The sequence below is a fragment of the Rhipicephalus microplus genome, chromosome 2, assembly GCF_043290135.1.
Source record: "Rhipicephalus microplus isolate Deutch F79 chromosome 2, USDA_Rmic, whole genome shotgun sequence".
NCBI classification, from domain to species: Eukaryota; Metazoa; Arthropoda; class Arachnida; order Ixodida; family Ixodidae; genus Rhipicephalus; species Rhipicephalus microplus.
Window position 1 is genome coordinate 289919606 of NC_134701.1, and position 72089 is coordinate 289991694.

Consider the following 72089-nt stretch of genomic DNA (forward strand, 5'->3'; position numbering starts at 1 on the left):
GGGTCAAGTGTACCGGAATTGTCAGTGCCACCAACTAGTCTCCGCGGTTTCCACCCTGATGCTCGATGCCCACGCTACGGCGACCACCCCCGCGAAATCGAAGCCTATCTTACGGGCCAGCAAACTCCTTCGGCTGTTCCGCACCGTCAATCTAGATCACCGTCGCCTCGCCGGTCTCCGTCGCCAAGTTTGCCCTCGTCGTCTTCCGCTCCCTTCAGGAGCCTGTCACCAAGTCCCCGTAGGGGAAACTAGAAACGGCTACTTCTGAGGGTGAAGTCGCGGTCAGGCAAACTGTTAAAAACCCTCTTTCGAAGCAACGACCCGACGGCGACCATTCCGATTTTTCAGTATTGCCTGACAGCAGAAAGATCTTTTCTGCCGAAATCGCCGTCTTCGTCGACAATCACGCTGTCAACGCCCTCATCGCCGACTATTACGTAATGAGCGCCGCACTGGCATCTAAACTGAGGAAGGATACCACACCATGGCAAGGACCCCAGTTGCGCACGGCAGGTGACCATCTGGTGATGTCTACTGGTATGTGCACGGCACGCATTTGAATCCGTACGTCGACATGTATGGGGTCTTTCCTCGTACTGCGTGGATGCTCTCTGCCAATAATCCTGAGAACAAGTAACTCCATATTTCACTGGACTTTCTTCGTGAAATATGGAGTTACGTGTGTCGTTCGAGGAGCCTTTTAGTGCTGCAACTGACGGTACGCAATTTTCAGAGAGCGCTTCGTGTTACTGACGATTCTCTCTCACCTCGAAGCAGCCTCTTTGTCAAGGTAGAATTGGGACAGGATGTGTCTGACACAATAATTGCGGAGGCCAATTTGTCTCTCCTTATTTCACGACAAATCTGCGTTGCCCGAGGAATCGTTCGGCCTAGCAACAGACGTGCTCATCTCCTGATCACGAACTTCCGCGACGAATATCGCCACCTTAGGAGACACACTGCCATTGCATATTTTGAAGAACTTGCCGATACCCAAGGTTCGTCCACGTGAGCTTTACTTTCGTCGAATAACCGTCTTACGGGGCATTCGCGAGCACTCTCGACGTGAACGAGGGCCTACCTTAGGCTCAACGAGAAAGACTTATTCGTATACTAGGCTCATTTCGAGACTGCTTTGTTACTACGTCGAGGGTGAACCGGACGCCACTTGCCCAGAATCGTATCATTACGGAACCCACCGAGAGACCCATCTGACATCATGAATATAGGGTGTCACAAAAGGAACAAGACGCTATACGTGACAAAGTCCAACATATGCTTCAGGAGGACGTCATTCTGCCATCGACCAGTCCCTGGGCTTCGCCAGTTGTGTTAGTAAAGAAGAAGGATGGTGCGTTGTGCTTTTGCGTTGATTACCGTAAATTAAACAAGGTCACCGAAAAAGACGTTTATCCTCTACCCTGGATAGATGACTCACTGGACCGTATACGCAATGCTAAGTATTTTTTCTCCATGGATTTGCTTAGCGGCTACTGGTGAATCGCAGTGGACGAGCGTAACCGCGAAAAGACGGCTTTTTCCGACGGTCTGTACGAATTCCCGACAGTCTGTACGAATTTAAAGTCTTGCCTTTCGGTTTATGCTCAGTGCCAGCTACTTTCCAAAGAATGGTGGATACGGTTCTCACGGGGCTCAAATGAAAATCATGTCTGGTTTACGTTGACGACGTCATGGTCATTGCAGACACGTTCGAACAACACGTCCAACGCCTTTAGGCAGTTCTTCAGGCAATTATAACAGCAGGATTTTCTCTCCAACCCCAGAAATGCCATTTTCGATAAGAAGAACTGAAGTTCCTTGGTCAAGTTGTGAGCCATGCCGGATCCACCCAGATCCGGAGAAAACCCGCGCCGTTGCCACCTTTCCCGTGCCCACAAATAAGCGTGACCTACGCCGATTCCTGGGGCTCTGTTCGCACTACAGGCGCTTTGTAAGAAACTTTTCTAACATCGCTGAACCCTTCAAAAAGCTTACAAAAGATGGTGTTTCGTTTGTTTGGAGTACAGACCAGTGCCATGCGTTCGACACTCTCTAAAACCTTATGCAGGCTCCGCCTGTATTAGGTCATTTTTACGAAAGCGCTGACACGTAGTTACACAGAGACGCCAGCAACATTGGACTGGGAGTGGTATTAGTTCAGTGGCATAATGGCGTAGAGCGCGTGATCGGTTATGCGAGAAGAACGTTATCCGCAGTGGAGAAGAACTTATCTGTAACCGAAAAAGAATGCCTCGCTGTTGTCTGGGCTATAAATATATATATATATATATATATATATATATATATATATATATATATATATATATATATATATATATATATATATATATATATATATATATATATATATATATATATATATATATATATATATATAAACTATATATATATATATATATATATATATATATATATATATGCAGAAGAATAACTTCGGTTGCCGCAAGGTTATAAATATGAAAGTAGATGCGCTTTCACATAAGAACTGTTTATTGTGCCAACGTTTCGACAGGAACCCTGTCTTTTTCAAGGCATAATGCCTTGAATATATATATATATATATATATATATATATATATATATATATATATATATATATATATATATATATATATATATATATATATATATATATATATATATATATATATATATATATATATGTGTGTGTGTGTGTGTGTGTGTGTGTGTGTGTGTGTGTGTGTGTGTGTGTGTGTGTGTGTGTGTGTGTGTGTGTGTGTGTGTGTGTGTGTGTGTGTGTGTGTGTGTGTGTGTGTGTGTGTGTGTGTTGTTCGTCCCATCTGAGTTCTTGCGCTAGTTTGTGCGTAACCATTGTGGTGCTCAAGAGAGGCGCGCTCATGTTACTGTGTTCTGCCCTATAGAGCGCGAACCTCAAGTATACCCCAACAAGTTTGTTCTTTTTTCCTTTGGACAGCATTGAACCATTGTGCTTTTTAATGTGGAATGCTCGCTCACAATTGATCTTTGCCTTTCGAAGACTGCTTATGCCCACACGAAAACCAATGACAGGAAGCGATGCTTCATAGGTACACAATACAGACATCTTCCCGTGTTTTGTTCAGCTTGAGGACTATGACGATTCATTTTCTGGAATATTTAATCAAAATATTTCTCCAGATCGCATCGCCATTGATTCAGCGAACCACTCCGGGCTATTAAGTCCTGAATAGGCCTTGATTAGGGATGAAGTAGTACTGAAGACATGTTCGCATATTGGTATTGTGTCTAGCTTTCGCTCTAGCTGAATCATCTATCAACCTCTACGTTGAATGAAAATGACAGCGATGCAAGCTTTTTATAGTTTTTTTTTTTTCAGGTCATCTTTCCTTGTTTTGCATCTCACTGGGAATCAGCCCATCTCCATGCAGTTCGTTTTGAGCACTGTCAGAGAAGTCGTGACCAGAAAGCTTTACTTTTTTTTTCAGACCGCATACGGTTGCTTTCCTCGTACATCTTTTTACCTTACGCTTAAATAAGAATTTTTGCAAGGCCACGGCTGGCACTGGGACTCTTGGCATTGCAGAACGATGGCGAGTGTGTTTCATCTACTTCTTCGTTTCGTGTTATTCACTGCACGAGGAACTCCTGGAGAATCATTTCTGTCAAATTGTTCTCAATTACCCGAGTTGAGGTCGCTCCCTTCATAAATCACCTGGCGGGTAAAAAGTAAAGATTGCCTACTTCTTGCGCAAAACTTTTTTGACAAAGGACATAACAGACACGGACAAAATTTCTTAGGCGAATTTTCGATGCCTAAGAAATTTTGCGCAAGAAGTAGCTGGTCATAGAGTACAAACTAGCTCGAACCCATACCTTTTAAAAATACCGCCTTAATCTTATTTTGCTGTTTGATAACTATTAGAGCCAACCGAATATTCATACTTACTAAGCCTACGCCAACTTATTGCTTTCCTCTAATCTATACATGAAAGAAAGAAGTGAAAATTTAAGGGCTAGTCTTCGTTTTGTTGTGTTAGACAGAAGAATAATGCGAAATAACAGACAACTATGCGTTATTAGCAGTAATTGTAATGTGAATGTGACGAAAGAAAAGTGGACAAAGTAGTTCGGTAGCCCTGAAAAAGACAAGTCCGGTTGTCGAAGCGCCAGCTCGAGCACCCCTGTTTACATATTTATTTTTCGCCGAAAGCTTCCCTCTCCTCATTCCTGCCATTTTCGCATTATCAGCAGTATAGTCAATATAGCCTAAATGTAAAAGACTTGGAGGGGATGAAAAATACACTTGCCGCGGGTAGGAATCAAGCCCACAATCTTTGGATGCTCGAATATGGCGCTACAGCAGCGGTCGCCCTCCCGTCCAATTTACTGGGTACTCTTGTTTCTGTAAATCTCGGAGTGTTAGGCAGCGCCACTTAAAGCCATGAAGGCAACTGTGGAACATTTTTGTCACCCCTTACAGAGCGAAAGCTCCTTAATACGGGCGCCGCTATTCGGAAAATCACATTACTCGGACATGTTTCCTTGTCCTGGCAAGCATACGTACTGTTTCATAGCATAAAACTTTTTTAGGCAGTGATATCTGGCCACTACACGGTTGATTCGGACGAGCTTAGGAGCGCGCTCAGCACAAAGCGCCGCAAACATGCTATACGCAGATGGGTGGAAACTGCGTTCGCGAACAACCGAAACGGCCGCGGACCTTCATAAAAGCGTGGTCACCATCCACAATCTTACCACAAATGGACCAAGGCTTCACCAATGGCGACAAACCTGTTTGCCTAAAAATACCGAGCAAGCGTCTCCTCCCCTTCCTTTTTCTAGAGACATATGCCATATATGCACCAACAACCGCACACGCCCCCCTCCACATTGTTTTGATATTCACCGACTTTGTTCGCCCATCGACGGCCAATAATTGTGCGTTTCAATAAGGCTTTCTTTATTCTTCGCAGCTTGCCTTAAATTTGGATCTTCGATCGAGAAAGAGCCTCCCCTCGAAATCTTTTCAAAATATCTGTCATCGTAAGGGCAGGGGGGGGGGGGGGGATGCTTGCTTGGAATTTCGCGGCGGTTTTCGATCTCACTTTTACGGTAGTTCTTTATCTCGCTTTGTGTTTGCGTCGATATCGACTGCTCTGACCTATACAGTAGGTTTGTTTTTGTCACGTTCCTTCAAAACTGTGGGGTCGCCATTTATGATTGTGCATTAGCGAGCCAGGTATAATCAGAAGCAGATGCGGTTCTCGCTTACTTCATTGTGATTGGCGAACGAGGTCACCTGTTGGTATTTTTTTGTTGTTAAAATATTACTGAAACGTGCGCGTGGTGACGATACGCCATGGGTTCAGAGCACGTTTCGGCTCAGGACACGGGTGTCTCGAGAAGCAGTCACAATGTGGACGAAGTATAGCGATTGGCGACAACTGCGGCTTTTAGGTTGTTTTTACCCAAAATAAACAGTAGATTTACGTATCTATTGAGTAAATTGAAATGCATTGGTATAGTAGACCCTCGTCATTATTTCTTGATACTTTACATGATTCCGCATAAACATTCGGGCATTGCTCCTGGCCCCGTTTTTTTTTTCTTTGGGGTTTAACGTCGCAAAACCACCATATGATTATGAGAGACGCCGTAGTGGAGGGCTCCGGAAATTTTGACCACCTGGGGTTCTTTAACGTGCACCCAAATCTGAGCACACGGGCCTCGACATTTCCACCTCCATCGGAAATGCAGCCGCCGCAGCCGGGATTTGAACCCGCGACCTGCGGGTCAGCAGCCGAGTACCTTAGCCACTAGACCACCGCGGCGGGGCACTCCTGGCCCCGTTAAACTTGAATAATTGAGCTTATATTCTTGAGACTCTTCGAGGTAACGTACGCTAGCGTTGCTTCGTAATTGCAGTTTTGGCGCCCTTACGGACAATCGCTCGCTTAAACTTCATATGCAGCTTTATGTAAAAAACGCCGGTATGCACCAGCTGAGCCTTTTTTTGAATTATCTGTATACCAATCTAGCCAATTCTTCTGATTAAACCCCAAAGATTTGAAAGTATTACTCATCAATACACGGACACAGCACTCTAGAGGTCAGGATAGCGGCACAAATGACGGCGTCTCATCATTTTTAAACAGCGATGCCAACCGACGTGACAGAATTTATGGACGAAAAAAACGCTCCTTGTGGTTCGGGATTTCAGCTCGCACGTGCAAAGTTGTCAGCTCAACGTTGGTGGGGTGTGCTACATCAATGCCACCTAGAAGATTATCAGGCCTGCTCACTGCCGCCGTGACGTCACTCGTTTTGCCCGAGCGAACACGCATTCGAGAGTCCGTGAATTCATTGCCACAATCGTCTCCCGTTGAAACATAAAGCGTTCGCGGCAACATTTACATGCTTGGTAGTTTTGTTTTTTGTTTTTTTGCCTTTTGGGTCGAAAAAGACACTGGTGTAAGTAATGCATTGTGCTTTAAAGCATTTGGAGACTCACCTGTGAGCTATTTCTTCCACGATAAAGCCACAGATTCCCGCTATCGAACGTGGGATTAATCTATAGGAGCAAAATTTGGTGGACTGACAAATTGACAAAATATATACGGTAAAGTTTATTCATTATTTATTTATTTATACACGCACACACACACACTATCTAGACCGTAAAGAGGAACTGTTCCTAACTCATTTGCAAAGTTTCTGCAGTTTCATTTGCACTCTTCGCCCCACCGCGGTGTTATAGTGGCTAAGGTACTCGGCTGCGGACCCGCAAGTCGCGGGATCGAATCCCGGCTGCGGCGGCTGCACCTCCGATGGAGGTGGAACTGTTGTAGGCCCGTATGCTCAGATTTGGGTGCCCGTTAAAGAACCCCAGGTAGTCGAAATTTCCGGAGCCCTCCACTACGGCGTCTCTCATAAACGTATGGTGGTTTTGGGACGTTAAACCCCACATATCAATCAATTATTTGCACTCTTTCCAACATCTGTCTTCATAGACACGTAGTTATTGAGGAAAGTGTGTGCTGCTGCCACAAGTGTGTTATTCAGCACAATATCAGAGTGATTACCATTGCAAAAGAAGACAAAATCTTTCGTTTCACAAAAATGTTTTGTGACCGAGACAAGAAGCAGCGTTTCCTCTTTTGCTCTGGCCCCTCTCGCAGTGGTGCGTGGTCGGTCATATAACTTAGGGCATGAGAAAACTGTCAGTACTGGATCTATACTAAACCACGTAGCCCTCGTGGGTGCTTCTATCGCACCACCGGTTCTTGTATCGGTATATTTTTGCTAGTGGTTCTTAATTTATTTGTTTATTTATTTACAAGATACTGCAGGCATGGAGCCCAAGCAGGAATGGTACAGGCAGTAAGGCAATCAAGCCAAACATCACACAGCATACAATAATTCAATCATCACACACATACAACAATAATGCAACCAAACTTATCGTAACAGCGATGATTTAAGTGGGATTGGGTGAATCGCAAAGGGAAACAATTAATCTAGCTTGAAGTAGAGATCACACGCATGTAATCCAATTAAGAAACCGCTTTACTGTAAGTGTCTACACACATCTAAATTTCAAGAAAACATATTAGCCTAAGCTGCTGACGCTGTAATACTGCATTAACGTGATATGAACATCGGCAAGAAAATACTGTGCACAAAGCCGATGCACTCTAAGTAAGGCAACAGCATTCTTTCGATTTTCCCAACCATGTGAACAGAGGTAATATAAGTCCGCGGCGCTTATCGCAAGTTGCAAAATGTTTACTGACCCTGAAGGAAAAACACCTGTTCTAAAAATGTTCTGCAACGCGCGTTTGTTATTTAATGCCAGAGCCTACGCCAACAAGTCAGAAGCACACATGACATTTATTTTGGAGCAAGAAAGGAACATTCAGGCGATAGGGCGATTGGAACGACGTAAAAAATCTGTAGTACGGACACACGTACCTTCGGGTCACGAAGAAAACGGATACCGACGTCAGCTTGACGAACGACACGATCCCAATTCGTTCTTCAGTTGTTCTTAAAACGATAACATTCGCAGCATCGGTCCCTTTGCCGCGACTATTCGCCTCGCAGAATCGCCCAACCGTTCAGATTTCTAGCGGTGCAGATTGCAAATTTCCAGTGCACAAAACACATCACATAACCACGCTGCAGTTCACGTACACAGAAAAAGATGGTCTTCTCAAGCCACCAAAGAGAACACAAGCACGCCACAAAAACTTTTCTTGGGCTTGGCAATCCATGTTTGTCGAGCGACGAGAGCAAGCGAACGCACGTCTGTGCAGCGAAACACACCGGTTGAAACGGAGTGACGTCAGAGTTCGTGGCCGACACAGTGAGCAGGCCTGAGGTTATCTAGGTGGCATTGGCTGCACTTGTCCTGTGCAGTTCGCTCATTTTTGTCCATGCCCAACACAACCCAGCACGTGGCTCCTCTACTGGAAGAGTTAAGGCTGGTGCACACCGGCGACTAGCAGCAGTCGCACGACCATTTGCGACTTGTCGCGAACAGTCGCGAATGGTCGCAAACGGTCGCAAAGCGACTGCTTTGGCCAGTCGCTTTCGCGACTGCAGTCGCAAAGCTGCTGGAACCAATCAGCGATGCTCAATTTTTGTTTCTTGTTTTTTTTTCAACGCGGTGCGAGAACGGACGAAAACAATAAATGCAGCGCGCTCGGTTCGCTCAGCTGGCGGCGATGAGCTGATCGTCGCCGGTCTCCAGAGTTCTCGCTGATAACGAGATCCGGACGTATATATTTTCGCGCTCTGCGCAATAAACTCAGTTGGAAGTTAGCGCTCGTGTCTTTCGTGTCCTTCTTGTCTCTGTGTCGTCGTTTTGTTCTCGCGCTATAACTATCGTCGTGACTCTCCAGTTTTGCGACTTCCGGTCACTCGCATGAAGCCTCTGCCGGCGTGAACATCAATCGTTTTTTTTTTTTAAGTCGCCAGTCGCGAATGGTCGCGCGACCGCGGCAAGTCGTCGGTGTGCACCAGCCTTTACGTCAACTTGACTCTGCGACTCTCGTCGTCGCCGGTTAGTTGACGCTGCAGCTTTTAGGGGCGATGCTCGTTAGGGTGTGGGTCGTTCCCTCCTCCTTTGTAGTAGTAGTAGTAGTAGTAGTAGTAGTAGTATATCCACCTCTAGTCTATAAATTGCTTAATAGATGCGCCTTTGTTCGCATATGTCCTCTGAAATATTATCACTACATGGCGTTACTGGTTTTTGTATAGTTGACGATTTCGTATATATTTGACGGACAGACATACTGACGGACGAACGATTTCGTATAGTTGACAGACAGACGGATGGACAGATGGGCGAACGCTTTGCCCCATTCATCATCATTCACTCCGTGCATATGCTGGGATTTTTTTTTACGATGAAGTGGACTCATCGCATCTTTATCTTTTACTACCTGCAAACAGACATTGCCGCCACCAGGCAGTGATTGCAGTGCTTTCTAGCACTGCAATATGAGCGTATTTCATCAATCTGAGCTCTGGCTGCGCAGTGGCCACCATACTCCATTTATGTGAAGGATGAACAAGGACAGGATAAACTTTATTTGGCTGGAAACAAGCAACAGGCGCCGCGGCCGGCATCGCGAGTCTTGCCGCCGCCTGTGATTGATCGACGCTCCATCACAATACGCGAGGGATGGTGAGGACAGCTGACAGCGCTCGCCGGCAGGCAATGCCGGGTTTATCTGTTGCGATCGTCGCTGTAAGCATGGCAAGCTGTGGAAGTTGTAGTGAGTTCGCTGTACACTGGCAATTTTTATGAAAGGGAACATGCGAGCGCGCGGCCTGCGTGCTCCGGCGGCTGCTTGCAGATCTTTGAAGGGAGAGCAACCGCAGCCTCATTTGCGTCATCTCGTGGCGAGCAAAACAACCAGTCATTATTGATATGGAACCGGCGGTAATATTGCGACTCTTTCCTCTTGAAGGCGTTTGTGCGAGAGGTCAGCTGTCCTCATGCATTATCTCCTTGAAGGGGGAGAGAGTCGCAATATGGCCGCCGGATCCGTATCACCAATGACTGGTTATTTTGCTCACCACGAGTTGACACGAAAGGAGGCTGCAGTTGCTCTCGCTTCAAGAAGCAAGCAGCCGCCGGAGCAGGCAGGTCACGGGCTCACGTGTTTGCTTTGCTAAAAAATGACAATATACATATGTACAGGGTCAATTTTCATAAAAATGAACACGGGAGCGCGTGGCCTTCACGCTCTGGCGGCCGCTGGCAGCGCCTTCAAGCGGGAGCGAGAGCAACCACGGTCTGTTTTCGCGTCATCTGGCAGCGAATAAAACAACTATTCGTTGCTGATATGGAACTGGCGGCATGATTGCCACTCTCTCCCCCTTCAAGGCGATTACACATGAGCCGGTAATCGCCTTCAAGGAGATTGTAACCCTCTCCCCCTTCAAGGCGATTACGGAAGAGCGGTGATCACCTTGATGGGGAGGTGGGGTTGCAATTTCGCCGCTGGTTCCATATCAGCAACGAATGGTAGTTTTTGCTCGCCGTGAGAAGAGACTGTACGTGCTCTCGCTCCTTCTTGAACGCGCTGCCAGCGGCCGCCGGAGCGCGCAGGCCACGCGCTCCCGTGTTCCCTTTCATAAAAATTGACACCGTATACGTTCAAACCGGTCGCCATGTAAGAGCGGCGACCGAAGACGGTCAGCGCCGAGGATGCAGAACAGGAAAGCGAGTCCTAACCAGCCACCTTCAATAGCGTTGGGAACAGATATAGTGGTACATATAGTATGTATGTATGCCAGTGAAATTTCACATTAGTTAACGGATACAAATGATACGTTCAACCGTGGATATTAAATCCGATAAAGAACAACATCATCGCCACTCGATTTTAGCCGCGTATCGGCACGGTCCGCGCTACGCGCGGGCATCATGCGGAAATATCAGCTGTTTGTGGATTTCAGTGCTAAGAATGCAGCATTAATGTATATGTGGGGTTTCACGTTCCAAAACCATCATATTACAATGAGAGACGCCATAGTAGAGGACTCAGAAAATTTCGACCACCTGGAGTTTTTTAACGTGCACCAAATCTGAGCACGCGGGCCTAAATGTCCCTTTAAAGGTCGATTTGCCCGTTGCAGTGACCGCCTTTCTTTTTGCCACCGTTTTGTACAGTCATACCATGTCCCATGCTGAGGAAGTGAGCTGGTAGCCTTACTTCGAACATTCCAATTGCTTTCGTTTTTATAACGCATGCCGTTACGGCGGAACTGCGACTGCTTTTTTTTTTTTTTGTCCATTCGCGCGACACTTCAAAGACGACGTCGACGAAGTAGGCGCGCAGCTCGCACGCTTGCTTAGTTGTCTACCTCTGAAGCTAACTTTTTAGACTTCACACGTACTACTTTGAAAAGTAAGACATTTGAGGCTTTTGTCTTGTAATCTCATTCACCTGAACGTGTAATTGGGCGGAACTGCCAGTGTGAATGAATTGCTCACTCGCGATATATAGAAAATGATCCTTTGTGTATATAGAAGATGACTCGAGAGCGAAAGCCACCTTCTTTTGTTTCTCCCCAGTCGATGTATTGAATGCTCCTCCCTTCTCCGAACACTTTCTGCAACTTACGCGGTTTCTCCCTGCCTGCGGGATTAGAGGCAACGTAATATTTCTTCCTCAAATGCCTCTGGCATCGGCCCACCTATGTCGGATTGACGATGTGGTATGATGACGTCACGAAGCTCATGATGGCTGCACAAGCACTTTTGATACGTGACGTTTTCGCGCGATGGTGACTGTTGCATCGTTCGTGTTGGCGCCAACGGATACTTATCGTGCTTGATGAGGCATCTAAGGCTGTCGTCTTGGTATAGCACAACAGAACGTGAATGGTATCTGTTCGATTCACAGGCGTTCATCAGGTGACCAAACTTATTCAGAAACTGAAAGAGACTCGATATGTCATCTATGTATAATATTATATCGATATAAATAAGTCTTCAATTTTGGGGAACCAGCCTAAGATCATTAGGTTATACAAATTTGTTGGTATCATTAGCTGTACGGCAATGGTATTAAGGGGCCGTTAGCTTTAAAGGAAACATTCGCAAACACAAAGACAAGAAAAAAATAATAACTATATATGGTGTTTTACGTGCCAAACCACGATATATGATTCTGATACACGCCAAATAAGATAGCTACACATAATTTTCAACACCTGGGGCATGCACCGACACCTTCATCAAAGTGCGACCGCAGCGACCGGCATCGCCGTGTCTCGGGTCAGCAGCCGAGCACCGTCACCACCACGCTGGCACGAGAACTAATGGAAGGAAGAAAACAGTACAAACTTTGTGTACGTATACTTTACGTCCTCGGCTTGCAGTAATGGTGGACCCGGCGGCAACAAACGTGACCGGAAGAAGGAATGTTCCGGCCCAGTAGGCCGCTCCCCGATGTGTCTTCATTTGCAGTGCTGTTCAAAAAGGCGCACTCAAAACATGCCCCACCGCCAGTTCATGTATGCTCATTGGTTTAATCGAGTTCCGTCACGTATATCTCGCTCTTTTTAATGCACACATACTTCAGCAACCAGCGGTTTCAATTTGGAGCGTGACCAAGTAGCGGCAGCGTGTCACCCAGTTGGCTCTCCCTTCAACGTCACACGTATTATTGTGAAAGCCTGTCACGTTTCATTCGGCACATTATGCGCAATGCACAACTGAAACTTCTATCTGCGGTGCGGCCTATAGCCAGTATACGCACTTGCGCATTTAGACTGCGGTGAGCTTTGGTCTGACGTAATAAAGGGGTGCCGAAGGGCAGCCTGTTATTAGGGCACGCCTATGCGTATAACGTTTCTTCATGCGCTCAACGCCCTTTGGTGTCGAGGGAGTAGGGCATCACAGCACACAGGGTGTGTGCGTTTGCAATTGAATAAAATTATAAGTAGTATGCTTAGCTGTATATAGCATCAAAACACACGACTTGAACAGCTTCGAACGCTGGTGTAACATTGCGTAGGCAAGGAGAGAGAAAAAACCTGGAGGACGTTGGAGGTTCGCCTTCAAGATCTAGTAGACTGCGATTGCGTTATCGGGCTCCATTCACAACGCCTTCTCAATCGCGCCTTGGTCCTTGGCCTCAACCCTGCCAAAAGAAAACACCTGTGCGTGCAAATTCGGTCGTTTTAAGCTATCATAAAATGCCTACTGTGGGTACAGTGCATGGTGAAGTGACCCCTACGCCTTAACTATTTTGCGAAATAGCGAAGTGCCCTCAGCGCATACGCCCTCTTTAGTGATGATGTTGCTGACAATTACAATTATTCATGTCTGTTTTCTTTGCAGGGGTGGGCCTTTGAATGAACCACTCGTTGCGAAATTCCCCTGTTACGACTCCTCATCAGAGTCTAGGTTTCCACCATGGTGGAAACGTAGACTCATGTAGAACATATTGTGTGCACACAATATGACATGCGTTTAGGGTACTCTTCGCCCTACATGATATTCTTGCAAGTTTTTTTAATTGTTTCAAGCATGGTCGTTGTTGTGTTGTAGAACACCTGCATGCCACGTGGAAGACCAACGATTTTTATCATTTCTTTATTTGCATTGATCTGGAATTGTTGTTCAATGACATCGCTGGTTTTTGCTCACAGCCGTCAACGCCAACGCCTGGATTTTCACAAAACGAGCTCTTTAGTGCTTTCGCGTTAAAATTCCACTTAGAGCTTGTACAAGTTGTCTAAGCATTGGGGAAGCGCTTTCCGCTAGTCACTGATGTATCGCCCTCGTATATTGCTCTGCTAAGGCTTCCTGTGGCCAGACATATTTAACGTAAAGTGGTTTATGCGCTACTTCGAGAAATGGTGCTGAACTTGAGGTCGATGGGAATTGGCGCGAAAGAAAACAAGCCAGGCGCAGACTAACGACAAGTTCAAGAGTATGCTTCTTGTTTGTGTTATTATGCGCGCATTATTATCCACAATGCAATGCCAACTCGCCGAACGCTCTGTTCTTCTTAACTTGATGTAGGCATTCTGCGGAGCCTAGATGTTCCTCGCGACATGGCAAAGTTGAAGCTACCACCGATAAGCGAAGCATGGGAAAACAAATGAGACAGTGATGCAATCATGACACGGTAATGCTATCACATTCCACTCTTGAAGACGAAGCTTAAGCGTCCTGACAGTTGCTGTCGTTTAGTTAGGTGTGTAGACTGTCACTCATTATGCACTCAATGACAGCTCAAGGAAATGCATGGTGGGTACGGTAGTTTATAAATTATCGTCGGACTCCTGGGCCTGAAATTCGAGACAGTAGCAAAAAAAATACAAACATTGGTCTGTTGCGTTCACAGAGCACACTAATCACTCCGAGATTTCACGTACACTGCTCGCGTTGAATGTGCCAGTATACCACATTTTAGTGAAGCGCCTGTAATTCTATTGGCCTAAGCCGTGTGGACGGGGGGGGGGGGTGATTTTAAATTAAAAGAAGAGAAAAGTGAGCCCCGTAACTGTCTTTCAGGGGGAGGACATCTCAACAGTAGCTCACGAGGGATGGGGGCAGAGAAGGGAATAAAAGGATAGGATTAAAAGGTAGAGAGCTAGACAGAGAGGAAGGAGAGAGTGAAGCGGAGGGACAGGGAGCGACGGAAGTAAGGAGAAGACAGGAATGATCGACACGGTTGCAGGAGTCCGAGGACAGGGCACCACTGGTGAGAGTTCTTGTCAGCAACAGGAGATGGCGTAGGGCTAATCCAGTCAGCCAGAGCTGCGCTGACGTCGGAGATCGCGAGGGCACAACCGGTCGGCAAGGAATCCAGTGAGTGAGGCCTAAGCCGTGTAGGTGGTAAAGCTCGCGCGAGCCTGCGGAAGTGTCAAGTGGTTTCTCAGCCGTCGAGGTCAGCGTCTTACAAGGATGCTAAGATATTGAGAGGACCACTGCACATTTCCTTTATCGTCTTGTTATCTCTTTCCCTACTGCTTCAACCTAATCCCGACATAAAAGTAAAGGGATGTTAGCATTTAAGGTTGTTTTTTTTATATCAAGTTACATTTTTTTAAAATTCGTTCCGCCCACAATTATCGCTGTCCATCGTACAAAAAAAAATTCGCATAAATCAACAGCGCTTGCTCATTTTGGTGATGCGAAGCACTCCTAGAGTGGTTCAAGCAGTTCGCTTTCGCATGCAGACACACGTTTCTATCACTGGTTTTAGGTCGGGAACTTCATTGTTCTGGTAGACTTCGTCAAAGATTCTGACATCACTTCTCGAACAAATGTGATGTTTTATGTAGCATCGACTAAGCTTTAACTTTCATTATGCGTATTTTATATTGTAGTTGGCCAAGAAAAAGAACTTTTGATTCAAGCGGTAACCAGCTATGGCACAATTCGGTACCAGGTGAACTTAAGCGCAGGTGCATCTCATTTCTGTGCCCAAATCTTATGTTTTAGATGCGAAACACTTGGATTATCTGTTTCGCCGATATGACGTACCGACAAGCTTCTAGGCTTATCAGCGTGTCATATCATTGTCACGGTTCACCATAAACGGGTAGTGCCACAAACATTGCGTTGGTCACACTACTCGCCACCAGTTGACACTATACATATTATGTGTTAAAGGTGCGTCGCTCCTACATGAAACATTGTTTGATTTACGAGTGGTGCCAGAATACCCGACAAAATAGGCAAAGGCACTGAGGTTTCTTATCTAAAAACAGAGATCCAAACGTGCATTTCTACGGTAAGGCCATCTATTAGAACAGCACTTATAGAAAAACATATCTGCGAAGTGATGGTGTGTTAGTGGACTGGTGGCGAGTAAAGATTTTGCTGCAAAAAACACAGACGCACACCGCATGCTTAGCCCCTATCTAGGTTTCACTTTCCTGAAACACCCTTCGCTACATCCTACTTTTTTTAGTAGGTTCTGACCAAAACACAGAACGAATGACGTTGTCTGGAGGTAGCAGCCTCAAAAAACAAGTTGTTCCGCTTACGAACACAACTGATGGGACGCAAATGAAATGGGACGCAAACGACTACGCGCCTGGTCTCGCTGCTGGATCTCATGCAGGCGGAAGGGTGGTGGTAGTGGTTAGAAGAGGAAGAATGCACCTAATTTCTGCAGCCGAGTAGGGAGAACGGCGCAGTGGGGAGAGCGGTTGCTGTTCTCAGTAGCGGGAACTAATGAGCGAGTGAGTGCGCGGCGCGCCCAGCCTAGCGCGAGCCATCCGCAGCCGCGCCTGCAATCCCGCTGCCCCCTAGAGCACGCACCTGTTCTTTTGCTCGGCGCGCTTTTTTAGGGGCGAAGCTCCTTATAGCGGCACCCGTTCATCCCTCGTAGCCGTTGTATAGTGTGTAACAAGTATAACATTTTCACCTCCAAGGTGGTGCCAGTGAGAAGTTTTTTCTGTGCGTTGTTGAACAATAAAAAATAGTGCTCAATGTACATGCCAATGGCTGTTAATGGAGAATGAGAGACAGGAGCATTCGGCCTTTAGTTAACGCGCACGCTGCGATCCCCATTAGCAGCCATTGGCATGTACATTGAGCACTATCTAACAAGAAAGGGTTGCTACGTTATACTCGCTGGGTGTAACCTCCTTAGTTTTAGAAAGGTTTAGCGAGCGTTGAGCCGCTGGGCCATGAATACAATGAACTAGTATATACCATGAATGAACTCGAGGTGGTTCAAAATGGGAAGCAGATACGAAGCGCAAGCCGTAAGGAACTAAGAGCCGAATTCTCATGTATCTCATTCCCCATTAGCAGCCATTGGCATGTACATTGAGCACTATCTGACAGGGAAAGGTTGCTACGTTATACTCGCTGGGCGTAACCTCCTTGGTTTTAGAAAGGTTTAGTGAGCGTTGGGCCGCAGTGCGATGAATACAGTGAACTTGTATATACCATGAACTCGAGGTGGTTAAAGGTTGGGAAGTAGACCCGAAGCGCAAGCCGTAAGAAAGTGTGCGTGTGCCACCTTTCGTTTAGTCCTTGGAATGTCCGCTGGATGGCGGTGTTTCTAAATGGGGAATATATGATGAAAAAGATGTGAGATGATGGTACTTGGAGTGTTGAATAGATGGACGAACGGACACACAGACAGATTCATGAACGGACGCATGAACGGACGCAGGGGCGGATGCATGGACGAACGCATGGACGGACGCACGAACAGACGCACGCACGGACGGGCGAAAGGACGCATGGACGGTCACACAGACGGACGCATGGACGGACGGAAGCAAGAACCAATAGACAGACGAATGCTTCGCCCCAGTCTCCATCATTCACTCCATGGATATGCTGTCATTTTTTTTTTTTTTTCGGTGCGCGGGGAACTTAGGCAGCGGCGTCGGCGGAGTACGGCCCTAACAAGCATCGCTCTTTAAAGAAGTGTTCGCCGCGGTGGTTATGGTGCTCAGCTGCTGACCCGAAGGGTGCAGGTTGAAATTTTTGGAGGTGGCTGAAATTTCCGGAGCCGTCCAGTCCGGTGTCTCTCATAATCTTATCGTAGTTTTGAAACGCAATACCCCATATATTAGGAAGTTTTCGAAATTTTGGGGCCCCAAAGAAATAGTGTCAAGGCCACTGCGCATGCACAAGGCCCAAACCGCGTTTTGGTTTTGGGTTGCGGACGCTATGTCTCGAATTTATCCAGAGCCCCAAAGCCTGCCCCAAAAGTTTCGGGTCAGACAAACCTCACGGCAGCCACTGAAGTAACGGTTCTCGGCCAAGACTATAGCATGACACAGAATATGGGGAGTGTCCAAAGCGCCGCCGACCCGATTCGAAAACTCTTCGCTCCTGCTTGACCCAAAGCGTCCATACGCAGATTGCTTTGGGACACAAACTTTTGCGGCACCTATTCGAAAACTCCCTAGTATTGCTGTTAGTTTTAGCGGCCTCGAAAGAATCCAAAAGAAAATGTGCTCATGACCCCATCGTGTGCAGCAACAAGGCGGCGTAGCTAACGAAGCCGTTAGACAACCACAAAAGTGTGTACACACGTTAATAGTACACCAACTGCCTGGCAGGCCTCGCCCCGAAGATCACAGATTATTTCAAGGAAATCGTTCTCATTAACCTAAGTAAAGAGTTCCATTTGGCTGATCCCCGACCACCTACTTATGCAACCGCCCGCTCCTTTCTCATCGAAATCTCCTCCCTCGTGCCTTTCCACGACACCCGCACTGTTTCTTTCTCGTTTTTTTTTTCTCGCTCTCGCTTTTCAGCTCATTAATTCCGCTGGCATGTTCACATGTTCGTTGTATTTTGCTTCCCTCTTAATCGGTATAACCGACGAATCGGCGAACTTGTTTGTTCTTGATGTTGTTCTCAGCTGAGCGTGACACAGTGCCCTCTACGCCCCCTCCCTGCGTTGGTCGGGAAGGTTTTATTGGCAGTTGTGTCGCCTTGGCCGGCGACCTTGCAGGAAAGGAGGAGGCGAGGTGTGCGAGAGAAAGCCTCCTGCTGACCGAGCGGCGAAACACGGCCGCAGAGGAAAGAATGGAATCGCCGCCTCCACACACTCGGCCGGAGCTCGGCACCGGCTACGAAGTCCTCGACCATTTGCAGGTAATCGGGTTTCGTAAATATGCGCTCGTAGAGGGACTCCAAGGGGGTAGAAATGATTTTTTGCGCATTGGTAAGTTATCCTATCGCACAACCAAAAGAAGAGCTCTTGCCTCATGAGAACACGTGGTAATCAAGAAGACGCGCAAAAGAAAAAGGCTAGTATATCCTCCTGGAAGCTCCCGCTCCAACTAGCTTTGGCGTCATGAATTTTGGTGGCGTATACTGGAGCATACGTAGCTCTTAATTAGTAAAAATGAAGAAAGTTGTCTTCTGAGAAAAGCTTAAAACTTAGTGTACCAAGTTTCAGAAAACCTCCTTAAGTGAATGCGGCCATATTTTGAAAAAGAAACAGTTTAGAATCGCTAACGTTCAAATGCACAAATTTCACACAAAATTTTAGGAAGTTGACCTCTGACTTTCATTTTCTTTTGTAGTATAAACACACGATGGTCAAACGAGAGTGAGTGTAGTTTAATTTGATTATTCTTTTACTTTTAAATAAAGCGGCGCAACACGGTCTTGGAAGGCTAGATATTTAGTTTTGCTCTCGTCAGAGTGGTTTCTACATACCAGGTGCGTTTTGTGATTCTCTCCGAAAATAGCTGTCGCACTATTCTGGCATTTAACTATCTTGTTGGTTGCTTATGTGGGGTTTACCGTCTCAAACCCACCATATCAATATGAGAGACGCTGTAATAGTAATATGAGAGACGCTGGACTCCGGAAATTTGGACCACTTGGGGTTCTTTAACGTGCGCCCAAATCTGAGCACACGGGCCTACAGCATTTTCACCTGCATCGAAAATGCAGCAGCCGCAGCCGGGATTCTATCCCACGACCGGCGAGTCAGCAGCCGCAGGTCGCGGAATCTTAAAAGAATTGGAAATACACAACCTGCGGTATATAGGTGGTATAAGATACATTCGAAGACACCGTTTTTCGCGGATGGCCCACGGCAATCGAGAGGGAAATGTAACGACTATTGCTTGCTTTGTTGTGAGACGCGATGCTGTTTAGAACCTGGTGACGCACCCCTGAAATAATCACGTGACGGGCGCAGCTAGACGGAACAGTTGCCGGTTACGTATGCCTACAACATGGGAACACCACCATTACAAAGGCTTTTTTTTGTTGTTATGCAGCCCCAAAAGTAATTAATGAGGCAGGTATTATTGCAACTGAACTGAGATACGTGAAGAATTGCGTTTCCGCACTGTCTCGCATTTCAATACTGTGGCACACCGGCACAGATAAGATATACCACTAATCGTAATAACAAGAAGAAAATCTGCGTGCTCTTTACGTGATACAAAAGACCAACTAAAGCCGAGAAATTTTTTTGCGGCAAAACTGAAATCTTCTCATGTTCATATTTTACAGCTGCATCTACATGCAGAAACATAAGCAAGTATTTTTTTTTTTTTTTCAGAGAGTCATCACTAAAACACCGGGAGCGGAAAGCTCGATTTTAAGTATCTTGGGTGATGATCCCTTCGAAAACGGTATGTTACAACCTCTCGTAATTCCTGTTTTGTTTGATCTCGGGTTAATGTTTTAAATTATACAGCCGGTGCTTTGGGGAGCACAGTACGAAGGCGACAGAAGATCGAGATGTGCCTTTTTTTTTTCGCCGTCTTTCTATGTGCACTGGCCATCTCCGTTCATGGATCACCAACATGTTCACGTACACCCTTCTAAGTCGGGTTTCGGACCACAGTGGTGGACAATGTATGTACATCAAGTGGCTCGGCCTGCAGACTCTCCAGAGACCAGCATGCCGCATCAGGGCGAAAGAGCGATCAATAAGCTCTTCGGCATATATTGCATACAGAAACGTTATTGTTGAAATTTTATCATTTAAGGTATCATGCGACATCATGGGATAACTGTGGTGCAGTGTGCAGCTCTTGATAGCCGCTCGTTAAGGGACAAGCTTGCACGGGACAGCGAACTGATAAACACGGCACGTGAATGTACGCAAATAGAAAAAGGGTGAATGCGTTTCTAAATTAACATGGATATCGTGTTCTTTTGTGCATTATTGTACCCAAGGTGGTCGAGATTGTGCACACAACTGCGGTTACAGCACTGAGAGTTCGAGCACAGGAGAAAGCAGCACCGGTGATGCATTTTTGGATGAGATGCAGGTGAGCTATATTTCGGCATTAAGAGAGGCCTTTAGAAAGCTACCTATCCTTTCAACCACTTTGCACCTTTAAGGTGGTGTCAAGCAAATAAAGCTCCCTCTTTGCAAAAGGTGGTAAGAGTGTCTTCGTTACCTTAAACAGCCTTTAAGAGGGTAATGTTTCAACTAAAACAGCATTAGGAGGTAAGGGGTTATCTAAACAAACTTGGTCCTTTCGACAGCGTACCAGATGATAACTGAAAATCGATAATCAAAACGTTGTTACATATTAGGTGCGCTTAGTTTAAAAGATCTGTCCCTTTTAGGGTCATATACAAGCACACCACGTTGCTACGCCTATTCTATTAATGTTTAATATTGATTTATATGGAACAGGAACCAGTACTAACCGACAGCCAAAGATACCATGTCCATGTATATCATATGGTCAGTATAGGGTTGTGAAGCGGAAGTGCTCCAGCCATGGGTGATTTTACATGCTGCGTTGTGTGTAGAGTTAGGCGTATACGTGCGCCTTTTATGCTTATGCCATCTGTCTGCCACAGCATGTTCCCTAACTGCAAGGCTTTTTTTTGTGTGTGTGTGTGGTTTTTCAGTCATGAGTGTTGAGACTAGAGGTTCGCATGGGCTCTGAGGAGCTCAAAAGACCAAACCCAGCCCAGCCCGCGGGCCGGGTTCGAGTAGGCGAACGTCTTTTCTTTTCAGGCCCAGGCTATGCTCAGGCTACTTAGCTTTTTTGTCTGGTGGGCTGGGACATGTGCAAATACCGTGTCAAGCCCGCTGTGCCGGAACACCTTTCAAGCAGGTAGCAATAAGGAAGCAAAATTAGCTTTGTGATTATCTATCTATGGTATCATCCTTCTATCCTGAGTCTGAGGTGTACAGCCTCTGAAAGATCAAGCATTAAATATTCCAAGCTTGTAATCAGGGGTGGGACCAAAATTTTTTGACTGGTTAGGCAGACACTTCAAATGAGTCACATCGAGGAGGAGTCAGGGAGGCAGAAAATTCTCAGTTGTGTTACGATTAAACTTGGCTTTACAGCGGGGAGGGGGGCAAAGGGGGACAGGAGAGAATTTCGAGGGGTACTATACACACACACACACACACACACACACACACACATACACACACACACACACACACACACACACACACACACACACACACATCCTTTACCCCCCTCTAGCACCACCCCTGCTTACTATCCCTGACAAAAAATATATTGGTAATTCTGGCTACCAGTCCAAGCAGTGAAAGGAACTTCAGAGTGGCAGAACATGTGATATACACGAACACGAGACTTCGCATTGAATCCCAAACCATAGGACAGCTTATTTTTTTTTTTTTTGGCATCTTGTAATCTGTGTATATAGTGACTGCTACATGTCGTTTGCTTATGCTTAACTTTCATATGCCGAATAAAATGCCATATTATCGAAAAGCAATATTTTGACTCGGCAGCAGTCGGGCCGGGCCTAGACTTTTGGTTTTGTACATCGGGCCGGCCGGACCGGGCGGGCTTGCAGCCCTACAGCGTCGGGCCGGGGAGGACCTTGGAGGCAGTCTGTTGTGTGATTCAGGGTTGGGCTCGGATGCGGTCATGCATAACTATAGTTTAGGCTATCGGTCACACCGTGTGATAAGAGTGTCAGACAATTGGTCAAACCCACTGGTAAATGTATCTTAATCCGTGAAAACACTCTTTTCCGTAAGTGTTACGGTATTATTTTGGACACGAAAAAACCACCCTAATGTTTGCGATTGATTTATTATGTAGCAATTCTTGTTATACGCGGTAACATCTTCACCTGCCAAGTTTTTTTTTTTTTTCAGAGCGTTTGGTACTCTAAGCTCATCGAGTGCCTAAGAGACACGGCCAAACAGTTTGGACTACCACTTAGCCGCAAGGTTCGTCTGGCATAAACGCAGAATGGGGATGCTTCTTCCTCCCTTTCCTTCCACCTAAACTTTTTGCTCGTAATCTGCCTGCCATTGTGTACATTCCGTATTCATTTTTTCTTTGCACCACTTTTTTTGAAACATCTTCATCCCTTTCGTCAGTGCAGGGTAAAGTGCCTCTTTTTCTGAACATATTTTACAACATATTTTTTTCTGAACATATTTCTGAACATTTTTCTGAACACGAAATTTAAATATTTTTCGATTGTTGCTCTGAATGAGAACACTAGTGTCGAGAACCCTAAAGAAGTGTCGAGGTGCCTGGCGATGCAAAAAGAAGTCTCTTTTGCGATGTCGTGTCAGTGCTACATCCCTGTCTTTTCCTTCTTGCCCATCTTGCTAACCTGAAGCAACCTACATTAATTTTCGGTACGTTTAATTTGCTTTAGAAGTGCATGTTAGTATGTTAATAAAAGAGAAAAAGAGTACGCTTGTTAGTGAAACGCTCAAATAGTCACGTCAGCGATAGTCGCACGCATGGGAGCACACCGTGAAAGCATAAGCATCAGCATCCTTCATCGAAATGTATCGAGAACTACCGGCTGATACCAACGCTAATGAAAGCATACAAATTGATAACGCAAGACAACACAATTAACGTTTCGGAGCCGAGTAAGGGTGCCTTGTTCACAATGAACGAATGTATGGTGGTCTTTATTATACATATTGTAGTGGAGCATACGCACTAACGTGTATGCGCCTTCCAAAGAGAATGAAAAACCCCGTGCTTTGATTGCACGAGAACCTGGGCCGTCTTTGCCAGACTTGTCGTACGGCCTTTTTCGTTGCGACATCGTTGCGACTTCTCCGGTTCAATAAACGTCATCACATTTAGTGGAGGCTGCTGAGATCCCCAAGCAGACCTGGAGCTCCGCTCTCGCAAGTTGCTCGAGAGACCACTGCAAAACATGATTGACGCAGTCGCCAACCAGCCGATCCCAGCCCAGCCAGCACCACCAGCTGTCCCGTCTACCTGCCCTGGCGCTACTCGCCAACGGGACCCACCAATCTTCAGCGGCAGTGGTGAGCAAGACGTCGAAGACTGGCTCTCCTTGTACGAACGCGTAAGCGCCAGCAACAAGTGGGACAACGACTCTAAGCTCGCCTACGTTATCTTTTACTTGGCAGACGTAGCTAAACTTTGGTTTACGAACCGCGAAACCGCCATCGCCAACTGGTCCTCCTTTAAGACACTCGTGACTGAAGCGTTCGGCCGACCAGAGGTCCGTAAGCTCCGCGCTGACCAGCGCCTGCGCCACCGAGCCCAGCAGCCTGGCGAGACGTTTACTTGTTATATAGAGGACGTGCTCGACCTCTGCAGGCGTGTGAATTCGTCTATGCCCGAAGAAAAGAAAATTCGGCAGATTCTCAAGGGCATCGAGGATGGCGCATTCCAGATGTTGCTAGCAAAAAGCCCGAACACGGTGGCAATCCTCGTAAGCCTCTGCCAGAGCTTTGATGAATTGCGCCGTCAGCGTTCCATCGCCCGACAGAGTGTCCCAATGCCGGATTCGAGCTCGGCCGTCGCACTCACAAATGCCAACGTTCGCCAAGAGAGTCTGTCCAACCACATCAAAGACTTCATCAGGGAGGAAGTCGCCCGACAGCTCTCCCTGCTGCCGCATAGCGACGCGCCCACCGCAAGCCTGCCTTCGACACTGCAGCAGGCCATACGCACTGAAATTTGTGATGTCCTCCCTACAGTGCAGGCCCCTTACCCATGCACTTCAGTAGCACCTAATCTCTCAGCTGTCGGCTACGCACCACCTGCACCACCTTCACCTCTCAGCTACGCAGCTGTGGTCGCGCGGCCCCCACCGCATCCAGTCGCCTCATCAGCTCCACCTCTTCCGGCCTCGCCTCCAGTTTACAGGCCCTCACCTCGCTTTTTCCGTCGATCTAATGAGTGGCGCACCCAAGACAATCGTCCTATCTGCTTCGCCTGTGGCATCGCTGGCCACATTGCACGCTTCTGCTGCCGTCGCCCCACACCTGCAAACGCATATTTCGGAACTCCTACCTACGCGCCGCAGCAGGCCACCGCATCTGCATATGAACAGAGGCACTCAGACTCGGATCGCCGCCCATCGACTGCTCGTTTCCCATTCCCTCGTCGCGATCGCCATTAACCCCAGATGTGGCTTCTCTGTCACCACTTTTTACCACCTTGTCGCCAATAGACACCACTGACATGCTTTCGGACCAGCGTAAAGATTCATACCTTGCATTGTTACTCGACTACCTTACCGATCCGTCTGCTGTCCCTTCCACGAGAGCGCTACGCCGACAAGCAGCCCATTTTCCGTGCGAGACAGCATTCTGTACCGCCGCAACAACATGCCCGGTGGTCGGAAGTGGCTCCTTGCTGTCCCAACTCATATGCGCTCCGACATCTGCGCGAATTTCCATGCAGACCCCCAAAGTGCTCACGCAGGTGTCCTGAAAACCTACGAAAGGCTGCGCCAACGATATTACTGGCGAGGAATGTATCGCTTTGTGCAGAAATACGTTCAGTCTTGCACCACTTGCCAACAGAACAAGACGCCTCCGCGGCACCTTACTGGCATGTTACAGCCGCTCCCGTGCCCGGCTCGCCCATTCGACCGTGTGGGTATCGATCTCTGTGGCCCCTTCCCATATAGTCGCTCTGGAAACCGGTGGATTATTGTCGGCGTCGATCATCTGACACACTACGCTGAGACTGCAGCTCTCCCGGCAGCGACCGCCCACGAAGTTGCACTCTTCATTCTGCGCAGCTTCTTTCTCCGCCATGGGGCTCCAGGGAAATTATTCAGTGATAGGGGTCGAGTGTTCCTGTCGGAGGTCATCCAAGCTATTCTCGCTGAATGCAACGTCATCCACCGGAAACTTACCGCATACCATCCACAGACGAATGGTCTCACTGAACGGTTCAACCGCACACTTGGCGACATGCTGAGGATGTACACCTCCTCCGACCACACTAACTGGGACGCTGTCTTACCTTTTGTTACCTTCGCTTACAACACCGCGACGCAAGCGACTACCGGTTTTTCTCCGTTCTTTCTGTTGTACGGCCGCGAACCATCCCACCTACTCGACACCATACTCCCGTACCGCCCTGATGCTACGGAATGCTCCCCGCTTTCGGAAGTCGCCAGATACGCTGAAGACTGCCGTCAGTTGGCTCGGTCTATGACAAGTGAGGCTCAAGGTCTACAAAAAACTCGACATGATGACGCTCATCACATAGCGCCTACGTTTCGTACTGGCTCCCTCGTGTGGCTTTGGGTGCCCCCGCACGTTCCTGGCCTGTCTACTAAACTTCTGGCCCGGTACCATGGTCCATACCGTGTCATTGACGCAACCTCGCCGGTGAATTACATCATTGAGCCCATAACACAATCGCCAGATTTGCGCCATCGAGGACGCGAGACCGTACACGTCGACCGTGTCAAGCCCTACTATGACCCCCTCATCGTGCCTACTCCCTGAGTCGCCAGGATGGCTACTCTTCACCCCGGGGGGTATTGTAGTGGAGCATACGCACTAACGTGTATGCGCCTTCCAAAAAGAAGGAAAAACCCCGTGCTCTGATTGCACGAGAACCTGGGCTGCCTTTGCCAGACTTGTCGTACGGCCATTTTTCGTTGCGACATCGTTGCGACTTCTCCGGTTCAATAAACGTCATCACAATATATATGTCGATAGACGCAACGCGCTTGCGTATACCTCAGGCAGGGGTATGTACGTAGACACATAAGTAATAAAGACTGCCACGCCTGCGCTCATTGTGAACAAGGCACCTGAAGTGGGCGTCGAAGCAGCAATTCTGTCGTTTTGTGTTTTTATTTTAGTTGGCTAGAGTACGTTTTCTTCAACCATAATTTTTCCCTCCAGGCAAGTTTTTGACAAACCGTAGACTTCATTTTTCATACCAAGTAGCATCATACATTTAGTGCAGGATTTCAATGTTGCGAGATTCACGAGGTTGTATACAGTTAAGAACCAATTTTAACCCTTCTTTAAAATGGTTGTTGAGTCCCGTTTGTTTTATTAAATAGAAGTTGATTAGGCATCCTTGAAGACCCTCCCACCACCTATCAGAGATAGCTTTGTGCTTACAAAACACTTCTGTAACTTGTGCTGGCAATAATATTATACCTTTCGTACAGTGCACCGCTCATCTCGCTTAATCCCAACCAGTATGAAATTTCTCAGCAGTGGTTGGCTAGACCTATCTCGCGCGCCAATCACGATCGAGAGATTCAGTCCTGATCAGGTTCTGGATCCGGATGCAATATCATATTTTTGTCTTGCAAGTGAGTTAATCAGTACTTTAAAAAAATGTCCCACAATTCATGCTAACGTAGCGCACTGTAATAAATGTAGCGTATTGAACTAATTTTTCTTATTCACATAATCTAGCGCACCATTGGGGAACAAGAATTAGTGGAATCCAGGTGGTTCGACTTGGGAAGTGAAGAGATCGGTGAGCACGGCTTCAATTTTTTTATCCATTCTTACCTTCGTTTACTGGCTCTTTCGTAAATCTGTTTTTAATTCATCACGTGACTTTTTTTTTTCTAAAGAGCGTGAGCGTAAGATTGCAGAACCGCTCTAAATACATGGATTAAAAAGCTTTCCGCCAGCAAAGTCTCCGGTCGGCGTCACTAATGACATCTTAACAAAGCAAAGAAAACCGACACTGTCATGTTTTAACATGTGGTGTAGTCTGAAGACTAACACCGGATGTCCCACCTCAGTTATTGACCTGATTTCAACTGTAACGTATAGGCGTAGAAACTGTCCACTGCATGAGGGGTGTCAGTTCCGCTTTTAATGAACGCATTTGGTACCAATCAGTCGTGTGTCACTGTTTTTTGTGTGTGCTATATTGCATTCTTTCAGCGAATGTAGTGATTTTAATGACCATCACCTTCACCAATGGCATGTTTGTCAAACACTAATAACGCATTTCTCGGTGGCATTGAGTAGTTGAGTGTTGAAGTGGGACGTACGTTGAGAAATCAACAAGTGACGTCAATCAAGCGCTGACAAACGTGCATTCAACTGTATTTTAGAGACAGTGAGAAAAAGTAAATATGGTCTGTCGTTCGTATTTGTGCATAATTTTTGCTGTACAGAATAAATAGAGATTTTTCTCAGCTACCCATTGTACCAGAGTGACAATGCTCATTATAACGAAAAAATATTTTCAAGAATGGGAAAACTCATTAGGCAGTTTTCGAATAGGTGCCCCAAAAGTTTGGGGCCTCAAAGCCCTTTGCGTATAGGTGCTTTGGGTCAAGCAGGAGCGAAGAGTTTTCGAATAGGGTCTGCGGTGCTTAGGACACTCCCCATATTCTGTGTCACCCTATAGTTTTGATCGAGAACCCTTTTTTCAGTGGGTGCCGTCACGTTTGAATCACCCAAAACTTTTGGGGCAGGCTTTGGGGCTCCCGCTAAACTCGAGAAATAGCGTCCCCAACCCAAAACCCAAACGCGGTTTGGGTTTCGCACATGCGCAATGGCCTTGGCACTATTACTTTGAGACCGCTATTCGAAAACTTCCTACTAACTTCCACTTCTTTGGGGTTTCTTTCGTGATGGTTATGTTTCGCTTGTTAGCATTTGCCGACTCTGCCACTGATGTTGCCTGGCATCGCCTGCAACACGTTATGACTACTTAATCCCCGCCACGTGAAGTGCTATGAGAAAGACGTAATCGTGATCAGCAGGGCCTGAAGTGCTGCCGTGGTGCAACCTGAAACAAATTTATCGCGGCCATACAGTAATCCAACGCAGTGATCATCCTACAGAGTACTACGACTGTCGACAAAAATATGGGCAAAGTTTATCCCGGGCTCTGAATTTATCGCGGAGAACTTTCTACGGAAGTCCTACCTGTATCAACAGCTACTAGCAAAGCTTTCGTCAGGGGCGTCAAATGTTTCTTTTAAATATGCTCATAAAAAACACCTGTGATAAGAGTTTTTAAAAAGAAACGAAGATAAAACAAGCATGTCAGCAGTACGGATAATGCAGCATCGCACCTTGCCAATACATGAAGCCTACTGTAAACATATCTTTTTTTCTAATTTAGAGTTTTCTTGCCAGACCGTCGTTAAGTTAGCCCGCACCACTCCTATTGAAACGAATGAACTATATCGATGGAACGGTAGTGGAAATCAACTTCTAAAGCAATAACTTAAATTTAGAAGCCTTACGTGCCAAAACAACAATTTTATGTTGACGTGGTGAGAGACTCCGGATTCATATTGAGCACCTCAGGTGGTTCTTTAACAGACACCTAACTCTAAGTAGTTAGCTGCGTCCGCATTTCGTACCCATCGGCCGCCATAAACTTAACGCGATTGTAGCGCACCTTAGCTGGCAATATACCACTGCTGCGGGTAAAACAAAACTAACCTTAATTAAATTAAAGCCTATTGACCGGTATTACCTTAAGGGAAAAGTGCTGCTTCACGACAGTGAGCTGCTTTCTTTTACCAACTTCATTTAATGCGTGCGCTGGAAGGTCAGAGCAGTGAAGGGCACCACGTTTTTTTTTTCTCTCAAGGTCGAAATTCGTGCGTCATTAATAATCCAATGGAATTGATGCTCAACCACCAATCACAAAAGCTGCCAACGTTGCGTCAGGGGCGTCACCGCCGCCCATTCGTGACAAACGGCTGCCATTAGCCGGATCACTTTAGAGTCGACCAAGGTTGGCGAACTGCTGCTGTCAGCCTGCACTTCGTAACTCATCGGGGATGAATGTTTAATGCCCTCATCACGTTCCTCTTTCGCCCCGCTGTTTGCACAGTCGTGCCCTTGCTATTCCCCATTTGCATATTGGCATTATCCAACAGGGTTGACCGATTTACAGGAGGTCCAAGGCTAAGCGCATTACCCGAATATTATTCCATCACCCTGAAGGAAATTACCTCGCTTCAATCATGCGTCAAAGCGTGACAGAACTTTCACTGTTCTGGAGAGAGGAAGGGGGAATGGGATGTTCTCTTTCCCATTTCCTATGCTGTTTCTCTCTCTCTCTCTCTCTCTCTCTCTCTCTCTCTATATATATATATATATATATATATATATATATATATATATATTGTAACGACAGGCATACCCCCCCCCCTTGCCTGAGCCCCACTATTTAATATCATTACAATATATATATATATATATATATATATATATATATATATATATATATATATATATTTGGTGTGGTACATCCGGGCTACCTCTACTAATATTTACTAACGGTAATTTAATTGTTCATAATTATTTCGCAATCAAAAATGCTCACCTTTGTATGAAAATTTCAGTTGAGGATATGTACGCATGTCGAAACATCTGAGTTTATTTCACTCTGCTTAACACAATGAAATACGTTGTGTGCTTCAATATAATCACTTTTTTTCATATATTTGGAATCGGCGCGTCGACACACTGGCTGGCGTGCAAGCTCATAACAATAATTGTTGAGGTATAACGCGGCAAAACCAACACACGATTATGAAAGACGCCGTAGTGGAGCACTCCGGAAATTTCGGACCACCTGCAGGGTTCTTTAACGTGCACCTAAATCTATAAGCACATGGGCCTCAAGCATTTTCGCCTCCATCGAAAATGTGGCCGCCGCGGCCGGTATTTGATCCATCGAGCATGCGGGTCAGCAGCCGAGTACCTTAGCCACTAGACCAGCGCGGCGGGGGCGGGCAAGCCCAGAGAGTAAAATAGTAAAACGCAGTTCAGATTTACCAATGCACGTCGAATGACATATTTGGTTGCTAATATTGACAAATAATGAGTGACGCTGGCCATGCGGCCATCATAAGGCGTGGCCACACTTGAACATGGTGAGATTGACACCACGTGTTGTCGCGCCTGTCCGCTACGATGGATCAGTGATGGTGGTCGGCTGCTAACTGGAAGGTCGCGAGTTCGATCCCGGTCACATTTCGATGGAGGTAAAATAATAGAAGCCCGTGTACTGTGTGATGTCAGTGCACGTCAAAGAGCACCAGATGGTCGAAATGTCTGTGACCCTCCACTACAGCGTCTACCATGATCATATTGTTATTTTGGGACGTTAAGAAAATATTTTTATTGTTAAACACTCCCGCATTCAATAGTTGCATCCAAGTTGTCGTTTACGAAATGTTGTTGTTCCCCGGCAGAGCTGTTGGCAGCCGAACCACTGTACACCCCTCAGGACCTTCTTGACTTCTTGCTTTCTGCAGTACCCACCAAAGATAACATATGCTTCACTTCTGGAAACACAAGGTAATGAAATGTCCGCAACGTCCGTGACAATATATTCTGCAAATTAAAAACACAATCCCGTTTTGTGAGTCATTGTAAGCTACAACAAAGGGCCCTTGGCCAGTCCCTGCAAATGCAAAAAGGGTGCGTAAACTGGCTGAAGCATTCTTCACGAGAAACGAGGGCATTGATTGTATTGTCTACTAGATTGCCAAGTACGCAAGCTCAAACATTACTTCGGCGACATCTGCGTTTTCTTCTGCGCACGCGTGCATGTGTTGGTTTCCGCTGTGCTCATTTTTTTTTTCATTCCACTTCAGTTGTTACACAGAGTTCGTATACTGTGTCCTGTTTTCGAGGTCAGCCCTTTTTACGCTTGTTTTTTGTACAAGATACAAAAAACGAGCACACTCACACTTTTCCGGCGCACTTGGTGACACATGCATGAACAGTGATTTCTGTGACGTCTGCAGTGTACATACTCTCGATTGGTCCATATATGCGAAGCATAAGATGTAAATGGTCTCCTGCACTGTATTTCCATAAAGCCGTCCATTCGTTCTTCCTTGTCCCACATACCTATTCTGCGCAGTCAACTGATTTACCTTAATTTCTTGTGTTCCCGACAGCGCAAACGGAGATAACAGTGTGCAACGGACAAGCGCGATATCTTGATAGGCTAAACGCTCAGTGCTGACATTGTGCACGTACTTTGAAGAAGTAAGTGGCGAGGGGGAGATATCGTCTGTATGAGTGGTAGCAAAGGAAATCACTCCCTCGTCTTAGAACGCGCAATGGCATCGCACGTGTAGCGCCTCCTAGAGTCCCTTGAACACATGCAAGACAAGCAAAGCACCTCTAAGCCCTCTTACTTTTGAGCGATACGTTCTGTTCTCTTATACTCTCTTTCTGTGGAGAGGTGGAGGTCTATATTACCACGGCTACTCCATATCCATATATTCTACGGGAAAAAAGTAATAATGACAATGAAGGTTACCCAAAATGAACAATCAGCGAAAACAAAACCATAATAGCACACTGAAACAAGTTGATGTAACATGACAATCCGTTCTAACACGATGCATTTATTGCCTGCAAGTCTTCTCGCCCAAGCATCGGTGGTGCTGAAAACCAAAGATATTTGCGAACTGGTTCGTATGGCTTCACTGTTTCGGGCATGTCTGGAACTTGCGAAAGGTTTTGAGTGTGCTTTTGCGTTTACTTTTTTCTGCAGAGAGAAATGCTGAAGATGCCGGATTACGAGTCTCCCTTGCCTCAGGACTTGGATAGCGCAGAGTACGAACTATTTGCCCAGCTAAGTACGTAGCATTCATTGATCTTCAGGTGATATATTGCAGTCACGTCAAAACCGGTAGCGGATCCAGGGGCGGGGGGGGGGGGCTGATAGCTTTTTAAATGAGAAGGGCTTATAGCATCAAAATGTGCCTATGTCTGAAGTGTGATTGCCAGTATTTTTATCCCTCCAGTTTATTACTATTAGAAAACCAACTAAGTACTTTATTTGACCCCTGTGAGCACAAATTAGCAGTGTTTATATTGTGATAAAGCTCTTGTGATAATAACAAATAATAATAAAATCATAAACATCCGGACCCCCCCCCCCCCTCTTTCCGGTTCTACTTCAAGTGACCCCTTCCCCTTAGGTGAGTGGCTGGATCCGCCCCTGGTCAGAACTGGATAAACAAAATCAACCATTCGACACTCTAGGTCTCCTTTTATATCTTTTGTAACATTTCCTATTGTTAACAATAATGATATGATAAAAGTAGCCACAATGGTGTATAACAATGTTACCCTACACTTCACTAGAGCGAGATGGTCTGCGATAAAAAAACGTATCTACCTTAGTCACATACCGTACACTTGCAAAATGTCTATGCAAACAATGTAGCTAGCGCAAACAAAAAACAAAAAAAAGCTTCACTGCACCTGATTCAAGTCTCGCATTATTTCATACGGCATCATTTGATTGTTGTCAATCATGACAGGTTTACCTGGGCGGGAGCTATACCCAGCCCAGTCTGGGAATCAGACAGGCATACCCCCCCCCCCCACACCTTAGTTATGGTGCCCAACTGCTGACCCTCAAAACACCGGACCAAATTCCAGCCTTCCATGATGCAGACCAGAGGGGGCCCCGGCCTCCCTGCCCCCACCCCCTCCTTTACTCTCTGCCTATGCGGAGAGTACGGGGTGCCTATGGTTACGGGCATGTCTTTTTCAGATGCGAAGCAGCTTAGGCTCAAGCTCAATCCGGTGTGCGGCGTGACCACTCTCACTGCGCATGCGCATCCGCTTCCCTTTCTCTTTCCTCTCATACGCTTTCTTTCTCGCCTGATGACGTTGACACAGGCAGCGGCTGCTTACGTACGCTCGCTCCCCACTCTCTCCTCTAGGCATTCCAACCCGCGGCGTTTACACCCACAATGCGCATGCGCGTCTCCTCTCGATCTCTCTCCTCTCCTACGCTCCCCCTCTCTCACCTCAAAACACCGACGCAAGCTGCGTCTGATAGCGAATTACCTGATTTAAAAAAAACGCACTTCTCGCGCTGCACAACCATTCACTGGCTTACCCCTTATACGTAGGCACTGGATCGAGCGTTAGGAATTCAATCAAGGGTTGTCTTTACTTGGCTTTCGCTTGACGTTGAAGGTAACACTTCTCCTTCATTCAATCAGTATGATATAATAAAGACAAAATAACAATTAAACATTCCCAAATCATACCCAAATACGCAACATTCGCTGGCTACCCCAACCACTCTGCGACGCATTTACTCGAGTTCGCCCCCTGCGAAGATAGGGGCGGCATTTTTTTTTTACTCATGGCGCAACATTTACTACACTACCTGTAGAGAAATTTTTTTTATTTAGCGCTTTCCGAGAACGGGTTTCGTCAGTGTGGCAAGAGTATAAAATTAGTACTCACCCGATTTGGATATGTCGGAAAAGGGACATTGTTTTCCGCCTTGGTATACATTGTGAACGCTTTCGAGATACCGGAGTGAAACAGCACGTATAAAATATCTTATTTTAATTTTAAAGTTTTTGTTGCTGATGATCTGCAAGCCTGTTCCCCTGCAATGAACATAATCTCGACGAGTCAATAGAATAATAATGAGTGGGGTTCTGCGTCTCAAAACCTTGGCATGAATACGAGAGGCCGCAGTAGAGGGTTCCAGAAATTTCAACCATCTGGTGCACCGACATCGCACAGTACACGGGCCTAAATCATTTCGCTTCTATCGAAATGATTTAGCGAGCTCGGAGCAAACTCGGCTTCCCGAGAAGCTCGGGTCATCCTGCATCGCTCCCCGGTACTCCTTCAAATACCTGTGATGTGACTTTCATTTCGTAGAACTCTTCAATTCATTGTTCTTGGCTTACACGTAACCTGCATTTTCCTCTTCCGAAAGTATACGACACAAGTGATCAGCTGGCAGCAAGGGAATTCCTGAAGCGAGGATGCCCGCACTGCATGCGAAGACCTTTCTGGGCACGGGTGCTGGGCGTTTCATCACCCGAGAAGGTAGGTGTTGAAGGGCCACTCACCATGCCTCATAACATATTTTAGTTAGACCATTGAAGTTGTGTGTTCGATGAGGAGCATTATGCCACAAAATTTTTTCAATTGCTTCATTACGAGCTGAGAAAGCTCGAAACCCTTGCTGCTATCTCACGTAGCCTTCGCAAGCCAACTCTCTTCCCTATTCTCTCTGGCATCCGACCAAGAGGTCACGTGCACATGAAGTGCCCGAACAATCCCAACCCCCGTGCACGCGAGTGTCGTTGTTTTCTTTACCAGCGTTATTTTGTGGTCTACTGCCTGTTTCTGCGGGACAGTTTGGAAATGCTGGATTAGACGTGGTAGAATAGATGAGTGCGCGAACGCGTAAAAGCATTATTTTCGCTTCCACGGCTGTCGTCTGCTCAATGCGTAGACATGATCGAGAACGCCCCATCTATATACGCATTCCGCTTGTCAGCCAAAGAGGTTTTTTTTTTAAAAATGCTGGAGTGGAAATTCTTCCCCACGAGGAAGCCATGCCAGCCGTAAGATGGCGGCTGCGGCAGCCATCTTACAAGGGGCATGATGAGCTATTGGCGTTCGGTGATCGAGAAGGAGATTTGCCCAACGAGTTTAACGTGGCAACCTTTTCGGGTCAAATAGTGGCTCAAAGTGCGTCCTTGTGTTACTTGTTTTCTTTAGTAAGCCTCGCATTCGAGGCAAATTTTATTCGATATTAAGTCACCGATACTTTAGTCTCTCCGGATTACTTCTTCTAAAACAACTATCATTTAATTTATAATTAAAGTAGCTTTTAAACCAACAAATCGAAGCCACTTGATGTCTAAGTGGGCACTACCAGAAAATAGCATCTTTCTGAGATCTTTGGAGGGCAAAAGCTGGCTTCGCTACTGCTGGCAAAGCATTTCGGGAGCTTCCACTCCAGCAATTTTTTAAGCCTTCTTGTCAGCTCAAAATTGTCAAACCTGTTGAGAGGCCCTTGAATAAACAAAATGTCTGGATTTCGCAATGTATTTTAATGCAACTTTCCACGTTTACTTCAGGTCAACGCGGAGTTCGACGAGCTCAAGGAAAGAGTGATACGGTACGAGTTACTTGTGGACCAAATTATAATAAAGGTGAGAATCCAGCTGGTGGTGTGATCACCCGAACTTTTCTGCGCCGTCCAATCCAGCCACGCTTCTTTGTTTTTTTTTTTACTTTGTAGGACGTCCGTGACAATGTAATGAACGACGTCGAGTACTTCGCATTTGATGACAGTTGCTATCAAGTAAGCCAAACACACTGTGAATAAAGGTTACACGCATCCGTTGACGTGTTTATCATGTGATCTCTCTTGCTATGACAAGTGCGCATATTTCAGGTAATGTTGGCATTCACAAGAGACTACTGCATTGCGAGAAGGATAAGAAGTCATTTCTTAGGAACGGTTGCAATGAAAAACGACTTGCCTTGCGGAGCCGTTCCGCATTACGGTTTCTCGTTACTAGGTAAGTTGTATCGACCAGTGACATTCCTCGTTTGAACTTGCATCGATTTGTTGGCCTCTGGTTGTTTCACTTCAGATTCCTTAGTGAATTCTGCCTCTTGAAATTACTTGCATTTGCATGCGCATGTGTTCTGCGTTTCTATCGGGAAATAATAAAACTAAACATTGGCTGACTGTTTGATGGTTGAAGCGTACACCTCCTATATTTACTTTCAACAATCACGCTTTATTTTGTTGTTTTTACGCTTGCATCATTTTTCGCACCGAAATCGCTCATAATAAAGAACTTGTGTTGATTTGTTACGCGATATAGCAGCAAAACTATGGCAGTAACCTATCTTACCGAGAAAAGTGTGCCGTACATACAGTTTTCTACCATTTCACTTAATTTGAAGAAGTTCGGAGCGCTGGCTTACACAGGATTACTGAATGTAGCTCCTAACGGTAACCAAAGTTGCTCTTTCCTTTTCTCCGTGCCGCTCAGGTACCATTCACCAAAAGCAGCCAGAAGAAACTGGGGATCCTAAAATTGCAATAGAGCAATTTAGCGTGATCTGTGTTCTATTTACTTAAGAGCGATATTTTACAGGTGTGACTTCTGTGCGATGCCAGTGCATGCACGTTAAAGAGTACCGGATGGTTCCGCAGTCATCCAATACAACGTGCCTCACAATCGTATCGCCAGTAGCAACAAATCGGCGCTGACTGACACTCCCACAATTGAATGCGTGTCTAAAGTGGAGGGGGGATATCCACCACTGTAGCTCAGTTAGTAGAGCATTAGATGCGTCAATGTAAGGTGCCAGGTTTGGTCCCAGGCAACGGCAAGTTATCTTTTCATCCACTTTTCTTTCTTCACATTTACATAACAACTGATAATATCCCCTATTATTTCATTGACACTATTGCCTGTTAGTTCTCTTTGCTAAAGCATGCTGGTAACTACAGAACTTGTGGTATTATCTTGTGGAATTCCGCACCTGAGACACTGTGACAATTTGGTACGGTCCGTACTGTGTCCGAAATTCATCGACCCGAGACAACAAACGCTCTCACACTCATCGTCTCTGCAAAAAAAAAAAAAAAAAGAACAACCAGTTCGGGCTGATTGGAGATACCAGCCGGTTATGTTTCAATGCTCATAATATTCATCGCATTTAATTGTACTATACCAGGAAGTAACTTGGCTGCAATGTGCAGAACGATATAACCACAACTGGGTACAATATTTGACGTGTGTAAATCTTACTTCAGAGTTTAAAACAACCTTAAACATAAATGTCTTGTTGCAATGTGCAGAACGATATAACCACAACTGGGTACTATATCTGAAGTGTGTCAATCTTGCTTCAGAGCTTAAAACAACCTTAAACATGAATGTCTTGTTGATTGTAAATGTGACTGACAGGCGTCGCGAATATTCTAACTCATAGAATTTTTCGAGCTTTTTGAAGAGGGGTATATAATTAAGATAGTAATCTTTATGTAAAGGTGGTTTCACTGCAGTTGAATAATTCTATACCACGAAAACACCTTTTTAATGACAATCTGCATTGCCGCTTCGCTTCAGAATTAAATTGGCATATCACCCTCACGTGCGACATATTTTCAGCGCAAAAGCAGAAAGCGAAAGAAGGAAAAACACAAAGCCGGTGCTAAACATTAACTAGATTTATTTCGGAAAAGACCATGAACAGCAGACCATTTTGCGTGTGGCCGCTGCGTCGCTAATCAAGTATAAAATTAAAGAGTCTGCACTCTTAGTGAATACTTGAATATATGGACGTGTCACTAATATATTACCCTCACATTAACTTATCATTTTCATATCTTTTTATATCGCTTTATAAGCTTTTTCATATCGCTTTACATATCACTTTTCAAAAGCTTTTCATATCGCTCAATATGCTTTTTAAGTACAGTAAAGTTTAAAACGTAGCACGGTTTACATGTTCTCACCTGCATTCTATCAAAAGTCAAATTCTGTCACCATGCAAAGTTGCTTCCACTTCGTCTGAATCAAAAAGAATAAAATTTGTAAATACTTTGGAAATTATCTTTATTAGAAACATAATTACTGGTTAATTGGTCATGACAACTATGCAAATTTTTATTTGTAATATTGATATATTCTGTCCGAATTCGGTTCGAAATTATTCGCCCGAATCCCTATTCTCTTTGAATCCGCTTCGAACCTGAGATTTACCATTCGCACAAACCTAGTGACCAAGCTGCAGCTCGGTGCTATATTTTTACGTAGCACTCATGCAAGTTGGTATGGGCAGTGACTCAAGCGATCGTATTTTGTTTCTTGCAGTGAGCCCACTGTGCTTTATGTACGCAGAAGTCGGCATCATGTACGCGGTGTTTCGTGAAATGTATTGTCGCTACTTCCACAAGTTAATGGCAATTTCGTCTGACCCCCAGGTAAGAAACATTGAAAATGATACTTCTGAGGAGGACACGTAACGGCCGTGTCTGTGAAATCTTACATGCCTAACTTTACTAATAGAAAACGTAACATGCGCTTACATTTACTTCGCCTTTGTCGGGTGGACAATCAAGCTTTTTTAAACATGAATGTGTTTTATGCCAGGGTCCACCACGGTCGCTGACATACTTCTGTCATGGAAGTAACGTAGAAAAGTATATACTAAAATATTGCAAAGAAAAAAATCACAGCATATTCACGGAGTGAACGATTATGAGTGGGGCGAAGCGTCTGTGTGTCTGTCCGTCCATCTGTCCATGCGTCCGTCCACCTATCTGTTAGTCTGATACTGAGGATTACGCCTGATGCAGGCCAAGGTTAGACGAAGAGGAGCTTCGCCCCTAAGATCACGGCGTATCTAGGGAGTGAATGATGATGAGTGAAGAGAAGCGTCTGTCCGCCCGTGCGTGCGTGCGTCTGTCGTCCGTGCACGCATCTGTGCAACCGTCTGTGCGTCCGTCCGTCCATTTGTGTGTCTGGCTGGCGACCAGTACGAGCCATCGAGGCCCTCCACTCCGTTTCGTCCATGCGCCCCCAACGAGGCGACGAGCAAGAAGCGTCGTGGCGCTCCGCGCCCGCCACTCTGCTTAGTCCACGCCCCACGAACAATCCGTTACGTACGGCGACGATCCAGGAGACCGAGAGGGGCACTCCTTCCTCGCGCACCCACGCACGATCCGCGCAGCAGCCAATCGGAGAGGAGCGGTACAGTGCCATCTAGAATATTCTTGCTCAACTGCAGTTTCTATGTGCTTCTATGAGACAGTGCCGTCTATTATATTGTTCAGAAGATACAGGCTTCCTTTTTTTCTCGTCTCTTCTCTCGGTTACGCCTGACGCAAGGCAAGGTTAGAGTAAGAGTAGCTTCGCCCCTCAAAACCAGAAGGAAAGCATCCGCCACGCGGAATTGAACCAGCAACTTTTTGATTCTCAATGCACGGCGCTAACTACTACATAAAAATGCATAAAAATGTGTAGATGACGATAAAATGTAGTATGATCATCATGGGGAGATCAGTGTCGGAATAAATAAGAGGTATCCCGCAGCGTGGGTTTGTGCACTCCAGCGTGGGTACGCCACTGCTTATTTTCGAAGACAGTGCGTGCTGGAGTCCGGTCTGCCTATGCGTCTGTGTCTGCGCCTGCCTCATTTGTCGCTGCAAGATTCTGCTAAAGCTGAGTGAGCACTGATTGTTTCGTCTAAGGTTCTAACGGGTCTAAGTAATAGCGGTTGTTAGGCCAGTTACAGTTTATGTATTGCTGGCTGATCTGATATCGACTAATTCTCAGGGAGATGGTCCGTGACGGTTTCCGCCTTGGTCGGCCTCTCTTCCACCTGATCGAATGCCTTTTGTAGCGTTTCTTTGCAGTTATGTAAGCAGTATTCCTCTAGCCCTAGTGTCCCTGCATGGAGGATTCATTCGGTTTACCAACTCGAAAGTGGCACAGGGTGAGCTCCGGTTGGCCACGCGCCACCACCTTCACATTACTAATGTTCGGTGGTTTGGCAAAGGTGGATAGTATGTAGTTCGCCTGACCAGGCTTTTGTGTATGATCTTTTGAAATGCTCGACATTTGGATCGATGAATGTGAATGCTTTCATCCTGCCCCACCTAGCGTGCACCAAGAAAATTGTTTGCGGTGTAGTTGCTAGTTTAAGCCTAGAAGTGACGTTCGAGAAGCTTTCCGTGGCTGGTGTGAGAGCTATTTACCGGTGCAACAGAATAGTCGACAACAAACGGGTCCCGGCTGAGTTGGTGACAGCCACACTTGCCGGTATTTCATGCCCATAGAAAATCAGTGTGGTCTTTGATTTTTAAAGTAGACCCACTCGCCTCACGTCTCTTACAATGTCGCAACTTCTGGCGCTACGGCCATAGTCTGGGAGGTTTCAAATCAGCTTTGCGCTGTTGTTCTTGTGGTGTGGGTCACTCCCCGAATGACTGCTCTGCTCAGTTGCCTAATAACTGCCTGTGTAGAAGACAAAGAGAGTGACGTGCCCTCGTTCACGGTTTATTGATTGAACGCAACTTTTTAATTCTTCCCCTCTAGTGGCTCTGTCCTAAGCGCGCGCCACATACGAACTGCGCTGCACCATCCCATTCAATTTTTATCACACTCCCGCGGCCGCGTTCCATAAAAGCGCCTCCAGGAGGTTGAGTCGCTGCACAGGACTTTGCACTTATTGACAGTCCGTCAGTGGTATCAAGAAGGAAGGCGCAGTACCGTTGTTTTCCGGAAACGCCTTAACCACACGACCCGGCTTCCTCGTGTGAGGCAGCGTATGTAAATCTACCTGGACAAGGTCGGTCACGCTTTGCGCTAGGAGACGGCGTAGGCCTTCTGTAGTGAGCAGCGTGCAGAAACAAGAGATCTTCCTTCTTCGCTGCTTCCATGGGTTCCGCAGTATATGTGCCTGATGCTGAGCTCACTGTGGTGCGACTGCCGACTAAAAAGTGGGATGGTGTCAGAGCGTCTGTTGATATGACCTCTGAGTACGTTAGTGGAAGACCTTTAACTGACGTTTCGACTTCCGCCAGCATGGTGTGCTGAATTCTACTATGCAGCAATCGTTCGTACGCTGCGTCAACTAAGAGACAGATGAACCGCTGATCAGCAGGAAGCAACATCGGATACTTCATCTTCTCGGTGTCGTCAAACACCTGAAGCTTGCCTCTTACATTAAGTGGTTGATGACGGCCGAGCAATGGTTGTAAAGTAAGTACACTGGAACACCTTGGAACTCTTAGTACCTTTTTGACGGCCATAATTTCTCTTGCAAATGCGGTGTGCTGGAGCTTCAAGCAATAAATCTCTGCCTCGTTCAACTTTGAAGCCGTCAGTGGTCTTGTTGAACATGGTTGCTTCGATTAGGCGTTGCGTCAGAATTCCATGATCTAACTCGGAGTAATCGGGAACGACGTTCAAAGTTCGAAAATTCAAGCAGATGCTCACAGGAGCGTGTAGAGGGCATCAACATGGCGGTGGGGCATGCTGATGTCACTTCACTGGCCTCCCTATGAGTATCATCTGTTGAGGAGGTGGACAAAATCTGCGGACTCCATTGAGAATGATGCTGCGACAATTCCGAATGCCCTCTCCACCACAGTGTCTTGTGCTTCAGTGCGTTGGCGGCTTCCAGAGGCTCGGTGATATCTATCACATCGAGTGGCCACATCTCTGTCGGGTCAGTCATGCACGATGTGGCTTGGCCATGGCACTCACACGAAAGGAATAGAGCCGATGTGCTGTTCTCGTGACGCAAGCAGTTAGCACTGTCTACTTGGTAGGTGCCTTGCGCTAGCCAAGCAAATATCGTCTCAACGGCGCATTGGTCGTTCCTCGGGCGTTCAATTCTACCCGTCACTGTACTCCAATAGTTGTCCTATCCGATCGCGACACTGATAGTTTGAATCGGTCGATCTCCGAGTCGCTGTTCATCGCCCACTAGCATCTTGCGTTCGTGCAACTGCATCAGAATATCTTGCCCGATTACAGGCGTGCTCACCGAGCATACACCTGGCACCTCCAGAGCATCCAATGTGATTTCGTGTGTGTCAAAGCGACTCTGCAGCTTGAGTCGTACGGTTCGTTATCGGTAGTTGCTGGAACGTATAAAAGTGCCAAACGTTAGCGGTGACAGGTCTTCTGTGCCGACGGAAGGTAAACCGAGTCTCGGGGACAGGTCACGTCGTATAAATGTCCTTTGGCTGCCAGTGTCAAGCAGTATATGAACCAGCACGGAATTGTGCCTTCCTGACGCCCATACTGTGGCCTTTTGCATGAGAACCGCCGGCGATTGCGAAGTAAAACTGCTTAAGCCAGCACTGGTGATCACTAGCACGCTGTAAGTTTTTGTGGTGTCACTGTTGTCAATATTCTGTCGGTTGTGTGGTTTCCATATTTCGCAAAGTGCGGTAAGATGATGGCTCGCGCAGTGCTTGCACTCAAGCCACACTGCGTTGCGGCACTGTCGTGCTACGTATTGCTTTCTAGCACACTTGAATCAGTAGTTGTTCTCAATTAACTGCATCCGAATCTCGTCGGCTGTCATGGTAGTCTGACAGTTCTTTACGTGCATTCATGGTGGCCTCATAATACGCAGCATGCATGGCTGTTTATTGCAGATCCTGCGACCAGCGCTAATGCTGATGGCACCGGTGGCTGAAAGTGAGGATCAATTCGTTGGTGTCTCACGGGGCTGGATTTCCGTGGGCACCTCGAGCGGGAGCTCTCTTCTCTGCTGTCGATTTAAATGTAGAGAAACTTCATCATGTGACGCACCTCTTCCTGACGTGACCTCGTAGTAGCCCCGTCGTTCACCTCCCTCCTTCATGCGTGTACGGAATAGCAATGTCTTCGGGGAGTGATTGCATGAGCACGCAATGAAGTATAAACGCGTATTCCGATGCTTCAACTCCGGGGCTATCCATTCAGCTGGTGCGAAAGCGTATTTTTTCGTATAGTTCACGCAGCTGTGATATGTTGGAGGAATGGTTCGCTGTAGCGATGGAAAGCAAGTTGTCGACGTATTCCTCTACGAGGTCTGTATGATGGCCAATCTTCTCTTGGAGCACCTTGATTGCTACAGAGCCGTCCGCTTGCTCCAGTCGAACACCCTGGATCGCACATTTGGCTGGTCGAGAGACAGATGAGGACAGGTGCAAACTACCAACTGGCTTTATTCAAGGAAGATCCACACCTTCATATAATGACACCCTGCACAGGGACACTGCCACAACAACCACGAAAATTCAAACCAGACGAGATGTCAAAGCACTAACTCGCCTAACAGTCAACTCCTTTGGAGGAATCCACAGAATGGTATCGAATAAATGGCTACACAGTCACAATACTTCCTGATTACTTGGCTTTTTGCTAATCTACTTGTGAACACTCTTGCGAACAACACTGCATGCTTCTTTGAATCCCCATTTGTTTTTGTTTTTTTGTTTTTTTTTCTAGTACTACATTTTGTTTTCTGAAAATAGAGTTTGTCTTGTTCAAGTTTAGCTTTAGTGCGTATTTCTACAATCATCTACTGGACATATAACGAGGACTTGTGCCGTACTTACGTGTCTTCTAGGTGTATGTTGTCTTCAAGTGGCAGTGGCCACTGTCCCTGAACGAGCGTGGTTACGGAAAGCAGCAAGACAAAGCATATTATTGATATTCCTTACATTGATTGCGTATCTAAAAAGATAAAGAAAGTAATAGGGTAGATATGGCGTTCATGTTGCTTTTACAGGGTCTTTCAAGTATTTTTTTTTCCTTTTATTACCGTACAAGTTTGGAGTAAAGGGTTTCATTTAGCCGCCACCGCTTCTGCGTAGGGAAGACGAGTCGTTGTGTTAACCAGAGGTTAACGGAACATAAAAGTGCAGAAGGCTGTCTAGAATGGTCAGTTGCTATTCATGATACTGTGAATGAGTAGCACGAAAAATTGGACTAAGATGAAGGGACATACAACACGAACGCGGACAATGTGTGCAAGTTTATTGTGATGCAAGTTCATTGTGACAGAAAATACCTACCAAAAATGAGAGCTAAAAACATGAACTGTCAGACGGTCTCCATGATGAAATGCACGTCCACCGCGAGTAACTTGTATCCATATCTGTAGCGCAAAATAAAAAACGCAGACGCAGACAAAAGTAAGGAGCACATACACAGGATGATACTAGCACCTATCTTGTGTATGTATTTTTTTACTTTTGTCTAACTTAACTTGACAAAAATATAATATCCTTTGCTTTAATGAATGTGAGGTCATCTCAAGATATCAAAATTGGATGGAGCGCGAAGTCGAGAAAGCTTTTCATATCTAGAGAAAACAGAAACACGTGTGTCAGCGAACCCTCAATCGCTCTCCTAGAAAAGGAGGAATGTTTTTTTTTTTTTCAGTTCAATTGTATTCTCTTGACGTGTGGCAGACGTGCATTTCTTCTCTGTGACCATGTGACCGTTGATGTTTTTTTTTTCAGATCTTATTTTTGCTACATATTTCCCGCCCCAATAAACTTGCTCCCAGTTGTTCGTCAGCGTTCATGCTGGCCTGTTCTTCCGTGTTAGTCCCATTTCCCTCGCAGGAACGTAACAAATCGCTACCAGGAGATATATATTCACGTTGTCTGAAGCCCAAGTGCATGCCTGATTCGATGAATATGTGTGATTTCGTAGCGGCACAGGAATGCAAAGACACGTTTAATGGTTGAGTGCCGGCATATCGACTGTAGTGGTTGCGCATGCGGGAGGTAATCATTAACCTGCATAAAGAAATAAATCCAGTGTCTGAATAAGTAAACCCCCACATGTGCCGGATTGATAAGTTAGCCTCTTTCATAAGCATGTACAGATGTTTTTGTGTCGACCATTTTTTTTTCGCCGCTTTTCAGTCGGCGTCTTGACTTCTCCCACGTGTCTGTGATGTCCTGTCTCTTTCACATGGATACGCACTCTGATCAGCTCTCTGTCATTCCAGTGTCTCGCTCGGTGCAAGCGCGTCACGGGGTCTGTTTTTCTTTCAGGGCATTGTATCATTGCTGCTGACCTTTGAGAGACTGGTCCAGTACAGGGAGCCCGAGTTCCTTCCCGCACTTGCCTCCAAGAATGTCAATTTGTAGGTTGGTTTCACTCCATCGATAAAGAAAAGGGCAAAGCATCTTGTATTTTTAACGACTAATTGACGTCTTCAAAACATCGCAGGCAACCTATAGTGTTCCAAATGCTCATGCAATCATTTTGCGCGCACCTGCCAGTGGAAGAAGTCCTGAGACTGTGGGACAGGATTCTAGGCTACGATTCTGTCTACGTCCTTCCGGGTAAGATTTTGAAGTTTTATAAACCTTGTCCGAGAGCTTTCTCATAACAAACCTCAGTTTTTTTTCGTTGAAATGACTGATGAATTGTTAAGTCGTCCAAACACACGCGCGCTGCCATGCATGTGTTTTGCACCAGCATATAGGGTTTCTCATGCCCCTTCTTTTAATGTTGAAATGGGTAGTGACCCAAAAATTTTCAGTGCCCTTTTTTATGTGTGTCAAATAAAAGGCTTAGTCCTTTTTAGCCTGTAAAATACACTGCTAAGCGTGAGTGTTCTCTGTAAAAATAATTGCAGTGTGTTTTTGAAGGCTGCATGCAATCCAAAAGCTCCCTCGCATTGTGAACGAGAAACGCGCTCTTCAGCGTCGCGTTTTGAGCAGCATTTACTCGAAATACGTGTGGTTTTCCTCAGTCCAAGCGTGACGCCGGTCGAGAAAACGTATAGGTTTAACGCAATGTTTTGAAGTGACTGTAACACAGCTGATGTGAAAAATTCATGCGAGATACAGTTCTGCGAGAACTTGTTTTTTTTTCAGTTTTGCCCTGTCGCAAACAGGCACGCTTGAAAAACGCGAGTATGTGGTGTAAATAAACCTCAATACCAATTTCGCACTCGTTCTATTCCTGACTAAGTATTTTTGATGAGGGCTCCGGATCGGATTCGCATATTTTAAACTCGTTATGACGAGAGCTTTGTAAGTAGTTAATATTGCGGTTGATGACGTTTGACGCAATTTTTGTTTCAGAAATTGAAAGCTTTTTTTAGCGCGTTGCTGCAAACATTTTCTATATGTGTTTCCCATGTTAAATTGTTTGTGATCGTAATAGCTAAGTACTTGACTTTACTGTTTTTTCATGTAAGCGTTATTATACGTATAAAAATTCTAAGATTTTTTTTTTGTTTCCAAATGTAGTACACGCAATCTTCGAAGTTTCGCGCTTCAATCTCGATGTTTCACACCATACGCAAATTGAGTACAACGTATCATTGAGCCGTATTTGTTCGGATTGGTTAGTCACATTCGCATGTACAACACAGTCGAATCTTCACAGTGTTTTTATTTATTTTAGTTATTTACAGGTTCTGTAGGCCTTTACATAGGCCCTAGCAAGAGGGGCAACAACAACAGAAAAAAAAAAGTTGTACACTGTCACAGCACATGAGCAAACGACTCACAGAGCTCTTAGCCAGCAGTGTTACGGCAGATAAACAATGAACATACGTAGCAAAAGTCTACAAATAATTCACTCGGCCACTGCCAACACGTCATATTCATACATCATTCAAAAACATTGATTCAAAACATCATTAGACAAAAAGAAGCTTCAAGTTGTTTTTCAATGTATTCAGATTGAAAAGCACTTATTGGTAAGCAATTCAAGTCGACAATAGTCCTGGGGAGAAAAAACTATTTTTAAAAGCAATGGTTCGAGCCAAAACGAGCGCCAGTGAATATTTATGGTTATGTCTTGTTTTTTCTAGAAGATGGACGTTTCATACAGTTGGGCAAACTCATTGTGACTTTACCAGAAAGAATGTTGTGTAGAAACGTTAACCGGTTAATTTTCCTGTGAGATTTTAATGTTTGTATGTCCTTAAGTTGCATAATTTGTGTTGGTGAATCGTGTCTTTTATATTTGCTAAAAATGAATCTGACCACCTTTCGTAGAAAATTTTCAAGCAAGACAACATCTTTTTTTACACTGAGGGTCCCAAACAACCGAGGCGCATTCAAGCTTTGATCTAATACAAACGTTGTATGTCAATAATCTGGTCTCCTTCGTGGAACATTCAAGTTTTCTTTTAAGAAAGCACAGTTCCCGAAGTGCAGCTGTGCATACGCTTGCAATGTGAGCTGACCATGCAAGTGTTTTAGTCAAAGTGACTCCTACATACTTGTATTTTTCTACTTCTTTGAGTGGTTTATTGCGGAGACAAAAATTGTAAAGGCTGAGAGCACGTTTTCTTGTTATACTCAGGAGAACTGTTTTGTCTCTTTTAAGTTTCATACCCCAGTTCTGACACCATTCGTCTATACTTGTAAGAGATTGCTGAAGTAGCATGTGGTCATTTACACAACATATTTCTTTGAAAACAACACAATAGTCTGAAAATAATCGAATAGATATGCCTTTATGTACGATATCAACTAAGTCATTAACAAAAATCTAGAATAATAAGGGGCCTAACACGCTACCTTATGGCACACAGGACGAAAAACATAGAGCAGAATAAGCACAACCCCGGGCCTCAACAAATTGACTTCGCGTTTTTTTTTAATACGCACGAATCCTGCTAACAGTTCCGGAAAGGAGCCCAATATTTTTGAGCTTAAGCAAAAGTTTTCCATGAGATACCTTGTCAAATGCCTTACTAAAATAAAAAAAGAGCACATCAGTCTGCCCAGATATATCTAGAACCCGTGCGAATTCATGCACTGTGGACACAAGCTGAGTTTTTTTGTCGGAAACTATGTTGATATGACGACAAAATATTATTTCCTGATAACAATGTGTTAACATAACTGGCCACAACATGCTCTAAAATATTACAGCAGCTACTAGAGATAGGAATAGGACGGTAGTTTGACAAAAAATGGTGGTCACCTTTTTTTAAAAAAATTGGCAAAACACGAGCTGTATGCCAATCGGCCGGTATCTCACCACATTTCAGTGATGCATTAAAAATGGCCGTAAGTAAGTCAGTAATTTGTTCTGCATAGCAACGTAGGAACGAGTTAGCAATGCCGTCAGGCCCTGATGATTTCTTAGGGTTAACCTTAAGTAACATTTGCAGAACAACCTCACGAGTTATGAAAACATCATCTGTGATTATAGGCACTGGGTCGCACAGTTCATAATACTGTGGTTCATAAAAGCCACTTTGACAGTATTAAAATGATCAGCAATTAGTGCCAGATCAGTTATTGATACCTCATCAACTAGTATTTTAGAAACTTCATTACTTTGTTTAAGGCAGTACCAAAATTTATCATGATCCGACTTGATGAACTCCGCTAGTGTGTCATTAAAAAATTGATGCCTAATACTACTAACACTTCCTATTTTTTTTAGTTCGGCAAAATTCTGCGTATTAGTCTTATGTTTTTTCGCAACCTTTTCATTTTTTCTTTTGGCCTGTATAATCTCGCAGCCCCGCCGCGGTGGTCTAGTGGCTAAGGTACTCGGCTTCTGACCCACAGGTCGCGGGTTCGATTCCCGGCTGCGGCGGCTGCATTTCCGATGGAGGCGGAGATGGTGTAGGCCTGTGTGCTCAGATTTGGGCGCACGTTAAAGAACCCTAGGTGGTCGAAATTTCCGGAGCCCTCCACTACGGCGTCTCTCATAATCAAATAGTGGTTTTGGGACGTTAAACTCCACAAATCAATCAACCAAATGTATAATCTCGCAGTTTATTCATGGGTTACGTAAACGCTTGCGTATTCTCTGAAGCGGTACAAAGTTTTTTTGTGCAGAAGTCCACAATACCGCGGAACCATTGCTAGGCACTATCAATATCACAAACAGATGTGGTGAGACACGTTTCTAAATAATCAATTGCTGCAACATCATCCGCTCAATCGAAATTACTTACTTCACTTTCCACTGGCCTTGTCACTGATTTATGTTGACCATACATATTCCAAACAAAGGTTATTAATATAGGATCAGAAATACCGGATAGGCGCTCTTGTAAATACTTCTGTAGTAAATAGTAGATCAAGTATAGAACTTCCCCTTGTGTGATGTCCTACGTTGCTCAAGCCCAAGGGAAAACATTATGTCTAAAAGTGTGTCAGCTGAAAAAGAAGCACCATAATTTATATCATCCCAATTGATTGCTGGAAGGTTGAAATAGCACGTTAAAATAAGATTTGTGTTTCGTAGACTTAGTAGTTGATCATATAAATCACTTATAAAAGAATACTCATTAGTAGGACGTTGATAAACAGCACAGAGAAAAAACGTCATGCCAAAAAAATGAAAGTTTTAAAGGCAAACTCTCTCTCTCTCTCTCTCTCTCTCTCTCTCTCTCTCTCTCTCTCTCTCTCTCTCTCTCTGAAAAATGCTCAGCAATTGCAATATCAATGCCCTGATTGATGATGACATCCACTCGACCACCACAAGAACCGCGATCACATCGATAAATTTGGTAGTTAGGTGGCACTATCTTGCTATCAGCAATGGCTTCGTGCAACCAAGTCTCTGTTATCGTACATACATGTGGATCGTGCAAGAGTGAAATATTTTTCAGTTGCCCAATTTTATTGGTGATATACTGCGTGCATTGAAGCAAAGCAAGTGAAGTTGCTGCTCCCCTAAGCGCTAGCTGGGGTGCCCTACTGCACTCTCATGTGACACTTTCCTACGTGCGTTAAACGAGTCGTCCCAGAAGAAAATAGTGTTATCAATGTGAAGCCTATCAAGAACTAGAGCAACCTTGCTACCGCTTTCTCTATCCGCCTTAGCGGTTGCCCATAGTAGCTTTCTTTTGCGGAGTGGGTCAGGGCAGTAATAGTTTTGAAGACGAATTTTGGTTTCCTTCAGCTTTCATGGTTGATGCAACACAGCTTGCTTTTCCGTATAATCTTGAAAATAAAGTATAACAAGATGTCTGCTTGATGCCGGCTTGCCTAATCTGTGAATCCTCGCAATTTACGTGTAATTCACGCCTAGTCAATCATGAAATACGCCCTTCACTACCTTCTCACGTAGCTCTGCTTCAGTGCCAGCGGCGCTAATGCCGAATACAAGAATATTATTCCGGCGACTTCAATTCTCAAGGTCAACCAGTTTAGAGCGATTGTTATTAATTGATCGCTGAATGTAATCTACAGACATCTTAATTGATTCACTCACACCCTGCCAAGTCTGTGGTTGCTTTACATTTGCTTCTAAGTTATTTAGACACATTTCAAAGGGGCTTATTAATGCTTCTGTTGACTCTAAACTTACACGTTGAGCACGGATATCAGTTTGTCCCTTCAAGAGCTTTTGAAACATCTCATCAACATTTGGTCCTGAGTTTTGCTCGACATCTCCACACAGCAACAATTTTCAAACAAAATAACAGTCATACACAATTTAAGACATGTCCGTGGGCACGGCACACTGACAAGTAAAATTTCATCTTCCGTCCTATGATTAGAAAGGGGAAAACTAACCTGTACAGCAAAAAATAAGCGTTTCGTTAGCGGGCTCTTTCCAGCCGCTTCGCCGTGCCCACTGAAAGACCAACTGTGCAGCCTGTCTTTAAAAGGGCGATCCAACGATGACGTCACATACATGCGTTGTTCCGAAGGGGGCGTATCCAGCTTGTCCAAATTCGATAAGGGCAAAGGGCAGAAGCCAATACTGCCAAGTGTAGTCGGCGCAACTTCATTCACGGTAGTGCAAGGTTCCGATAGCCTGGCGAGTTGAATGAATATACAGTATAAATATCATTTGTGTAAATTAAGAACAATAAAGGGCCGAGTACCGAGCTGTGCGTCAATGCCGAGTGAACATACAGTGTATAAAAAACACAACCATTAACCCCAACATATTGTTTCCTTGAGGACAAACAGCATGCTATCCAACGAATCATATTGGGTTCAATGCTTATAGAATGTAGTTTCGCTACTAAATCAGCATGCGTAGCAACATCAAACGCTTTGGAAAAAGTCCAAAAACACTGCATCAGTTTGACCCATCATATTTAGTACACTTAGAAAATCATCCGTTATCTCAGCTGCGTTAGTGTGGATGAGCCAGCCCTAAAGCCATGTTCATTCGCATGAAGTAAATTATTAAGCATTTTACAAGCCGTGTATGGAAGAAGTTACTCTGTAATTATTTAACTCTAAAGAGAACCCGGACCTGTGAATCTTAACTATTCTTAGCACTACTCATAAGGTATCACACAGAATTATAAGGAGTTCTTATAAATGTTAAATAGGTACTCTGCTACCCAAATTGCATACCTCTTGAGAAAAAGATATGATATTTTGTCCAGCCCTGGGGATTTTTCAATGATTAAATTACGCCAAAGGCTAAAAATGACGTTCTTGCTTTAATTTACTTTAATATGGCCACGCACCTCTCTTTATGTTTTCTATTTTCATGCGACCGAGATGCTGTGCATGTCACTCGGCGATGGTCGTGCTCGAATGTATCGAAAGCATCCCGAATGTTGCAAGCTCTTGGGAGAAAACTGCGTGCATCACGCGAGACTGAGTCCAGTTTATCCGGAAATAGCATGGTCACCAGCGACAACGCTGACAACTTCTATCGGGAACGTATACAGCTTATGTGCTCAACCAATGATCAGATTATTATGCAGTCGATGACCGTGCTCGTCGCTGTCGATGTATTTGTGAACTGTTACTTACTCGTATAGTACTACTTGATTTTCTGGGCACAAATTAGCCCAATAAGAAGTTTCATCGCAGCAGTGTAACCACCGCCTTATCCCTGGCTGCAACCACGCGACAGAATGATTAAATGGCTACATGTGCAAATACGTGCACAGTTTAAAGCGAAATCGCCACATACTGCCAGATCTAACCTATGTGGCGGAAACAAAGCAACCAGAGAAAAGATTGGGGACCACGGGCTACGGCACGTAAAATGATTGGAATAACATTTAAGAGTCCTGAAGACGCGTCAGAACGGCCCAGGGAGCAGGTGTTGCGGATATCCCAGTTGACCTCAAGTGACATAAATGGACCAAGGATGACCACGTAATGCGCGTCAAGTGGACAGTGTGAGCAACAGAACGGTTACCAAGGTGTTGGGAAACGCAATCGAGGGAGAGTCATATGAAATGACGAAATCAAGGAGTTCGCAGTGATGAAATGAAATCAGCTGCACAGAAAAGGTTAAACTGGATAATATTGTTAGATGCCCTTATGCTGCAGTGGAATAAAACAAGTTGAGAATTATGAATTATGACAGGCAAGCTCGTTTGATTGCACTGCAGAAACCTCAGCCACCAACAACTTTCTATCCACAGTTGCAGCTGCAAGCTTGGTATGCTCCAAGAAGACAGAAATTCTTGGCACGAAAGATCAGTCCTCCCTAGAGGTAAGCAAAGCAAACTTTTGGAGTCTTTAAACGTGACATAAAATTGTGCGAGTCTGCTTACATTTGATGCGTTTCCCTGCAGGATATGTTTAACAAGCTCCAGCCTTGCGATGTCATTTCTACGCTGGAAGAATTCCTCAAGCCTCCCAACTTGTGAAATGAAGAGTACACCTTCACTGCCCGTGATGACCCTTAAAGACACTGACAATCCACTTTAATGGTGCTTGTGTTACAGCGGAAGCTGTTATGAGATCGAAACTGGCGTCACGCGCGGCGCCGTAGTTGTCCGCCGCCACTGCCACAGCCGCCGGTGTCCGTAGCCACTATCGCAGAAATAAAAAAAAAACTAGTACCAAGGACCCAGTGGGACTCGAACCCGGATCCGCTGCGTGGCAGCCCAGTATTCTTCTATTGAGCTACGCCGGTCTTTTTTTTTCTTGGTATTTAATAAAGTATTTGCGTTCTAAAGACAAAATGAATCAAACAATCGTTCGATCACATGGCAACAATAAGCGCCGAAGCGTTACTAATAAACACTCAATGGCTAACACAGCGAGAGTCCGTCACATCGAGAGTTCTTCACATCGTGTTGTACAAACAACAAATTGGTGAGGCCAAACACTTTTCCAAGATGTAGTGCCAGTTCGGTCTAAAGTCTAGATCGTTGTAAATGCCTTTGAGGTGAACAGCCGTTTGAATAAAGTGTGTGCTTTTTAGGGGCGAAGCTCCTTAGGGCGTGGGCTGTGCGTCCCCTGTAGCCTGTATGTAGCCACCTCTAGTTTAGTTCTTGCAGTGTTCACTAGATGGCGGTACCGTCCCATGTATGTAGCCACCTCTAGTTTAGTTCTTGCAGTGTTCACTAGATGGCGGTACCGTCTCCTGTATGTAGCCACCTCTCGTTTAGTTCTTGTAGTGTTTACTAGATGGTGGTACTTGTAGCTGATGATGAAAAGATGCAAGATGTTATAAACTAGAAAGCGGTACTTGTAGTTGATGAAAGACGCGAGATCTTATAAAATAGGAATGATGTCACATATGGCACGTGTCATTGGTTGAAGACAATCGTTCGATTTAGTGCGGCGACGTGCGCTAGGGGGAGCGTTGTAATAAAATCCGTTCAGTTCAGGCTGTCAAGGTGGATGGACGTGTTTTTTGAGCGCTCCGGATCGACTGCGCAGGTAAATGTTTTTGCATGTTTTGAGCTTGTCTCTATAATTATAAGGCAGCGGTTGAAATCTTCGTAGCACTTATTTTATGGTACGGCTTTTTCGGGGGCCAGTCACCAGGTATTTATAAGTTAGTGCGGGTGTGTGTGTTTGAATTTTTTTGTTTTTTTTTCTTTTGCCACCCCGTTGGGGAGGTGCGCGTACATTGAACACGCAAATTTTTGTAGTAGAGCTTGGACTTTCTTTTTTTCGTAGTGCAGGGCTCGAGTTTAGTAATTATCGAGTATAGGGATAATTGGTGTCAGAAAGGCATGGTTAAAAAAGACTGTAAAGTGTTCAGGATGTGGAGTGGGTTTGAAAGTGGACCCAAGCGTAGAAGCGGATGGAGAAGAGGCTGACGCGAAGTGTAGGCAATGTGAGGTCGAGGAAAAAATGGAGAAAATGATGGTTGCCCAGAGTGAACTGCTGATGAGAATCGCCAAACTCGAGACTGCGTTGGCGACAGAGCAAGAGAAAACGAGGGCAATGGGAAAAAGACTGAAGTCCGCCGAGGAAGTGCTAGCGAAGCTGAACAAAGAAGCGACCTACCAAGAGAACAGTAGGGAACCGGCAACCAGAACGGTGGAGAAGGAAAAGCAAGCAAGCTTGGAAAAAACAGGTTTAGCCGGTTCAACTGTCGCAAGGCCCAGCTTCAGCGAGGTAGTGGTGGGGCAGGGAGGGAACAAAGCAGCCGGCGTCACAGGTGCAAGTAGCCCCCAGGTGCAGAACGCTCCAGCGGAAAAGTCACAGCATGTGATAATCGCCGGGGACTCAAATTTAAATCGATGCACAGAAGCCATCAAAGAGAGGGTAAGAGGTGACAAGAGGGTTGCAGTAGGGGCGTTTCCAGGACGCAAGCTGGAAGCAGTCATGAAGCAAGCGAGCGCAAAGCTCAAAACGACAGCTGATAGACGAAACCTCGTGATAATTTCAGGCGGTTTAAACGATGTCCTAAATGAAGATGCAGCAGGACTAGCAGCCACACTGGCGAAAGGCGTCGATGACATGCGCGACACTTCTCCTAAGGTGCAGGTAGTGATATGCACGATACCGGAGGTACCGGTGCGTGATAGCAACCTGCAAAGAGCGGTGGTCAACGCAAACCAAGAGATATGGCGGATGAGTCGAGAGAAAGGCTTTGAGGTGGTGGAAATAAACAGAGAGGTGCATAGGTGGGGGGGTTTTCAACGAGACAGAATTCACTTCGATGAGCGGCTAGGTCTTGAGGTGGGTTGGCGACTTGCAGGACGCGCAGCAGCTTTTTTGGGGGGCAAGAGAGCCCTTCGGGGTGCAGGATAGCTAGTAACGAGGAAAACAACCAGGGAGACTCTTCGACAGGTGGTATGGACAGATACAATTCCAAAGTGGCACCAATATCTAAGATAGGTAGAGTCCGGGGCATAAATAGACGTAGCCACGAGCGCCGAGCCAATTCAGACGTAGGGTATATTAACATGCAGGGTGGTAGGAACAGGCTGAAGTGGGAAGAGATAGAAGAACAGCTAAGGGAAGAGAGGCCGATGGTATACGGTTTTGTAGAAACACATCTCAGGGACATGGAACAACCTCCAAACAATCCGGACTACGCGTGGGAGTATTGTAATCGAACAGAAGGCAGCAGAAAGGGGGGTGGTATTGGGGCATTCATTCATAAAAGTACAGACTGGCAAAGGGTCAAGCAGGAGTGCAAGGAACATTTATGGCTAAAAGGGAAAGTGGCAGGTCAAATGACACTCCTTGGTTTCGTGTACTTGTGGACGGGAGCAAAGGCCAGAGAGGAAAACCAGGCAATGGTAGAGTGTATATCAAAGGACATTCCGGAGTTAGGAAGAGAGTGCGAGATAATTATACTAGGAGACATGAATGCGCACATAGAAGATATAGATGGGTATACCAACCCGACAGGCAAAATGATCATGGATATGTGTGAAAGGCTTGATTTGATCATTTGCAACTGTACCGAGAAGTGTGAAGGGCAAATAACATGGGAGGTAGGAAGGCTTCAGTCGACGATAGATTATGCACTGATGTCACATAGGATGTATGATAAGCTCAGGGAAATGCACATAGATGAAGGTGGCTCCAGAAGTCTGGGTAGCGATCACAAACGTATCAAGCTAAGTTTTGGAAGAGCAGTGAAAGTGGGAAGGAGACAAGATGAGCAACTACAGGAAAATTTTTATCCAGAAAGGCAAATTGAAATAGCCACTAAACAAATTGAGAAAGTAATCACGGAGGATAATAAGACAGTGTGGACATACACGAATCTAATTAGACTCTTTCAGCTAGAGCTTGCTAGGACGCGTGACAAGTCACCCCGGAAAAGAAGACACAAACCCAAAAGTTGGTGAGATGAGGAAGTTAAGAGAGCCATAGCAAAACGTCAGGCAGCCTCTAGGGAACACAGACAGGCTAAGCAGCGGGGTGAACCGACAGATGATGTGGAAAGAAAATGGGCAACCTTTCTAAGCTGTAGAAGGGATGCATCCCTTCTGATCAATGAAAAGATTAGAAGGAAGGGAGCTCAGTGGCTGGCAGAAGTACATAAAAAAGATAGAAAGGCAGCTGCGAAATTTTGGAACCATCTAAACTCCCTAAGAAATGAGACGAGCCTAGAGCAGAACTTTATAACTACAGCCCAAGGTGCTAGGCTAGAAGGGGACGAAGCTATTGAATATATAAGAACAAGTGTGACAGAAAAATTTTAACAAAGTACTTTATGCACCACAATAGACAAAGACGAATCAAGTGGTGCAATGGCTCCATTTTCACAACAAGAGTGGGAAAGGGCTGAGAAAAGGGTTTCTAGTAGCAAATCAACAGGCCCAGATGGCATTCCAATTAGGCTGATAAAAACATTAGGTCCGAAGTCTAAGCAGGCTTTGAGAGAGGCAGTGAGTACAATAATAATCGATGGGGAAGTTCCCGATGGATGGAAACTTAGCAGGATGAGCATGATCTATAAAGGAAAGGGGGACAAAGCTGACATAAACAACTACCGTCCTATAACAGTGACATCAGTGGTCTACAGGCTAGCGATGCAGATTATAAAGTAAAGACTGCAGGCGTGGATAGAGGATGAGGGGGTGCTGGGGGAACTGCAGAATGGGTTTCGGAAACACAGGAGGTTGGAAGACAATCTGTTCTCACTGACGCAGTGCATCGAAATAGCAGAAAAAGAACACAGGCCCTTGTGGCTAGCATTTTTGGATATCAAGGGAGCGTACGATAGCGTGGTTCAAGAGGAATTGTGGGGAATACTGGACACACTAGGCGTGGAACATGTAGTCACTAATCTTTTAAAGGGTGTCTATAAAGGTAACAAGGTAGTTATAAAGTGGGAAAAACAGGTATCCAAGCCTGCAGAGGTAAAACGGGGGCTTAGGCAGGGGTGCCCCCTGTCACCCTTATTATTCATGATGTACCTACAAGGATTAGAGGCAAAATTAGAGGGAAGTGGACTGGGCTTCAACCTCTCTTTAGTCAAACAAGAAAAACTTATTGATCAGGCACTACCAGCATTAATGTACGCAGATGATATAGTGCTAATGGCCAACAACAAGGAATATTTGCAGAGATTGATGGACATCTGCGGTAATGAGGGAGATAGGTTAGATTTTAGATTCAGTAGGGAAAAATCAGCAGTCATAATTTTCAATGACAACGAAGGTAGTGAGCTTAGAATACAGGAGGTCACGCTAGAGATAACAGATAAATACAAATATCTGGGTGTATGGATAAGCAATGGGACCGAGTATCTGAGGGAACACGAAATATACGTGACGACTAAAGGTAACAGGAATGCAGCAGTCATGAAAAATAGGGCACTGTGGAATTACAATAGGTATGATGTTGTGAGAGGAATATGGAAAGGGGTCATGGTTCCTGGGCTGACGTTCAGCAATGCGGTCTTGTGCATGAGATCAGAAGTTCAAGCAAGATTAGAAATTAAGCAACGTGGAATAGGTAGGCTTGCTTTAGGAGCTCACGGGAATACACCAAATCAGGGAGTACAAGGTGATATGGGATGGACATCATTTGAGGGCAGAGAAGCTAGCAGCAAGATAAAATTTGAGAAGCGATTGAGAGAAATGGGGGAAGAGCGTTGGGCTAGGAAGGTTTTCAGCTACTTGTACATGAAGAATGTCGATACAAAATGGAGGAAGCGAACTAGGAAGTTGACTGGTAAATACTTAGAAAACAGCAGGTGGCCAAACCAAAAAGAACTATCGGTTAAGAAAAAAGTGAAGGAAACGGAGACTGACATGTGGAGAATGGGCATGATTAAGAAGCCCGCACTAGAGATCTATCGAACTTTTAAGCAGGAAATTGCCAAGGAAAGGATCTATGATAATACTCGGGGTAATTCTCTACTGTTTGAGGCCAGGACGGGAGTACTGTGAACCAAGACATATCGGGCCAAATACGAAGGGATCGACACAGTATGCAGTGCGTGTGGAGAGGAAGAAGAAACTACCGAACACTTGATAATGTTCTGTAAAGGGCTTCACCCTATAGTTCAGGATGATGGCACAGAGTTTTTCAAAGCACTGGGATTTAGGGACAGCGAAGGCAAAATAGACTTTAAGCGGGCAGACTTAACTAGAAGGAGGTTATCTGATTGGTGGCTAAAGTCAAGGCACGAGTGAAAATTAAACTCTTCACTGCGAAGTACGAATCCTCAACTTCATTATTTAAAGGGGGAAAAAAGATAAATGTAATGGTTAGTTCACTAAGTATTACGGCTAGGTGGCGTTAGCCGCCGCCCGATCTAAAGGGTACAGCCACATCCATCCATCCATCCATCCATCCATCCATCCATCCGTTCGCTGTTGGCGCGCGCTCGGAGTCGCCGGATGGATAAGGCTGCACAGCGGAGAGAGCGCAAGGCAGCAGCAGCGCGCGCTCGCAGACAGAATCCCGATGTGCGAGCGCGCGAGGCAAGGGACATCGCAAGCCATCCATCGTCTAAGAACAAATAAAAGTTGATTTGTGTATATACACACACAGCGTTTCTCACGTCTTTACATGATGATCGACTGGGGGAAGATTCACAGTTTACCGATGAATCCCTCCGGAGCTTCGCCCATTCATCATCATTCACCCCGTGACTATGCCGTAATTTTTTCTTTAGCCCAACAGAAAACTTGCGGGTGAGAGTTCTAATCAAGAGTAACACAAAGCGTGGTAAAACATTCATTATTGTCAGAAATTTTATATCTGTAGCGCCAACGAAGTCGTATACGCTCAACATAAGCTGCGAAAAGTAATAGATGAAGGTGATAGCGGTTCGTATTTGGGCACTCCGAGTGCTTGCGCCGTGACGTGGTGTGGTTCCAGCAGCTGCCATGAAGGCAGTGCCGTTTTCCAGAGTCAGCTCCTCACTTTGAAATTAGTATAAACTATTCTCCGTAAGACTTCTGGGCACCACCATATTGCATGCATGGGCTGCCGACGTTTTTTTTTTTTGTTTTGTATATTGTGACGTGAATTAATGAGGTTATCATATATCGTATGCACCGATTCCCAACTGTTTAAGGCGCATGCGTCTACCGTAACACTATTCATTTAGTTGTCAAGAACATAAAACAAAGGCTAGCAGCCCAGTATGGTGGCACTCTAACCCGTCCGTAAAATGGTCTAGTGATTATAAATCCGTGGTGCCTAATAATGCACGCAAAGTACTCTTAACCACAAACAGGATTGTGCCTAAAAACAACCGACTACATAGAGCAATCCAAACGACTCATTAGCATAGTACCAAGGCTTGCCCACCAGGGGGCACTGTTCACCTGTTTTCAAAAGGTAATTTAAAAATATTATATTTCAAATCACGAGAAAAAATACTTCCTTTTGCTGCCATAATTGCACTTCCTCCAATATCTTGAGACACGCTGTGGCCGGCTGTCGCACAACGTCAGTAATCTGGGCCAACAACAAGATGCTATTTCTCTGTGATTCATTGTTCTTCTTGTGCTGTTTTAAGTGTCTATAATTTGCCCTCAACACTAGCCAACATATTTGCAACTGCCCGTATTCCTTTAATGCATATCGCATTTTCTGGAGGAGTTCTCAATCCCCGCCTCCGTCACACAAAAATTTACGTCATAACCTCATTTTGCAAGTGGTATATGCCGTCGTAGCTGTGTATGCGTGTTGATAGTGAATAATACACTACACCGTGAGTTGAACAGCATACGTTGTGCATATTACTGGCCAAGAGACTGCAAACTTTATCGCAAGTCGTCGCAATTCTTTTCTCATAAGTGAAACTTGACATGCCAGTAGGAAAAAAGAAAGTGCCTTAGAAAAGTGTACCTTATAGCATTATATTATTTTTTTCGTGTTCAGGATTATGAAAGTGGAGATTTTAATACCGACTTCTTATTTTAACGAGCGTCATTACTTTTTCAGTGCAGCGGCTGTAGTTCCCGACTTTATGTGAATTTGAGCGTATGTATGTATGTATGTATGTATGTATGTATGTATGTATGTATGTATGTATGTATGTATGTATGTATGTATGTATGTATGTATGTATGTATGTATGTACGTGTGTGTATGTATGTATGTATGTATGTATGTATGTATGTATGTATGTATGTATGTATGTATGTATGTATGTATGTATGTATGTATGTATGTATGTATGTATGTACGTGTATGTATGTATGTATGTATGTATGTATGTATGTATGTATGTATGTATGTATGTATGTATGTATGTATGTATGTATGTATGTATGTATGTATGTATGTATGTATGTATGTATGTATGTATGTATGTAGTCCACAACAGACTGCAGGATTTTGTGACAAATTCGTCGATATGATTTGTCACTTCCTGTAGCTCCCTCGTCGCGTAGAAACAAATTTCTTGGCGAGGTAGTCAATCTCGGGCTCCACTCTCAGCAGCAATGAGCCAACGTAACTGTCATAAAACATTTGTGGTTCCTGCATCTGAAAGAGAAACAAAAAAAACTATATAAGATAAGCGTTACTATATTGTATGAAATCAAGTGTAAGTCAATCAATATCAGAAATCAATGCGATTTTCGTCTGCTATATACAAATACTCTGTCAGTCTAGTATGTTATGATGAAATTAAAGCAGCACCTTAAAGGGGTCCTGTAACACTTTTTGAGCATGGCCAGAAAACGTTGCCGATTGGTTAAAAAGGCTGCGAAGAACACGCGAGCGAAATATTATAGCGCATCACTCGGCCTGGAATTGACAATAAATTCTCAAAGTGGGAAATCACTTTCTAATCTCTTGACGAATGACGCTACATGCTCAGAAACCACTGCTCCGTAGACCGGAGTGTCACCATTGGCTGATTTGGGCATGGCGCGCTCGAAAATCACTTTAGCCGCCACAGGAGGCCGCAACCTGTCCGCGTGATGTGCAGTCACCTCTAGTTTTTTTGTTCAACTTTGTGCTTTTCATGATGCCGATGACGCGCCCCGCCGCGGTGGTCTAGTGGCTACTCGACTGCTGACCCGCAGGTCGCGGGATCGAATCAAGGCTGCGGCGGCTGCATTTTCGATGGAGGCGGAAATGCTGTAGGTCCGTGTGCTCACATTTGGGTGCACGTTAAAGAACCCCAGGTGATCGAAATTTCCGGAGTCTTCCGCCACGGCGTCCCTCACAATCATACGGTGGTTTTAGGACGTTCAACCCCACATATCAATCATCTACGTCAATAATCTATCAGCTTCAAAGGGGCCATGACACGGTCACCCAACAATTTGCAACAATTTGTGGTATTCAGCAAAAACTAGAGATAGAGGGTCTGTTATACATGTGCAGATATGAAAGGGGGTCGTAAAAGAATATTTCAGCAGAAAACAAGCCCTAGAAGTCGCCACCCACCACAGGCGACCGTCATTCTGCCATAACGCGTGAGAATTCTTCTGGTGGAAGATGCGGAGCTATGCGTCTTCTACCAAAGTTTAAGCCACTGCAAATTGTTCGTTTTCAATGCGAAGCTGAAGAAGGCTAGAAAATCTGTACTTTACGAGCAGGTGACCACGGGAAAATATCAGTCGCCGGAATGCGGGCGCTCGCACAGCTGATTACGTCGCGGCTCTCGAGTGCGCCACTGCTGCGCAGCACTCGGGCTGCTCACGCGTTTATAAATATATTCAATTATAAATTAGGTGCCCGACCAAATGCGCTAAAGTTTCGCCAGCCTTTTTGTGAACGCACAAGGGTTAGCTCACACAACACATTTTGATAAAACATTTAGTGTCATGGCCCCTTTGAACTGAATGTAACATGCAGTCGATTAAAAGCGCAGCACGTTCGTATTGGTTGGTTGGTTGGTTGGTTCCTCAACACCTTGGCGCAACCCACCTAGGGGGATAGGCCATGAATGGGACGGTGCCTTGCTCTTTAAATTAATTCACTTCTTGAAAGAGAGGGTTGGATTAATTAGGTAATACAGGTAATAATAAAAAGGTGTTAAATTCCTAAACAAAAAACTTGAAAAGAAAACATAATAAACATACAAAGAATTATACATAAAACAACTGAAGTTACTTATTTTCAGCATTCCATTCTTTTAGATTCTCGGAAGAAATTTGTAACAGCGGAATACAAATACGTTCGTATATGACTGCACTGGTGGCAATGTTGTCGTTCTTTTACACTATTATCACCGCACCGTGTGTAGAATCATTTATAGGAGATCAGCATCAACATAAACCTGGTCACTGACGCACGCAATCAAAGCGCTACCTTCAGCATCCAGACCAGGACGCCCAGCCTGATGTACTCGATCAGCTGAGAACCGTGGAAGAGCAAGGCGAGCCCGCTATCCGCTGCCAGGTAAGCGCCGAGACCGGTCCAGTACTTGAGCCAGACGTGTGCGTGCTCCTCGTTTGCAGCCTCCAGGCCCTTGAACGAGGAGTACAGGGACACGGCGAGTCTCAGGGCAAGCAGAATCCTCCTACACGAACTCGCGCACATCCTCGCTACAATAGTGGTAGACCCTATCGAAATTGTGGTTCATACCCACGTGGGGGTATCGTCCGAACGGTTTATTTTAATATTTCTTGAATTGAAGGTTAAATTTTGTTTATTTAAGCAGGCGAAGTGAAAATGCATTTTAAAAAAATGAAGAATAGAAAATACAATAGAATGGAATACAAATAGTGAAACAAAGAATTCTAACTAAAACAAAAAATTCCAAGAAGCTATAGTCTCTTTTATAACCTAAATCTCTTTGTACATTTAGGGAAATTTCTGAAAGGTATTAGAAATCTTCCTGTCACTCCATATAAGGAACAAAGTCCCAAAAAGAGTGCATTTGGTGCATTTAAGTGTACTTTAAGGAGTCAAACGATGGCACCAAAGCAATTTTGCGCAAGGTAGAGTATCTCTTGCAGGAAACGGTATAGTGCTCTGCTGTCTCATGTACTCTGTGGAGAGAAAGAGCGAGATGAAGAGGAAAAACAGGAGGTTAACCAGATATTGGCATCTGGTTTGCTACCCAGCACTGGATGAAAGATGGTGTAGATGGTGTAGAGAGAGACGAGAAGCTGCCAGATCAGATCTGCGTAAAAAATAATTATGGAATCTGACAGCGTAGTTTATAGTGACTGCAACTTCCATAGCTCATGTTTCACATATTTAATATTTTATTGGTGATTGAAGTGCAGTATTTCCCATTTGGTTGGTGTCGAAAGGGCAGAAACATCATTTTCTTCCGTTATGTAGCACCTATAATGAATTTGGATGCCTTCGATACCTGAATTACAGCGACCCGCAGGTCGCGGGTTCGATTCCCGGCTGCGGCGGCTGCATTTCCGATGGAGGCGGAAATGTTGTAGGCCCGTGTACTCAGATTTGGGTGCACGTTAAAGAACCCCAGGTGGTCAAAATTTCCGGAGTCCTCCACTACGGCGTCTCTCATAATCAAATGGTGGTTTTGGGACGTTAAACCCCACAAATCAATCAATCATCTGAATTACAGCGCCATTCAAAGATTACGTATCTATATATCGTCCACCATTCTATATCCATAACTAGGCCCTTACTTCCTAGAACCACAATTATATTGATCAAATTTATGTGCAGTCGAACTAATGATTTCAACATTCTCAACCGCACTCGCCTTATGGCGTTCTTCTTCGTGACCTCATACCCAATATAGGGACAAGTATTGGGTCGATTTTTCCCATTGGATTCTACAGCCTAACATGGTTTTCTCAGTAGCATTGGACTGCGTGAACAATACGCAAACCATTTCGATAGGTCGCGGGAGGCATGACTCACCCGGCAGGACCTGGAAAGCGAACAGGCAACCATAGACCAGGCTTTGTCGACCCACTTGTAAGGCCCTGGAATAGGGGCTTCATCCGCGGAAACATCAGTTTGCTGTTTGAATGAAATGTTTATCGTTCCACTGATTTTTTCTTCACTTTTCTCCTATTTCTTCTGCAAAGTAGCAGGCTGTAGTGTGCTATATCAGGCAGACCTCTCTCCCTTCTCAGTATCTTTCTACTGAAGTCATAGAGTGAAATGGCAGGCACATTAACTTGAATTTCGCCTAGCGCGCTATAAGCTCCCATTGGTTTTCTTCATTTCACTTAGTGCTATGTTTGTTTATTTTTTTTTCATCACCAACCAAGTACTAGCATCTCTTGCGGGTAAGGTTCCGTGTCCCCAACCTCGCTTTTCTAAACGAAGCGATGGAGTAAACATGGGAGGCAGGTAATATTAATATTTGCTGCCGCCCACCGCCTACCAGAGGATTGATAAGCAGCCACTCTCTGCTCTCGGCCTTGGCTCTGGTGTGCGTATGTGAGGCCATTATACATATTCCAGCGAAAGCTGTTCCGAGTTCACTGCAAGAGACGATTTTGGCGCCGCAGTTATGTGCTGTCGCAACACTGGTGGCCATAACCGCTATAGCAAGAAATAACGAAAACAAAAGGTAATTACGAAAATTTCTGGGAAAAGACGGAATTTGAACACGGGCCCTGTTCGTGTCAGTCAAGTATAGAGCTACGCTGGTGCTTGAAAATTTTTCGCAAAAATGCCCTACACAGGTCGGGCATGATACCGCGTTAACATACGTCGTCGTAGAAGAGTAATATGACAACCTGGTGCCACACAATGCAAACTGCACAACCAGCAGTTCATTGAATGCTCCCAACCCATTATCAAAGGCTCAGTCCAGGGGCGTATAGCCAGGGAGTAGCATACCGGGCCCGGCCCCCCCTTCCCCCTGAAATGTATTTTCCCTCCATAGCAAAGAGAGCGAGAAATGACCATTTCAAGGGGGTGCCCCTCCCGAAATCGAGGAGGTCCCCCCCCCCCCTGTAAAAAAATTCTGGCTACGCGCCTGGCTCTGCCATAATCATAGGGCGCCAAACTCCTGTAATTTTTTATCACCAGCCACAGCGCCAACAAAGTGCACATAATACGGGCACCTCACTTATCCGCACAATAACGAATATTAACATAGTTGGTACTTCCCTGCTTCATTAACTTTACTGTTGTTTATGGTATAGTGAGTGTATTAGTGGGTGTATTGTATTAGTTGCCCCAAAAGGGCCTACAACGGCCTCTGGAAAGGACGCTCTTCCAGCTGTGCTGCGTCTTCTGCACCATCAGCCTGGTGTTGTGGTTTTGATGATGATGATGATGATGATGGCCTTTTGTGGATGGCGCTCACCCACAGAGGGGGATGGGCCAAGAACCTGGCGGCAGGATACTTATATGAAACTAAAATGAAAGTGAAACCAATCTGTAAAAGTAGTTTAAAAATAATACTACCAAAAAAAAATGTTTGCTGAGCAAGCGGTCAAACCATCTGTTGTTTTTGATAGACATAACTACGAATTATAAACTAAAGATCTGATAAGGTTGGTGTTCACTAGCGAGGTAATCTTTTAGTTGCATTGATGTAATCAAACACAGTGGAGCATACATCCCTGTGGCAGTAACCAAATGAAGTTCCGCCAAGTGATAAAATTACTGGTAGATTTACTTGTATTCCTAGCTTTTGTAATGGGGCTACTAAAAATCTTTTTCTCTGATAAGAATAACGATGGCAGAATAAAAATAAATGTTCATTTGTTTCAATTTCGTTGCACCAAATGCATAGCGGTGACGCCTTGAGTCGAGCTTTGTTAAGGTAATAATTTAGTTGTGGAACTGCACAGCGCAATCTAGTATAAGTGACCTCTAACTGGCGAGATACACACCACTGTTTATTCCAGCAATAGCTCAAATGCTCGAAATCTTTGAATTTATCCAAATTACATTTTCCCCGTTGCAGGCAAGCATTTCGGAGCCTTAGCGCTGTCACGTAAGCCGTATCTGGCAAAACTGGGATGGTGGGCCCACCCAGGGATACTGCTGCTAAAGAGTCCGCCATTTCGTTCAAATATAATCAGCGGTGGCCCGGTACCAATAGCAAATGCAGTTTTTTTTTTACGTTTTTCGATACTAAATGCCGAAACGTATTCATCAGCTCTGCATTTACTGCCGCAGAAAGTGCATTACAAACTGATAACGAATCTGTAATGATAACTGCTAATGATTCGCTTGAGGGCAATTTGCGTAGGGCAAGGACAATGGCCAATAATTCTGCAATGAATACCGGGGTATAATCTGGGAGTCGAATCAAAAAGGACCAGTCCAAAGAAGGAGAGAAGATGCCAACCCCAGCCTTTTCTCTTGACACAGATGCATCAGTCGCAATGATATTGCTTATCCCTAGGTGAGCTATAGATAATCTGCTAACTGGTCATTTATATACCTATGTGCCAATTGTTTCGCGTTATGAGGAAATATATCATCAAATTGTATGCTAAGCATTGAATTTAGGTTGTGTATTGGACCAATAAGTTTAATTTTTACATTAAGTTGCTGTAGTAGCGCTTGTGCAAATACTACTTGCGGGGTGTGTAGTCGCGACCAATGGGTTTCGAAAAATAAAGCCGGTTCTTGAATGAAAGCGTAAAATGAGAGTCTTTGGTGTGAACTATATATCTTTAAGAATGCTTGCACAGTAAGAATTTTAAACCTATTTAGCAGAGAAGGTAGGCGAGCTTCCATATACAACACGTTATTTGCCACAAATTGGTAGGCCCAGACACAAACGCAGCAGTTCCAGCAGTATTAGGGGTATCATTTTATGAGCTGCGCTGCCAGAAAATAATACACATACGAATTCCATGATGGGCCGCACATAAAGTTTATATATCATTATTAGCACATCTCTCCTTAGACCCGCTTTATGGTTTGCGAGCTTCCGTAGCCACCCCATGGCCCGTGTTGCCTTGGAGTACACATCATCAATGTGGTTTCTCCAATTGAATGTGTCATTATATAGGACGCCCAAATATTTAAGGAAATTCACCTGCGGAATGAGCTCATTACTGTACATTAACGAGATATTGATAGGCTGCAGAAAAGAGAATGCAAGAAGCACACTTTTGTTTACGTTCAGGGTCATATGAATATTTTAAGCCATCTTTCTATTATATTGAGATAATTTTGTAGACTCTGGTATAATGATTGAAGGTCGGCATTACTTGCGAAGAAAGCAATATCGTCCACGTACACATATAACTGAATATCCTTAGTTGATGGAATGGAGCTTAAGAAAATGTTAAATAAAACTGGCGACAGGACAGCCCCCTGTGGTACGCCACGTGTCTGCTTATATCTATTTGACGAGTACCCGTCTTTAAAGCAGTAATATTCTCTCCCTCTTAAAAACTCCGACACCCACGCAGTGATGTAGTTGGGAAGTGGTTATATTCCATCTGTTTTAATAAAATTGAATGCTCAACCCTATCGTACGCTTTAGCCAAATCTAGAGTAACTAATGCACAGTATTGGTGCCGACGCCGAGCCAGTTGTATTCGGCTCTCTAAATCAACATACGCACACCATATTGAGCAACCGGATCTAAAACCAGTTTGACTGGGGTTTAATATTGCGTTATTATTAATATATTTCATTACCCGGACATTCAAAACTTTTTTAGTTAGCTTAACCAGATTTGACGTGAGTGATATCGGCCTTCATTGTCCAAGGCGAATCCTTTTTCCTGCTTTTTAAGAAGTGGAATCACTTTAGACAGCTTCCATTCCACAGGTATCCAAGCTTTTGTTAAAGAAAAATTCACCAGATTAAGTACTTCAGTTGGACAAATCTCGAATATAACTTTTATCATTGCATTTGTTACCCCGTCTGGTCCAGGTGCTGAAGGAGATAAGTGCCTTATTATCTCTGCCAGCTCATCTAAAGTAACCTCCTCGAAATCCTCGCCTGCCATTGGGTTCACAATGTGCAGTGATATAGTTGACATAAATCTATGTTGGAGCCCTTTCGCAATATTCTCTACTAAATCAGAGCTCCCGGGGGGAAAGAACAGAAGAGTCAATATTTTCAGCGGGTGGTAACATCTTTTGAGATCTTAAACATCTGAAGAGCGCTTTTTTGTTTTTAGCCCTAGAAAGATAATCATGTCGTTTCATATTATAACCATCTTTTGCTATACTTACTGAGCGTTTGAAGTCTGCTGCTGCGAATTTATAATCACACCAATTTTTGGGGCATTGGTTGACCAGCAGTTGTTTCCATGCAGCTTTCCGTTTTCTATAGCTCTTCATGCACTCTTCAGTCCACCATGGACTAAAAGAACCTCTTGTGGCCAAGTCTAATTTAAAAGTTGCGTCTTTTACTGATCTTTTTAACACTGCACACAGACTCATAGCCCTATTGTCATCTTGTATGTCCTTGCGGCGATCAAAAGTAGCCCTCAAGTCTTTTTCTAATTTTCTATAGTTGAGGAATGAGCGCGCCTTTTCGGCGCCATGTATTCTTGGAAAGTTCAGTACAAAACTAATAGGCAAGTGGTCACTGTTAGTAGCACAGTCTAAAGTTTGCCACGAACATATATTTAGAGATGAGCTTGAAAATGTCAAGTCAATTACAGATTTAGAGAGACCTCGGACAAAAGTAACAGATCGCGAATTTAAACAAGATAAATTCTTGACAATAGCCCATTCCCACAAGCGTTTTCGCCTAAATCTGTTTTAAAACCCCAAGCCACATGATGTGAATTGAAATCTCCAGTGATTAATATATCCTTTCTGCAGGCAGAGAACATATCGTCTAGACTTCGTGTGTCTTGCACCCCGGCTGGGAAATACGCATTTACAAACGAAAAGGAAGAACCGTCGGGTAATATTATGTCTACTATCGAAATTTCACAATCTGGAGTCACACAACGATAAGAGATCGTATCTTTGTGACTAAACTTAGTTGCTATCAAGGCAGCAAGCCCACCACCTCTGCTAGGCCGGTCCAATCGAAATAGCCGATAATTTTTTAGGTAAAACTTTTGGCTGGTTGAAAGCCAGGTTTCTTGCACTGATATAATATCCGGGGAAAGTTGTGAAGAAAGGTATGATAGGTCTGTGGCTGCGAAAAATATAGATCTGCAATTCCACTGTAATATGGTTAGTGAACCTATTTTGACGACAGAACCGTCGCAGAAACTGCTTGGTCCAAAACGTCCTTTCGCAAAAAGTCTTTCTTAGACATGTTCTCAAAGAATTCTTTTTTGGATAGATACTTTTTAGATTTCGAATTATGCGAAGATATTTTTGATTGGGCAGATCGGCTTCGCTTCAGATTCTTATGAGAGTCCATATCCATATCTGCACATGCTTCCAAATCATCCGTAAGATCACCGCCTCCCGTTGTTTTGGAAGTCCCTGCCTCAGGAGAAACCGCTCGCTGACGTGTTGTCGCACTTTCTATTTCCGTACGCTGCGATACCAATGATGGCTGAGGATCCCAATCGTTCGTAGATGCTACACCTAGAATTTGAGATAGTTGAGTGGAAACCAATTGTGCCAAGCTTTCAAAAAGGTTGTTTGCGAGGCGTTCCATTGCCTTTTCCGTAGCCTTCTCTATGGCCTCTGCGATAGAAGTTGCGAGAGATGCATCCATGGCGGTGGTATTACGTGCTTCAACACCTGCGTATCCTTTGGATCTCTCCTGCACTACTGCAACGGCTTCTCTCCGAGAGCACCGCTTGCGTTCTGCAATATCCAATATGGCAAGCTTCCTTTCTTTTGCTGCACAGTCTGCGGAGTCTTCAGGGTGCGCCCCATTACATAAGCAGCACCTCTCTTTCTCAGAGCTGCACTTGCGGCTGTCATGATTTTCACCGCGCAGATGGCATCTAAGAACTGATCGGCACCCTCTGACGCTATGTCCATATCGCCAACATTTCAAACACTGCAGGGGTTTGGGGGAAAGTGGCTCTACCTTATAGATCAGTGGCCATGCCTTAATTTCGGAAGGTCGGACTGTTCCTAAAAAGGTCGCTATCACCGATTCCGTAGGGGATTTGATGTTGTCAATTGTACGGGTGCACCTGTACACTGAAATTACACCCGCCACCGAAAACAGGTGTCACAGGTGTCAAACACCTTTCGAGCATGCGAAAACAGGCTTCTGCAGGTGTCAGGCTTGTGTCTACACCGCGGACTATTCCTTTCGAGCATGCGAGGTGTGCCGGAATAAATGGGCTTACCGGATGCGCTGCGAATTCGGAACATTGCAGGAGCTCACCAATGCATTCCTGATCTGCGGAACAGCACAGGATGCCTCCGCGACCAAACTGGCGGACCTCAGTGATCTCCTGGAAATGCGAAGTGGCTTTTCGAAGCTCCACTTGAATCGCCTTAGGGTTATTCATCGGAATACTGCCCCTATCTGTAGGTACCAGCGCCACAGGGACACTTCTCGCCCCACTGCATAACAAATAGGTAGTCTATCGGCCAATCCTTGGCGGGAGTGGAAGCTAACCAAGGGAAGTGCCCTTGGCCGGGGGAAGAAAATGACATCAAGATCGAACGACTCGATTCAGCTGAGAAAGACCGATACAGTTACCGGAAAATAACGAACTCTCAAAGAACAATAAGGATACTGCCGCCCGATCCTGAGCCCGGGCAGCTTCTTCACAATCGAGCCTCACAGTACAGGTCAAGGATGGCGGACACAGCTGAGCCACAAGATCGTCTTCCGGAGCGAAAGAGAAGCTGGTGTAGGCAACCCCGTCTCCTTCTTCGTGGGTTTGTTTTCGTGGTTGTTGTTTTTCTATCGATATATGGGCTGTCGTTCTCTTCTTCGTAGTTCTAGTTGGACTGAACGTCTGAAAGGTCAACAGCAGGGGCATTTCGTGAACGTGGATGGTGTTGCACACCGCATGAATTTGATGCAAAATTTTATCCACTCTCACGCAGCGTCATAGTACTCAGCTCTGCTTACTATCTTGATAATTTGGTATCCGATTATTATAAATTTCCGGAAGTGGGCTTGGGCCACTTTTAAAGGCAAGCCAACAAAGCTAACAGACCTTTGTGCCCATGTAGCTTCAGGATTCATCGGCTTAGATACCGTCCTCACGGTAATCCCTGCCATCGTTTCTATCACTAACAGCAGTATGCTTCTGAGTACGTGCTGTCACATTGTACTAATCCTAGGCCTACTTTGGCCGGTATTGGACTCGAAGAATGCAATTGACGCGAATAACAAGGACCTTGAGGAGCGATGGCTTAAGTACTGGTGTTTGCTCGGAAGCTTTCTGGTCATGGACAACATGTTGGCGATGGTCTTGAGTGGCTTCCCCGAAACCAACCTCGGCGGCTTCATTAGGCTGATCGTACTTGTCGTACTACAGGTACGTGGTCCTCTATTTACAGTTGAACTCCGAATGTTGCATCGCTTAACCTTAATATCCACGAAATTATTGTCACGCTAGATGATAATTTACTTCACATCCTGTGTTTTTAGATGTTAGCTGTGCATAGCAGACTTGGGAAGGAACGATATGAGGCAACCTCGTCCCTTTATGCATTGTCAACGTTTATAAATGAGCCTCACCAACTTTCCCAAGCCTTTCATACATCTGACCAATTCATGAGGCATGTACCTTTCTTTCGTTCCCCGTTACAAACCGAGTGTTTTTTAGTTTCTGTTGGCGTTTATATTCTTACGGGGAAGAAACCGTATATACGCAGGGGATATTTGCGAGCAAAAGCTTCGTTTTAACCGTCAATTACTGTCATATACGCTTCAACTTCATACGGAACGTCAGGGCGATGGCGAAAATACTTACGGATGATCTATATACTCGAGGTCGCAACAATATCACTTGGCATGTTTTAAGTAAAAATGTGTTGGAAACTTTTCATTCATTCTGTCCGTGTTCTCTTCATGAAACCGTAACGGAGACACGCCACGATCACATTCTGTTTACAGGTGTACGCAAGCCGAACACCAGAACTGCTTTACGAAGAAGTTTTCCGTAAGCAAATGAAGCTGTGGGAGCCGGACCTTGACAAGTTCCTAAGAACATAGCAGCACCGACAAACTGCCTCAAGGACAATAAATTGACATCTACCGTTTCATTCTCGCTCAACAAACTTGACTTTCTTTGACTTATTTCCTCACAAATTATT

At 45.1% G+C, this 72089-nt stretch overlaps 3 protein-coding genes across 4 annotated transcripts; 2 read left to right on the forward strand and 1 right to left on the reverse strand.

Annotated features, from left to right (window-relative positions):
* The first annotated feature begins 18505 nt into the window (after positions 1-18505).
* On the forward strand, positions 18506-52755 carry LOC119162441 (TBC1 domain family member 19). Of its 2 annotated transcripts, XM_037414806.2 has the most exons (17): positions 18506-18592; positions 20022-20094; positions 20645-20739; positions 22575-22649; positions 27108-27171; positions 30878-30983; positions 32062-32113; positions 32197-32281; positions 34402-34514; positions 35558-35632; positions 35722-35784; positions 35878-36004; positions 38321-38430; positions 45022-45113; positions 45200-45315; positions 52311-52381; positions 52464-52755. In XM_037414806.2, exons 1-17 carry the CDS (start codon positions 18524-18526, stop codon positions 52536-52538), a joined length of 1461 nt encoding a protein of 486 aa, XP_037270703.2. In that variant the 5' UTR covers positions 18506-18523; the 3' UTR covers positions 52539-52755. The 2 variants fall into 2 exon arrangements, with proteins under 2 accessions (XP_037270703.2, XP_075741079.1); XM_075884964.1 differs by lacking the exons at positions 52311-52381; positions 52464-52755 and having other exon boundaries at positions 45022-45117.
* Positions 52756-60297: 7542 nt separating this feature from the next.
* On the reverse strand, positions 60298-62556 carry LOC142795413 (uncharacterized). The gene is made up of 2 exons (XM_075886052.1): positions 62326-62556; positions 60298-60546 (listed from the first exon to the last, which is right to left on the reverse strand). The coding sequence occupies exons 1-2, from the start codon at positions 62554-62556 to the stop codon at positions 60424-60426; spliced, it is 354 nt and encodes a 117-aa protein (XP_075742167.1). The 3' UTR covers positions 60298-60423.
* An 8327-nt stretch (positions 62557-70883) lies between these two features.
* On the forward strand, positions 70884-72053 carry LOC142788523 (receptor expression-enhancing protein 3-B-like). The gene is made up of 2 exons (XM_075884965.1): positions 70884-71308; positions 71890-72053. Exons 1-2 carry the CDS (start codon positions 71072-71074, stop codon positions 71986-71988), a joined length of 336 nt encoding a protein of 111 aa, XP_075741080.1. The 5' UTR covers positions 70884-71071; the 3' UTR covers positions 71989-72053.
* The last annotated feature ends 36 nt before the right edge of the window (positions 72054-72089 follow it).

Coding starts and splice junctions, on each gene's coding strand:
- LOC142788523 (XM_075884965.1), top strand. CDS start 71,072: ATGCTTCTGAGTACGTGCTGTCACATTGTACTAATCCTAGGCCTACTT. Junction 71,309..71,889: donor TCGTACTTGTCGTACTACAG/GTACGTGGTCCT, acceptor TTCTGTTTACAG/GTGTACGCAAGCCGAACACC.
- LOC119162441 (XM_037414806.2), top strand. CDS start 18,524: ATGGAATCGCCGCCTCCACACACTCGGCCGGAGCTCGGCACCGGCTAC. Junction 20,095..20,644: donor TGATGATCCCTTCGAAAACG/GTATGTTACAAC, acceptor ATTGTACCCAAG/GTGGTCGAGATTGTGCACAC. Junction 38,431..45,021: donor CAATTTCGTCTGACCCCCAG/GTAAGAAACATT, acceptor TTTTTCTTTCAG/GGCATTGTATCATTGCTGCT.
- LOC142795413 (XM_075886052.1), bottom strand. CDS start 62,556: ATGTGCGCGAGTTCGTGTAGGAGGATTCTGCTTGCCCTGAGACTCGCC. Junction 60,547..62,325: donor TCCTGGTCTGGATGCTGAAG/GTAGCGCTTTGA, acceptor TTTCTCTTTCAG/ATGCAGGAACCACAAATGTT.